Here is a 71,391-nt window from a genome sequence, read left to right as displayed (position 1 = left end):
TCTGATTGATGATATATGATAAGAATATATGGAAACGGCCACAAGAGCTCATTATAGGTGTTTCATTCTCAGTCAGCTCATTCAGGTTAATGGCTTTGAGCAAAACCCCGAAACCTCACACAACATCTCACTCATCAGAACGCTCTCGTCTCAGGAGCTCAGTGATATATTCCAGTGACATATGCTGGTTAATGCAAGTCCTGCAATCGTGATGATGAGCATTATAAGCGTGTGTGTTTTACTGTCTCCTGTTTACATGTGTGTGTGTGTGTGTGTGTGCTGTTTAGCCAGGTGAACATCACTACACGTGTTAAAGCTACTGTAGCAGCCCTTGGTGAGCGGAGTGAGGTGTGTAAGTTTTGTTTTGAAACTGTTAACTGAGCCAATTATTGTTTATCTGTGACTTTACACAGCTCATCTACTGTTCACTGTACACAAACGCCTGATCATGAACTGTAAAGGTGTCAGAGTTCATTATCAATCTGCTTTGAGCTGATTTGTGTGTTTACTTCTAGTTTTCACTGTTTCTGCTGGTTCCAGAATAAAACACATTACAGCCATCAGAGACTCTCTGCCTCATATGAAGGAATCCAACACAATATATAACTATAATCTTTAATGTTCAGTATGATCAGAGTCACTTACACTGGAGGAACTGCTCATGGGTCTGTGCTTCAGGAGCGGGAATGATGCTAATGCTGCTCACTGTGGAGACAAACAGATGATTTACAGTAAACATTATTAAACAATACAAATACATTTAAAATCATCTGAAACATGTCAGGAAATATAAATCTGACCTCTGCTAGATATGGTCTTCATCTCCTCAGTGCAGAACTGCTGCAGTTTGTCTCTCAGACGAGACACAGATTCAGCAAGTTGATCAAAAGAGAGCTGTGAGCTGATAAAAAAGCTGGATGAGTCTGTAGATCCAGGAGGGACAGAGAGAGACTGCAAACTCTACACAGACACAACAGAAACAGCAGCTGAAGACACACAAACACAATCTCTGCTCCACATGCTCTTCCACTGTCCTGTGTGTCACCTGGAGGAAATGGATGTGATCTTCTGTGTGTGAAAGCTGCTCCAGCTCAGCGTTTCTCCTCCTCAGATCATTGATCTCCTGCTCCAGTCGCTCCAGTCGTTCTTCAGCTCCACTCACTGCAGTCTTTTCTCCATCTCTGATCATCTGCGTGAGCTCCGAGCGGCTTCTCTCAATCCAGCAGATGAGCTGAGTGAAGATCCTCTCGGTGTGGTCCACTGCGGCCTGTGCAGAGCGCTGTCACACACGCACACACACACACACACACACACACACACACACACACACACACACACACACACACACACACACACACACACACACACACACACACACACACAGAAGCATTGGAGTGTGAAAGGCCTCTTCAGCTGCTGTTCTTCTGCTCAAACTCACCTTGTGAGACTCCACAGCCTCTCTCAGCTCCTCCAGCTCCTTCTGTCTCTCCTGGAGTCTCTGCTGGAATCTGCTCTGGGTTTCCCTCAGCCGACTCTGCAGGATTTAAAGCAAAGTGGATTATTATATAATTAGACAAATAATGAATGATGCAATCAAACTACCAACAGAGAAATATAAGATAGTTAATGTGTCGCTGTTAATTATCTCTATGTAAAGAGTCTGAGTGTAGTTTATTGTAATTTATGCATCAATTCTGTCATTAATGGTGCTTTAAGGAATTGTGTGGAGCTAAACATTTCTTGTAGCTTGATAGAAATCTGAAAGATCTCATATAAACTATTTTAAAAGTATAAATAATCCATTTAAAGTAGTTTAAGTGAGCAGTAATTACATTTTAGCCAAGTGTAATTTCTAGTATCTCTTCATTGCTAGCATGAATAAAACACTGTTTGCTAGAATGAGTGAAGGTAGTCGAGTCCTGTGTGTCTATAAGATGTTCTGAGCTAGAGATATTGAGCTTTTTAAATGGTTGCTAGGGTAGACTGTTTAGTTGCTAGGGAGTGATTTGGCATAGCAAGCTCTGTGTCTGTATGTCATTCAGATTTAAAGAAGTGCTTCAGGTCTGGATTGGTAGGCTGGTGTAAATGAATGGCTCTCCAGGGTGATGTTGAAAGAGTTCTTGATCATCTGAGTCCAAACAGCAACTCTCAGGTGTCTTCAATGCTGATCCACTGATATTCATATCATTCCTTCACAACGGATGTCTATGTCTATGCTAAAGCTAAAGAAAGCTAAAAGGTCAGTTTTATATTGCAGATGTTTGGACTCAGTAAAATGAGCAGAACCTCAACAACAGACTCTGATGCAGAGTTACGAGATCACAAATTCTGATCCAGTGTTAAGTCAATGGCAGTTCTCCAGTCAGATTTCAGAAAACTACAAGTCGGACGAGTCAGAAAACACATGACAACCAGAGTCACTATAGTGTGAAGGTGTGACGTGAGGTTGGTGTTTTCAGTGTTGCCAACTTTAAAATTGCTGTAAAATTGAGTTAGTGTAGATGCTCATTAGTTTTGAACTCAACATGTCTCAGTGTTAATTGTTCAGGCAGAAATACAGAAAGGAGTGGGAGTCTGTACCTGAATATAAAGGATGGCTGAAGCCAGTACCTGGGGATTACGGCCGAGCAAACTGTGCAGACTGCAGATCAGATATGCTTGCAGAAATGTATGACATTAGAAAACATTGTGCTACAGCACACCATATAAATAAATCAAAACCATTTAACTCTGCAAAGCAGTCTACATTACCACAGCTGGTTAGGAAAGTGGACAACTGCAAACGTGCAGAAGCTGCTGTGGCAATGGCCATCGAGGAACATTGTTCACTGCTAGCATTTGACCATTTAGGTACGGCTGTCAAAGCTGCCTTTTCAGATTCTGTGGCAGCAGCAAACCTCCACATGCATCACACCAAATGCTCAGAAATAATTAAGGGAGTATTGGCTCCTTATTGTCTGAAAATGACTTCATCAGATGTGGGATGAGAAGTAAGATGTTAATAAGAACCTGTTTATTGTGCATCTGGATATAATGTTTTAATATAATATAATACACGGCGCCTCAGAGAGTAGAGACATGACGGGCTTACACTTGTCAGATACTATGTGATGACGTCACTGATATGCAAATTAACGCATGACATCATCTGGCAACATTTAGCTTCTTTTCATTAGAAATAGTTGGAAACACGGGGGGTCTTAGCTTGAAAGTGGTTTTGGCTCAGAAGAAGATGAGACATAAGATAATGAGTGTTGCGTGTCGTGTGGTGAGGTTTGTGGCTGCTGAGGCACTGACTCTTTCAAAGTAAGATTTACTAACATATCCACTCAATATATTTGCCAACTACAGATTGTGTTCATATATCATATCAGCATTACTTCTCTACATGTAGCAGGTACATATTCGGCCACGGAAGAATGAATAGTGATTAAATAGGCCTCCTAAAAAACATGGCGGAGGGGTGTCACGGACGAAAGTGAAGAGGGTTGAGGAGTCGCAGAAGAAAGTGAACAGGGGGCGGGGGAGGAGGGCGGTTCAGGAAGGGGATCGGTAAAATGAGGTGCCAGATCAGATTTCAGAGGTGCCAGATCCGAATCTGGTGTGTTCCAGCACAAATTAAGCCCTGCTCGAGAGCGCTTTATTTTTAGACCGCCCGCTCCTGTTCAAATGACACCAGAGTTCCTGACCGCTACCGCATTTTATTTGTAAATTTATTCCTGTGCAGCAAGAAAACTGGTCGGGTGTGCGGGAATGCAGACCTCTATCTTAAGCTTTACAGATAAAAAAGACAACTGAAACCAGGAAAGAAGTTGCAGCAGCGTGAAACAAGTTGAGAAATAAGATTCTCTGGTCTGATGAGAGCACGATAGAACTTTCTGGCCTTATTTCTAAGCAATATGTGTGGAGAAAACCCGGCACTGCTCATCACCTGTCCAATACAGACCCAACAGTGAAGCATGGTGGTGGCAGCATCATGCTGTGGGGGTGTTTTTCAGCTGCAGGGACAGAACGACTGGTTGCAATCGAGGGAAAGATAAAAGATGGACAAATGCAGAGATATCCTGGACAAAAACCTCCTCCAGAGCGCTCAGGACCTCAGACTGGGCCGAAGGTTTACCATCCAACAAGACAATGACCCTAAGCACACAGCTAAAATAATGAAGGAGTGGCTTCACAACAACTCTGTGACTGTTCTTGAATGGTCCAGACAGAGCCCTAACCTAAACCCTAAAAATGGCTGACCACCAATGTTTCCCATCCAGCCTGACAGAACTGGAGAGGATAATCACACACACACACACACACACACACACACACACACACATATATATATATTGCCTGCATCACTCAGTCCGAGCGGTTTAGTTTTATTCACATAACTGTGGCTTTCAGACTGGTTTATCTGGATCAGGAGCGTTACGCAATTAAAGGTAAACAGCACAGGGCTGTGGCCATTCAGGAAATGAGACTGACAGCCAGATATGTTAGAAGGGACATTTATTATTAATTATTGAGAATAAGTGTGTTCTTACCTCTTGTTCAGTCCTCTCTGCAGCAGCTGAAACAGTGTCATGGTGTTTGTGTTGATCCACCATACACAGATAACAAATACAGCAGTGATCAGTGCGGCAGAAGATCTCCAGGGGTTTCTCATGTTGAGGACAGATCATCTCCTGCAGTTTATGAGTGGCTTCAGTCACTTTGTGTTGATTTCCTGGGTGAATTTCTTGATGTCGCTGAAAATGAGTGTGACAGTAAGAGTTCAGACACACCAGACAGGACTTGACGGCTCTGTTTTTGGCTCCAGTACAGACGTCACACTCCACATCTCCAGATGCAGCGGGACTCTGAGCAGGACCAGCAGCTTGTAGTTTGCTCTTCTGCAGTTTCTCCAGCACTTCAGCCAGCATGGTGTTTTTAGCTAAAGCGGGTCTGGGGCTGAAGGTCTGTCTGCACTGAGGGCAGCTGTAGACTCTCTTCTGATCCTCCTGATTCCAGCAGTCTGTGATGCAGCTCATACAGTAACTGTGTCCACAGGGAATGGAGACTGGATCCTTCAGGAGATCCAGACACACCGAACAGCTGAAATGATGAGCCAAAGAAAGACTGGATTCTGCCATTTTACTGCTCACAAACACAGACAGAGAGAGACACCGACACAACACACCCAACACCGACTATTACTTTCGGTTTTTGAGTAAACTTTCGATTCCTCTCAGCTCTGACACTTCCTGTGTGCGTCATAATAAACTCCGCCACTAGAGGACAGTCTATTGCAGAAATAAACCCACAACAGCTCAATAAATAAGTAGCTTATATCATTTTTTAAAAGTCTTGTAATTCTCTTATGAATTTTAGATGATTATTTTCTGACATTTAAATTAAACAATTCATTGATATATGCAGATTATTTAATAAGGAAATTCTAGTGCAACTTTATTTAGTCAGTAATGAAGAATTGATGGACTTGGCAACATGCAAACTCATGTGACAGGAGACCAATCAAAGGCGTGTTTCTGCTTGAAGCGGCGCTGCGCAAACCGATTGGTGGAGAATGGCATCAAAGCACCGCCAGATGTTCTGTTTAGAATGTGGAGCATTCGGCAATCTGATAGGTGTAGCGGTGCTGTGATGTCACACACAGAATCACACCTACACAACAGTGTTCCCGCCCTGCACCGCGTGCTGAGTTGATGCTCTTCAGCATTTTAGCAAGAGAAGTTTAGAGAGAATTACAGTAAGTGTGTTTCATCACTTCCTCCAAACTGCTGACATTTTACCATCAGGACAAATAAGAGTTGAAATGTTGAACCCAAAATGACCAGAGACATGTTTGAGACTATTGAACAGTCAGTGGTTGTGTGAGAAATATCCAGCTGCAGGCCCGCAGAACCACACACGTTTTAGGCACACTCAATCTAGGCAAACCATATATGGTTATGACGGATGTTAAAGTTATAAACGTCTTTTTGAACATCGTCATCGATATATTTTTGATATATATGATTAATAAATATTGTACACAATAAACAATAGTGTTTACTTTATTTCACAAATATTGCGATTGAGGCGCATTGGTGCATTGTTTCCGATCGCCATTCAATATAATAGACTGAACAGTTTTTAATCAGTCATTATAGCTGATCAGTCACTATTATCTGACAATAATATGGCAAATACTCGTTTGCTGGCCTTGCTGAACGATCTAATTTGGACAGGTTTAATTTATATAATGGATTAATTTATGATGAAGGAAATAATAGCAAGTTAAAATAGGCAATAATACATTATATGTAATAAAACTCTTTTTTTACATGTAACAAATGTATAACACTATATTTATATTTTACTAATGCTATTTAATAGTGTTTATTAGCTTAATTTTCTAATAACCTTTTAATTAATGATTTCCCACATTTAATACTGTAGTAATTTATAGTAAGCAATAAATTGTTTTTAAACCAAAATTTAGAAATAGAGACAAATTAACTACACACACACACACACACACACACACACACACACACACACACACACACACACACACACACACACACACATACACACACACACACGCGCGCACACACACACACACACATATACATACATATATATATATATATATATATATATATATATATATATATATATATATATATATAACAGCTGTGACAGTTAAGTAAAAGATAGTAGTATATATATAAACTTATAATTATAATCAGTTAAGATGATCAGTTTATAACTATATATATTGTTTAAAGGATTAACTATAGTAGGATAATTTATTTTAAAGTGACATATTATTGTTTGCTTTTTATATTTTACAACAAAGTGCTTTTAAACAAGTATGATAATATTAAGAGCTTGAATTAGTTTATTACAATTAATCCAACAATTAGATGGTCTATTATGTTTTCTTTGTGTATATGGACACATGAATAAAGTCATAAGTGTCTTTAACCAATTATTTTTATTTACATAATTTAAGTTCAGAAACTGCAGAGATGTTAAAATGATCGTTACGATATAATAATAATAATAATGACTGAAATGGGAAACCATATTTGTGAAATTCAATAGGTGGCGATAATGCTAAAGAGTTAGTTACCATAAATCAGTGGTTCTCAAACTGTGGTACTTGTACCACTAGTGGTACGCGGGCTTCCTTCTAGTGGTACGCGGGGGAACGAAATATGTCATGTACATAATATACACATTTCAAAATTGATAAAAAAATACGTATATAATATTGCCATAAATGACATATAGGCTATATTTCTGGGGTAATCTGCCAGGTTTTTTAACTGTGCAGAGTTGTAGCTGCTTTACTGGGCCTACTATGCTACTGTATTTCAATCTGCTCATTTTGGTGGTACTTGGAGAGACAATTTTTTTCTGAGGTGGTACTTGATGAAAAAAGTTTAAGAACCACTGCCATATATGGCTTGCCTAAATCGTGTGTCCTAGATTGTGTGTGCCTAAAACGTGTGTGGTTCTGCGGGCCTGCAGCTGGATATTATTGGGTTGTGTTGATGTTGCTGTATTGCTTGTGATTGGAGTTATTTTCTGTGTAATCAGTATATTTTAACCGAATGTTTTGTCCTTTCACTGATAAAACAGATGCAAATAAGCCTAAAGGTCAGCTTTGTGCCAGTGTGAATACAGACAGAGGATCAGCAAATAAATGGAGAACATTAAAATCAGAACTGCACAGGGTTTCCTCTTTAGTCAGATGTAATTCTAGTTGCTGAAAGAGTTTTTAATGAAAGTCATTTAGTTTTCAAAGCTGAACTAGTGAATAGTGAATCATCATAAAGGTTAAAGTCACAAACAAAACACATGAAAACAGTCAAATCCTGTTTATTGTAATGGTGGTCAGGGTGGGCTTCCATCTCTGTGTTCATCAGAATTGATCTGTTCAGAATCTCACAACAACAACATGTTTTATTTCCACATGAGCTGTATAAATGACATGATAAGAGAATATGAATATCTCTGCAATAACAGCTAATGCCGGCTCCAGAAAGTGCAGTGAAATGGATGATTTGATGCTGAATAAATGTGCTATATCTATAATTGTTTGATGTGTTGTCAATTGTTCTGTTGTGTTTCAGTATTGACCATTTCTGCTGGATAAAACAGATAAACAGATTCCTCTGCATTAAACTGATCAGCTTAATGAAGGAAATGTGAGTATAGTTTATTTATTATAATTATATTAATATACATTTTAGTGAGAGAAGTCAAAATTAATGAATGAGAGGGGATTTTCAAGGCTTCCTGCCATTTTGTGAATTATTTATTATTTTAAAACTAAAACTGCTGTTTAATAATTGGAAAATATATATAAAAAACATGCCTAAAGGGTGCAGATTACAGCGTCATGTTAGGACAAGTTCAGTGTTTTGTGTAAATAGTTCTCATTAATTATTATCTCTACATCTGAGTGAATCATTATTGAGTTCATTGGTAGAATCTGATCATGAGTTCATACAGCGACACTCGCGCGCCCTCATGTGGCCAGAGAGGGAATTACAAACACTGGGCTGTTAATGAATGGGAGCTGGAGATGTTTATGGCATAATAAACCCATTATGTAATTTTTATTATTATTTTGAATTCATTTTTTTAAATATGATTCCTAAAAAGTTCTTTTTAAAAAATATGTAAAATTTAGTTTAAAGGGTGCACTACAACATCATGTGACAAATCAAAACACAAATATTCTGTAAATATGTCTTCTTAATATTATTGTTATGTAAATGCTGTAAACCTACTCACGGTAATGGTGCAGGATAGACAGAATATGGTAATTCCCAGTCATGAGCTGTCTCTATTGGAGTGGCGGTTGTGAGGAGGGAGTGTGGCGGTCACGCCGAGCACACAAAATGGAGGAAATAATGAAAGTTGTGCATCATCAATGCTCTTTTAGGGAAAGTTAAGTTTGAATAATCATGTTATATATTGTATTTAGCGCTGTGATGCACATAATCATGTGTATTAATATCTGATGAGCAGTTGAGGATACCTGAAGGTGCCATCGCTGAGTAGCAGATGTTGTAGCTGTGTGCAGGTATGATCAGGGATTGAGACACACATGCTGTTTATGTGTTACAGCACTGCTGTGAGGATACTGTGAGCTGTTGTCTTTGATGATTAAAAGCTTTGAGATGAATATTTTAAATGTTTAATGCTGAGATATTGATGGTAGAGTAATAAGGCTGTGTTTTCTGGCTGTTTCAGGAGTTGGCTTATGTCACTGTTTTGAGTCACTATAATGAATTTGGAGTCTCTTGATGTATTGCAGATTTGCACATGATCTAAGAGTGGGGCAGGACCCCCAAATGTCCTGACAGTGTTGCACATTTGCTCCTGATATAAAGAATTGTGGTTATTGGGCTCACCTGCTACCAAAATGGTCTTTTCTGTGCTGATTGTTTGGTTTCTCTTGTGTGGGGAATTAATAAAGGTTATTTATATGAAAGTCCATTTTCTTTTGTTTCTTTCTATTGAACTAAGGATAATGGATAATTGTAAAAACTTTAATCATCAACTTTAATATTATTATTATGTATGTATATATATATATGTATATATGTATATATGTATATGTGTATATATATATATATATATATATATATATATATATATATATATATATATATATATATACATATATATATATATATATATATATATATATATATATATATATATATATATATATATATATATATATATATATATATATAATTAACATGAATTATTATATATTATTTTGAAAGATATTTCCCAAGTAATGTTTAATTGAGCACAGAAATCTACACAGTAATTCCTTTAATATTTTTTATTTTGGATAAAATCTAATTTAATTTAGTTTAACTGGAATAAAAGCAGTTTTACACATTTAAAAACAATATTAAGGTCAATATTATTACTCCCTTGTTTTTTCCATTGTCTACAGAACACACCACTATTATACAATGACTTGGCTCATTAACCTAATTAACCCAGTGTTGGATCACACTCTTCACACCAGATGAATAAGATCTCGCCCTGGACGCCAGATCCTGTCAGAAAATGTGTTTCTCTGGGCATCCAGACAACAAGCCAGCGGAGCCGCCCAACACCCAAACCTGTTAACCAGCATTCAACCCAATAACAGTCTCCTGTCAATATAGGAAATAACTGAGAAAACCAGAGGAGCAGAAGCAGGAGATGAAGCCATGATGATAAAGAAAGAGCAGAGTTACTGAATAATCTTAGTTGTGTATGATTCAATTCTCCGATTTCATCCGTGTTATAGCACAAGCAACAGCAGTGGACCATTACTGCTGCACAACAGGTCACACTTTAATCTGATGGTCCATTTGAGTATTAGTAGACTGTCTGCTTCATATCTGCTGATTCAACAGACATTTAACTGACTATAAGAAACTTTGCCAGTACATGTCAACTTACTCTAACCCCACTTACAATCTAATGAGAGTTAATTGGCATGTAGATGCAGTGTAACCTAATCAACAAACAGACCATCAAAACAATCATCACAACATCCAGAGACAATACAGACCTCGAAATGGAGACATTCTCTAATCTCTTACTCATGAAAACATCAGCCCACACAGTCATAAGATTATAACAACATGGAGAAATGAAATAATAATGAAGCAATAATAATAGGAAAATAATAACAGTAAAATATAAAAACACAATCAAATGACGAATAATAATAATCAAATCCTTCACTAATGATCAATAAAATGATTGTAGTGGCACATCTTTCATGCACATCCTTATGCACCACATTTTGCAGCTAATCCAACAACCAGAATTAAAAAAGCGCGAGTAAAACCGAATCTTCTTTTAAAAAGAGTTTACTGAAGATATGCAAACAAAATACAAAGGTACAATAAACTCGATCAGGCTCGGTCAAAAAACTGTTCTGCAATCTGACTTAAACAGACAAACTACTGTAGATTTGATGTTGGGTTCATATTTATGACAGAAAAAGCAAAAGTAATTATCAAAATAATCAAACATTTCAGAATCTTCAATCCTCAACAGCCTGAAATAAAGAAAATAAAGGAAAGAGACGCAACAGCTGCTTATTCATCATAAAAACACATTGAAACACTCAGAAAAGACGTTTAACAGTTCTTTATTAAACAAAACCATCACAATCTGCATTTATAAACACAAATACTCAGGCGAGGAAAGTTTATTAATATAGCACATTTCATACACAGTGGCAATTCAAAGTGCTTTACATAAACAAGAATAAAAGACACAAGTATAAGAAAATAAAAACAAATAATAAAACATAAAAACAGATATAAATGTGTTAAAAAAGGTTATAAAAGAATTTATAAAAGAATAATAAAGAAAAGAAAGACACAATAGAGTGGTCTGCTGGACGCAGCACAGTGCTCATTCAGTAAAGGCACAGCTAAACAGATGTGTTCAGTCTTGATGTGAATGTGCTGAATGTTGGAGCACATCTGATCATTTCTGGAAGCTGATTCCAGCAGCAGGGGGCGCTGTTAGTAGCTGAAGGCAGATTCACCCTGCTCTGACTGAACTCTTGGAGTTTCTAGTTTATATGACCTTAAAGATCTGAGTGATCTGTTTGTATTCAGTCAGCATATCTGTCATGTATTGAGCTGCTAGGCCATTTAGTGATTTATAGACCAGTAATGATACTTTAAACTTTATTCTGAATGTAACTGGCAGCCAGTGTAAAGACCTGAGGACAGGTGTGATGTGCTCTGATTTCCTGCTTCTGGTCAGAATCCTGGCCGCAGCGTTCTGGATGAGCTGCAACTGTCTGACTGTCTTTATGGGAAGGTCAGTGAGGAGACCATTACAGTAATCTATTCTGCTGCTGATAAAAGCATGAATAATAATAATAATAATACATTTTATTTATACTGCGCTTTTCTAAGACCCAGAGCGCTACAACAACAGAGAAATCAAACATGCAATAAAATACAAAACATTAAAAAGTTCTAAAATATGAACAGAATAATGAAGAATGTAGAAATGCCGTAATACAGGGTGTCTGTTGAAGGGTGAGAGTATCAGCAGACCACAGGGAGTGAGGAGGTGTATACTGAGAGACAAAGTCACAGATATAGGAAGGAGCGGTACTTTGTAGGTCATTGCTAGGCGGTTGCTAAGGCGTTGTTAGGTTATTACTAAGGTATTGCTAGGCGGTTGCTAAGGTGTTTTTGGTCATTGCGGGCGGTTGCTAAGGTGTTGCTAGGGGTGTTCCGCGTAGTTTCTAAGCAGTTGCTAAGGCATTGCTAAGTGGTTGCTAAGGTGTTTCTAGGTGGTCACAGGTGTTTCTAGGTGGTCGCTAAGGTGTTGCAAGTCTATTCTGATTGGTTGCTAGGCGGTTGTTAAAGCAATGCTAGGTGATTGCTAAGGTGTTCTAGACAGTTGCTAGGGTGCTCTGAGTGGTTGCTAATGCGTTGCCAAGATGTTGCTAAAGTGTTGCTAGGCGGTTGCTATGGCGTAGCTTAGGTGTTGCTAGGCAATTGCTAAGGTGTTCTAGGTCGTTCTAAGTGGTTGAAATGCAGTTGAAAATTTCCGGAACAACTTTATCTGTAAATTCAAAACAGCGCTGTTCACACAGGCGAGGACGTTACGGAATATTTCCAGAATGGACCATTCACACATCCATTTCAAAATACCGGTAAATTCTGACATCATTAACCAGAAATGAGCTCTAAACGGCTGCGCTTGTGTTCGTAAACATTTGACTACATCACAAACTCTGTGGATGATCAGTGTTGTGAACAGCTTTGATGAAAATATATAGAGAAACACTTTTGCATGTCGAGATGTTCATGATATGTGTGTGTGCTGGCGCTCACCAGCTGCTTCACGGGCACACGCGTCAGAGCTTGAAGGTAAACAAACAGCGGCTTATCATGAGTATTTTAGTGATGTTTTTACACAGTTGGCATTAAGAAGAACATATAAACGTTATCTGACTAACATCCAGCAGCTAAATATGTCTGGAAAAATATTCACAGGCTTTTATTCTCATAAACCGAGCGGACGTGAATGCGTCTGACTGTTCTGATTGGCTAAAGCAGACGTCTCAGGTCAGCACGTTCTAGACGTGCACGCGCTCTTTCCGGCAATCTTCCCTCTGCTTTCACACAGCGCAGCATTCCAGCAAATTACAGATGTACAGTCTGTATGTGTGTGTGTGTGTGTGTGTGTGTGTGTGTTTGTGTGTGTGTGTGCTGTATATTGTCTATGTGAGTGTATTTTGCTCTGTCTGGAGTCTGCAGCTCAGCTTTTCCCTCATCATAACACACGTGCTGCTGCTGCTGCTGCTGATGTGACAGTAAAAGTGGTTTGATGTGAAGAAGCGCTCAATAGGGGACAGTCGACCTTAAGCCCTACACTGCTGCTCACAATCTGCATTATATTGGTGCAGGGCTCGAGGAATGGTTGCCATATATTGTAAAACTCATCAAGGTTTCCTATAAGCCCATAGCGGACTCTTTCCCTGTGTAATATTTGAGTGAGAGACGTCAACATTAATGAAGGAGAGCTGGAGATTTCCAAGACTTCCTGCCATTCTGTCAATTATTTATTATTTTATTATGATTGCTAAAACTGCTGTTTAATAACTGGAAAATAAAAATGTTTAAAGGTGCAGATTACAGCGTCATGTTAGGACAAGTTCAGTGCTTTGTGTAAATAGTTCTCATTAATTATTATCTCTATATCTGAGTGAATCATTATTGAGTTCATTGGTAGAATCTGATCATGAGTTCATACAGCGACACTCGCGCGCCCTCATGTGGCCAGAGAGGGAATGACACTGTAATCGCTGCACTGTAATGAAGGAGAGCTGGAGATGTTTATGGTGGAATTATGGCGGCTTGAGGAAGCAACAGACTGTTATACGACATAAACTTAATATTCCTCCATCTTCTTCTTCTGAGACTAATTTCTATCCGCTTGTTATGTGGTGACGTGTTTGTGACGTATGTAATACTGTTTCCGGGTCCAAGCCGCCATGAGTTGAGAAATTATTCATTTATGATCACTTTTTATTCATATCACACATTAAAGTTAATCTTATATAAAGTCATAGTGTACACAACAATCTCTGGGCTTGCTGCATAACAAATAGCAAAATTTTAACAAAAATGAATCACTTTCTGGCCATTGGAAAACAGGCATGGACTTATATATTGCGATCGTGATTTTTGAAAGCCTTAAATCGCTTTGTAAACGTTTATTATTACCATTTCATGAATCAACATACTAGCAATATGCTAATTCATACCAGCAACATGCTAATTCATACTAGCAACATGCTAATTCATACTTTAAACATACTAGCAACATGCTAATTCACACTATAAACATACCAGCAACATGCTAATTTATACTAGCAACATGCTAATTCATACTATAAACATACTAGCAACATGCCTAGTAACCACTCAGAACACCCTAGCAACACCTTAGCAACGACCCAGAACACCTTAGCAACCACCTAGTATTGCCTTAGCAACTGCCTAGCAATCACACTTAACATCCTAGCAACAAACCAGAACACCTTAGCAACCACCTATCAATACATTAGCAATTTCCTAACAACACCTTAGCAACTACTGAGCAACCACCAATCAACATCATAGCAACTGCCTAGCAAACCAATTACAACACCCCACTGCCTAGCAATCACACAAAACATCCTAGCAACGAACCAGAACCCCTTAGCAACCACTTACCAACACCTTAGCAATTGTCTAGCAATACCTTAGCAACTACCTAGCAATGCCTTAGCAACCACCAGCAACAACTTAGCAACTGCCTAGCAACCAATTAGAACAACCTAGCAACCACCTAGCAACAGCTTAGGAACTGCCTAGCAAACACTCACAACACCCTAGCAACTATCTAACAACAACTAAGAACACCATAGCAACTGCCTAGTAATGCCTTAGCAACTGCCTAGCAACCACACAGAACACCCTAGCAACAACTTAGCAACCACACAGTACACCTAAGCAACCACCGAGCAACACCTTAGCAACCTCCTAGCAAAACCTTAGCAACCAATTAGGACACCCTAGCAACCACCTAGCATCACCTTAGCAATGACCTAGAACACTTTAGCAACTGCTTAGCAAGCACCTAGCAATGCCTTAGTAACCGCCTAGCAACCAATCCAGAACCCCCTATCAACTGTCTAGCAGGAAACATGCCATTATAAACTAGAATGCAGTGATGACTGATTCAGACATCTTGAACTCTACACTGTCAGATCACAGAGCTTCAGTCTTGAAGAATAATAAACACAGAATCCAGGATAGAGTGTGTGTGTGAATGTGGTGTGGAGTGTGTGCATGAGGCTCATTGTTGTGTCAGAGACGCTGTAGAAGGACAGAGTTCCTGCACTGTGATCCACATACACTCCTATTCTAGAGGAGCTGACGGAGGGTTTAGGGAGTTTAGTCTTTATATTGTTATGCCTGAATGAGAAACTGTAATCAGAGCAGCACAAACTCCAGGACTGATCATTGTGTCCAAATCCACACTCATTACCCGAACCCTTCCTGCTGATACTCTTATATGACACTGATAAATACACACCATCACCGCTCCACTCCAGCTCCCAGTAAGAGCGTCCACACACACTCTCTCTACACAACACCTGACGCCAACCATCAAATCTGTCTGGATGATCAGGATACGGCTGGACTGAATCTTTATCCTCCACCGCTGTGTTTCCTTCAGACAGAACCAGATATTTATGCGCTGTGTTTGGATCCAAAGTGAACTGTTGAGAATCTGATGAAGATAAAAATCAGGAAAAATATCAATGAATTTCTGAGTGACAATAATGAAATCATGACTGTATTATTATTGATCTGTTTCAGTTCATCAGAATGTCTTTACTCTAATATTATTTGCACTTTTGCTGATTAAGAAACAAGAACTATGAATGTTTCAGTACATGTTCAACCCCAAACCAGAACACACTGGGACAGTATAGAAAAGGCGAATCAGGAAAGTGGAGATTTCTAAATGTTCTTTGACTTGTATTTCACTGCAGATGATAAAATAATCCTGATTTAATGTGTTCCTCATGACTTTTATTATTAATCACCAATTTCTGTTCCTGCAACACATTTAAATAAAGTTGTATCAGTAAAGCATTTATCAGTCTGTAATGTTGCCGTTCCTTTTCACAACACTTAAAGACGTTTAGAGACTGAAGACAGCAAGTGATGAAGAGTTTCAGGTGTCATTTTCCTCCTGCAAACAAATCTAAAGGTGTCTTAGGAAGGTTTCTACACAGAGTTGAATAAATGAGACTTTAACTAACCCAGTAAGATAAACTAGCTGTGTGATTATATCTAGAGCTGCTGATTCTGTAGAGTTCAGTGTGTTTAATGTAGATCAGGGTTGATTTGAGCAGTTCAGCACAGTTCAGTCTGATTGATGATATATGATAAGAATATATGGAAACGGCCACAAGAGCTCATTATAGGTGTTTCATTCTCAGTCAGCTCATTCAGGTTAATGGCTTTGAGCAAAACCCCGAAACCTCACACAACATCTCACTCATCAGAACGCTCTCGTCTCAGGAGCTCAGTGATATATTCCAGTGACATATGCTGGTTAATGCAAGTCCTGCAATCGTGATGATGAGCATTATAAGCGTGTGTGTTTTACTGTCTCCTGTTTACATGTGTGTGTGTGTGTGTGTGCTGTTTAGCCAGGTGAACATCACTACACGTGTTAAAGCTACTGTAGCAGCCCTTGGTGAGCGGAGTGAGGTGTGTAAGTTTTGTTTTGAAACTGTTAACTGAGCCAATTATTGTTTATCTGTGACTTTACACAGCTCATCTACTGTTCACTGTACACAAACGCCTGATCATGAACTGTAAAGGTGTCAGAGTTCATTATCAATCTGCTTTGTGCTGATTTGTGTGTTTACTTCTAGTTTTCACTGTTTCTGCTGGTTCCAGAATAAAACACATTACAGCCATCAGAGACTCTCTGCCTCATATGAAGGAATCCAACACAATATATAACTATAATCTTTAATGTTCAGTATGATCAGAGTCACTTACACTGGAGGAACTGCTCACGGGTCTGTGGTTCAGGAGCGGTAATGATGCTAATGCTGCTCACTGTGGAGACAAACAGATGATTTAATATTGTCACATAATACAAATGTGTTTAAACGTCATTAGATACATGTCTGAATATGTAAAGTTTACCTCGACTAGATATCATTTCTATCTCCTCAGTGCAGAACTGCTGCAGTTTGTCTCTCAGACGAGACACAGATTCAGCAAGTTGATCAAAAGCGAGCTGCGAGCTGCTAATAAAGCTGGATGAGTCTGTAGATCCAGGAGGGACAGAGAGAGACTGCAAACTCTACACAGACACAACAGAAACAGCAGCTGAAGACACACAAACACAATCTCTGCTCCACATGCTCTTCCACTGTCCTGTGTGTCACCTGGAGGAAATGGATGTGATCTTCTGTGTGTGAAAGCTGCTCCAGCTCAGCGTTTCTCCTCCTCAGATCATTGATCTCCTGCTCCAGTCGCTCCAGTCGTTCTTCAGCTCCACTCACTGCAGTCTTTTCTCCATCTCTGATCATCTGCGTGAGCTCCGAGCGGCTTCTCTCAATCCAGCAGATGAGCTGAGTGAAGATCCTCTCGGTGTGGTCCACTGCGGCCTGTGCAGAGCGCTGTCACACACACACACACACACACACACACACACACACACACACACACACACACACACACACACACACACACAGAAGCATTGGAGTGTGAAAGGTCTCTTCAGCTGCTGTTCTTCTGCTCAAACTCACCTTGTGAGACTCCACAGCCTCTCTCAGCTCCTCCAGCTCCTTCTGTCTCTCCTGGAGTCTCTGCTGGAATCTGCTCTGGGTTTCCCTCAGCCGACTCTGCAGGGTTTAAAGCAAAGTGGATTATTATATATAATTAGACAAATAATGAATGATGCAATCAAACTACCAACAGAGAAATATAAGATAGTTAATGTGTCGCTGTTAATTATCTCTAAATAAAGAGTCTGAGAGTAGTTTATTGTAATTTATGCATCAATTCTGTCATTAATGGTGCTTTAAGGAATTGTGTGGAGCTAAACATCTCTTGTAGCTTGATAGAAATCTGAAAGATCTCATATAAACTATTTTAAAAGTATAAATAATCTATTTAAAGTAGTTTAAGTGAGCAGTAATTACATTTTAGCACTTGGCTAATTCTGGTTTCTCTTCATTGCTAGCATGAATAAAACACTGTTTGCTAGAACGAGTGAAGGTAGTCGAGTCCTGTGTGTCTATAAGATGTTCTGAGCTAGAGATATTGAGCTTTTTAAATGGTTGCTAGGGTGGACTGTTTTGTTGCTAGGGAGTGATTTGGCATAGCAAGCTCTGTGTCTGTATGTCATTCAGATTTAAAGAAGTGCTTCAGGTCTGGATTGGTAGGCTGGTGTAAATGAATGGCTCTCCAGGGTGATGTTGAAAGAGTTCTTGATCATCTGAGTCCAAACAGCAACTCTCAGGTGTCTTCAATGCTGATCCACTGATATTCATATCATTCCTTCACAACGGATGTCTATGTCTATGCTAAAGCTAAAGAAAGCTAAAAGGTCAGTTTTATATTGCAGATGTTTGGACTCAGTAAAATGAGCAGAACCTCAACAACAGACTCTGATGCAGAGTTACGAGATCACAAATTCTGGTCCAGTGTTAAGTCAATGGCAGTTCTCCAGTCAGATTTCAGAAAACTACAAATCGAACGAGTCAGAAAAGAGATGACAACCTGAGTCATCATAGTGTGAAGGTGTGACGTGAGGTTGGTGTTTTCAGTGTTGCCAACTTTAAAATTGCTGTAAAATGGAGTTAGTGTAGATGCTCATTAGTTTTGAACTCAACATGTCTCAGTGGAAATTGTTCAGGCAGAAATACAGAAAGGAGTGGGAGTCTGTACCTGAGTTTAAAGGATGGCTGAAGCCAGTACCTGGGGATGACGGCCGAGCAAACTGCAGACTGCAGATCAGATATGCTTGCAGAAATGTATGACATTAGAAAACATTGTGCTACAGCAAAGCATATAAATAAATCAAAACCATTTAACCCTGCAAAGCAGTCTACATTACCACAGCTGGTTAGGAAAGTGGACAACTGCAAACGTGCAGAAGCTGCTGTGGCAATGGCCATCGAGGAACATTGTTCACTGCTAGCATGTGACCATTTAGGTACGGCTGTCAAAGCTGCCTTTTCAGATTCTGTGGCAGCAGCAAACCTCCACATGCATCACACCAAATGCTCAGAAATGATTACGGGAGTATTGGCTCCTTATTGTCTGAAAATGACTTCATCAGATGTGGGATGAGAAGTAAGATGTTAATAAGAACCTGTTTATTGTGCATCTGGATATAATGTTTTAATATAATATAATACACGGCGCCTCAGAGAGTAGAGACATGACGGGCTTACACTTGTCAGATACTACATGATGACATCACTGATATGCAAATTAGTGCAAGACGTCATCAAACAACATTTAGCTTCTTTTCAGGCAGGCTTTAGCTACTTTTCATTAGAAATAGTTGGAAACACGGGGGGTCTTAGCTTGAAAGTGGTTTTGGCTCAGAAGAAGATGAGACATAAGATAATGAGTGTTGCGTGTCGTGTGGTGAGGTTTGTGGCTGCTGAGGCACTGACTCTTTCAAAGTAAGATTTACTAACATATCCACTCAATATATTTGCCAAATACTGATTGTGTTTCATATATCATATCAGCATTACTTCTCTACATGTAGCAGGTACATATTGGGCCACGGAAGAATGAATAGCGATTAATTAGGCCTCCCAAAAAACATGGCGGAGGGGTGTCACTGACGAAAGTGAAGAGGGTTGAGGAGTCGCAGAAGAAAGTGAACAGGGGGCGGGGGAGGAGGGCGGTTCAGGAAGGGGATCGGTAAAATGAGGTGCCAGATCAGATTTCAGAGGTGCCAGATCCGAATCCGGTGTTCCAGCACAAATTAAGCCCTGCTCAAGAGCGCTTTATTTTTAGACTGCCCACTCCTGTTCAAATGACACCAGAGTTCCTGACCGCTACCGCATTTTATTTGTAAATTTATTCCTGTGCTGCAAGAAAACTGGTCGGGTGTGCGGGAATGCAGGCCTCTATCTTGTGGCGAGGCCTGCAGCACATCACAGACTACAAGAGCACCACAAATGTCACAATCAGTGCCTCAGAAAGCTTGCCTGACGACCTCAATACATTTTATGCCCGCTTTGAGTCCTCCAGCATCAACACAGAGCAGAGACACACACAAACACAAACTTCCCAACCTGCCCTCCTCCCTCCTGCAGTGACACCAGCTGCAGTACACAAAGCACTGAGAAAAATCAACCCCCGCAAAGCAGCCGGACCTGACAACATCCCGGGACAGGCCCTCAAGGCTTGTGCTTCAGAGCTGGTTGATGTTTTCACCTCCATCTTTAACCTTTCCCTTAGTCAAAGCTCTGTCCCAACTTGCTTCAAAACCACAACCATCGTCCCCCTTCCTTAAAAGAGCCCTCTGACCTGTCTGAATGATTACAGGCCAATAGCACTCATTCCAATCATTGCCAAATGTTTTGAGAGAGTGGTACTACCCCTCATTCAGAGCAGTATACCAGACACTTTGGACCCCCTGCAGTATGCATACCGGACCAATAGGTCCACCTCAGATGCCATTGCTGCTGCACTACATACTTCCATCTCTCACCTGGAAGATAAAGACACCTATATCAGGATGCTTTTTATCGATTACAGTTCCGCATTCAACACGGTTATCCCCCATAAACTCACCCACAAGCTGTCTGAACTCGGATTACACCCCACACTCTGTGACTGGCTCTTAGATTTCCTCACTGGCAGACCGCAATCTGTCAGGATTGGAAATAAAAGCTCAAGCACCATCCTCACCAACATCGGCACCCCGCAGGGATGTGTTTTAAGCCCCATCCTCTACACTTTATTCACACATGACTGTGTCGCATCTCACAAGAACAACACCATCATTAAGTTTGCGGATGACACTGCAGTGATAGGCTGTATCACTGGGGGAGATGAGGCAGCTTATAGGAAGGAGGTGGCCAGTCTAGTGACATGGTGTGAGAACAACAACCTCACCCTCAACACAGACAAGACCAAGGAGATGATAGTGGACATGAGGAAGGAAAGGAGAACTCATCAGCCACTGTTTATTCGCAAACTTGAAGTGGAAAGAGTGAGCAGTTTTAAATACCTGGGGGTCCACGTCAGTGAGGACCTCACCTGGACACTGAACACCACCCAGCTGGTCAAGAAAGCACAACAGCGGCTGTACTTCTTAAGGAAGCTAAGGAAACTCGGTTTGTCATCTAAGATCCTCAGCAACTTTTACAGCTGTGTGGTTGAGAGCATCCTGACCAACTGCATTACTGTATGGTATGGAAACGCTACTGAATAGGACCGCAAACGTCTGCAGAGAGTGGTGAGGACTGCAGAGAAGATCATTAGGTCCCCACTGCCTTCTCTGCAGACTATCTACCATCACAGAGTCCACAAGAGAACTGCCTCCATCCTGAAAGACCCCACTCATCCACAACACGGATTATTCACACTCCTACCCTCAGGGCGGAGGTATAGGAGTGTGAGATGCAGGACTGCCAGACTCAAGAACTCTTTCTTCCCATCAGCCATCAGACTTCTAAACAGATAACCAACGCACATAACAGTTTTTTTTTCTGCTCAGTACAACACTACATACTCCATCCCATTTTGCACTATTTTATTCTTTATTCTTTTTTTGCACATAATCCAATTGCACTAGGCACTTTTTGCATAATAAGCACAATAAAAAAAAAACACTGTACACTGTTTACATCTGTTTCATTACTCAAATCAGGTTTACATATTGTTTACTTTCATAGATATTTATATACTTACATTTTACAATCAATCTTCAGTCACTTCTGTGTATATATGTGTATTTATGTGTATGTTGTGTATGATGTGTATGTTGTGTGTATGACTTCATTGTGGACGGCAAAGTAAGAATCTCATTGTACAGGGAGACGTGTTTCCTTACTGTGCACATGACAATAAACAGTTGAATTGAATTGAATTGAATATCTTAAGCTTTACAGATAAAAAACACAACTGAAACCAGGAAAGAAGTTGCAGCAGCGTGAAACAAGTTGAGAAATAAGATTCTCTGGTCTGATGAGAGCACAATAGAACTTTTTGGCCTTATTTCTAAGCAATATGTGTGGAGAAAACCCGGCACTGCTCATCATCACCTGTCCAATACAGACCCAACAGTGAAGCATGATGGTGGCAGCATCATGCTGTGGGGGTTTTTTTCAGCTGCAGGGACAGAACGACAATGCAATCAAGGGAAAGATGAAAGATGGACAAATGCAGAGATATCCTGGACTAAAACCTCCTCCAGAGCGCTCAGGACCTCATACTGGGCCGAAGGTTTACCATCCAACAAGACAATGACCCTAAGCACACAGCTAAAATAATGAAGGAGTGGCTTCACAACAACTCTGTGACTGTTCTTGAATGGTCCAGACAGAGCCCTAACCTAAACCCTAAAAATGGCTGACCACCAATGTTTCCCATCCAACCTGACAGAACTGGAGAGGATAATCACATATATATATATATAATTGCCTGCATCACTCAGTCCGACAGTTTTAGTTTCATTCACATAACTGTGGCTTTCAGACTGGTTTATCTGGATCAGGAGCGTTACGCAATTAAAGGTAAACAGCACAGGGCTGTGGCCATTCTGGAAATGAGACTGACAGCCAGATATGTTAGAAGGGACATTTATTATTAATTATTGAGAATAAGTGTGTTCTTACCTCTTGTTCAGTCCTCTCTGCTGCAGCTGAAACAGTGTCATGGTGTTTGTGTTGATCCAGCAAACACAGATAACAAATACAGCAGTGATCAGTGCGGCAGAAGATCTCCAGGGGTTTCTCATGTTGAGGACAGATCATCTCCTGCAGTTTATGAGTGGCTTCAGTCACTTTGTGTCGATTTCCTGGGTGAATTTCTTGATGGCGCTGAAAATGAGTGTGACAGTAAGAGTTCAGACACACCAGACAGGACTTGACGGCTCTGTTTTTGGCTCCAGTACAGACGTCACACTCCACATCTCCAGATGCAGCGGGACTCTGAGCAGGACCAGCAGCTTGTAGTTTGCTCTTCTGCAGTTTCTCCAGCACTTCAGCCAGCATGGTGTTTTTAGCTAAAGCGGGTCTGGGGCTGAAGGTCTGTCTGCACTGAGGGCAGCTGTAGACTCTCTTCTGATCCTCCTGATTCCAGCAGTCTGTGATGCAGCTCATACAGTAATTGTGTCCACAGGGAATGGAGACTGGATCCTTCAGGAGATCCAGACACACCGAACAGCTGAAATGATGAGCCAAAGAAAGACTGGATTCTGCCATTTTACTGCTCACACACACAGACAGACAGAGACACCGACACAACACACCCAACACCGACTATTACTTTCGGTTTTTGAGTTAACTTTCGATTCCTCTCAGCTCTGACACTTCCTGTGTGCGTCATATAATAAACTCTGCCACTAGAGGACAGTCTAATGCAGAAATAAACCCACAACAGGTCAATAAATAAGTAGCTTATATCATTTTTAAATGTCTTGTAATTCTCTTATGAATTTTAGATGATCATTTTCTGCCATTTAAATTAAACAATTCATTGATATATGCAGATTATTTAATAAGGAAATTCTAGTGCAACTTTATTTAGTAAGTAATGAAGAATTGATGGACTTGGCAACATGCAAACTCATGTGACAGGAGACCAATCAAAGGCGTGTTTCTGCTTGAAGCGGCGCTGCGCAAACCGATTGGTGGAGAATGACATCAAAGCACCGCCAGAGGTTCTATTAGAATGTGGAGCATTCGGCAATCTGATAGGTGTAGCGGTGCTGTGATGTCACACACAGAATCACACCTACACAACAGTGTTCCCGCCCTGCACCGCGTGCTGAGTTGATGCTCTTCAGCATTTTAGCAAGAGAAGTTTAGAGAGAATTACAGTAAGTGTGTTTCATCACTTCCTCCAAACTGCTGACATTTTACCATCAGGACAAATAAGAGTTGAAATGTTGAACCCAAAATGACCAGAAACATGTTTGAGACTATTGAACAGTCTGTGGTTGTGTTGATGTTGCTGTTTTGGTTGTGATTGGAGTTATTTTCTGTGTAATCAGTATATTTTAACCGAATGTTTTGTCCTTTCACTGATAAAACAGATGCAAATAAGCCTAAAGGTCAGCTTTGTGCCAGTGTGAATACAGACAGAGGATCAGCAAATAAATGGAGAACATTAAAATCAGAACTGCACAGGGTTTCCTCTTTAGTCAGATGTAATTCTAGTTGCTGAAAGAGTTTTTAATGAAAGTCATTTAGTTTTCAAAGCTGAACTAGTGAATAGTGAATCATCATAAAGGTTAAAGTCACAAACAAAACACATGAAAACAGTCAAATCCTGTTTATTGTAATGGTGGTCAGGGTGGGCTTCCATCTCTGTGTTCATCAGAATTGATCTGTTCAGAATCTCACAACAACAACATGTTTTATTTCCACATGAGCTGTATAAATGACATGATAAGAGAATATGAATATCTCTGCAATAACAGCTAATGCCGGCTCCAGAAAGTGCAGTGAAATGGATGATTTGATGCTGAATAAATGTGCTATATCTATAATTGTTTGATGTGTTGTCAATTGTTCTGTTGTGTTTCAGTATTGACCATTTCTGCTGGATAAAACAGATAAACAGATTCCTCTGCATTAAACTGATCAGCTTAATGAAGGAAATGTGAGTATAGTTTATTTATTATAATTATAATATTATACGTTTTAGTGAGAGAAGTCAAAATTAATGAATGAGTGGTGGAGATTTTCAAGGCTTCCTGCCATTTTGTTAATTATTTATTATTTTAAAACTAAAACTGCTGTTTAATAATTGGAAAATATAAAAAAAATGTTTAAAGGTGCAGATTACAGCGTCATGTTAGGACAAGTTCAGTGTTTTGTGTAAATAGTTCTCATTAATTATTATCTCTATATCTGAGTGAATCATTATTGAGTTCATTGGTAGAATCTGATCATGAGTTCTACAGCGACACTCGCGCGCCCTCATGTGGCCAAAGAGGGAATTACAAACGCTGGGCTGTTAATGAATGAGAGCTGGAGATGTTTATGGCATAATAAAGCCATTCTGTAATTTTTTTGCATGTAGATGCAGTGTAACCTAATCAACAAACAGACCATCAAAATAATCATCACAACATCCAGAGACAATACAGACCTCGAAATGGAGACATTCTCTAATCTCTTACTCATGAAAACATCAGCCCACACAGTCATAAGATTATAACAACATGGAGAAATGAAATAATAATGAAGCAATAATAATAGGAAAATAATAACAATAAAATATAAAAACAATCAAATGACGAATAATAATAATCAAATCCTTCACTAATGATCAATAAAATGATTGTAGTGGCACATCTTTCATGCACATCCTTATGCACCACATTTTGCAGCTAATCCAACAACCAGAATTAAAAAAGCGCGAGTAAAACCGAATCTTCTTTTAAAAAGGGTTTACTGAAGATATGCAAACAAAATACAAAGGTACAATAGACTCGATCAGGCTCGGTCAAAAAACTGTTCTGCAATCTGACTTAAACAGACAAACTACTGTAGATTTGATGTTGGGTTCATATTTATGACATAAAAAGCAAAAGTAATTATCAAAATAATCAAACAATTCAGAATCTTCAATCCTCAACAGCCTGAAATAAAGAAAATAAAGGAAAGAGACGCAACAGCTGCTTATTCATCATAAAAACACATTGAAACACTCAGAAAAGACATTTAACAGTTCTTTATTAAACAAAACCATCACAATCTGCATTTATAAACACAAATACTCAGGCAAGGAAAGTTTATTAATATAGCACATTTCATACACAGTGGCAATTCAAAGTGCTTTACATAAACAAGAATAAAAGACACAATATAAGAAAATAAAATAAATAATAAAACATAAAAACAGATATAAATGTGTTAAAAAGGTTATAAAAGAATTTATAAAAGAATAATAAAGAAGAAAAGTCATAATAGTGTGGTCTGCTGGACGCAGCACAGTGCTCATTCAGTAAAGGCACAGCTAAACAGATGTGTTCAGTCTTGATGTGAATGTGCCGAATGTTGGAGCACATCTGATAATATCTGGAAGCTGATTCCAGCAGCAGGGGGCGCTGTTAGTAGCTGAAGGCAGATTCACCCTGCTCTGACTGAACTCTTGGAGTTTCTAGTTTATATGATCCTAAAGATCTGAGTGATTTGTTTGTTCTCAGTCAGCATATCTGTCATGTATTGAGCTGCTAGGCCATTTAGTGATTTATAGACCAGTAATAATACTTTAAACTTTATTCTGAATGTAACTGGCAGCCAGTGTAAAGACCTGAGGACAGGTGTGATGTGCTCTGATTTCCTGCTTCTGGTCAGAATCCTGGCCGCAGCGTTCTGGATGAGCTGCAACTGTCTGACTGTCTTTATGGGAAGGTCAGTGAGGAGGCCGTTACAGTAATCTATTCTGCTGCTGATAAAAGCATGAATAATAATAATAATAATACATTTTATTTATACTGCGCTTTTCTAAGACCCAGAGCGCTACAACAACAGAGAAATCAAACATGCAATAAAATACAAAACATTAAAAAGTTCTAAAATATGAACAGAATAATGAAGAATGTAGAAACGCCGTAATACAGGGTGTCTGTTGAAGGGTGAGAGTATCAGCAGACCACAGGGAGTGAGGAGGTGTAAACTGAGAGACACAGATATAGGAAGGAGCGGTACTTTGTAGGTCATTGCTAGGCGGTTGCTAAGGCGTTGTTAGGTTATTACTAAGGTATTGCTAGGCGGTTGCTAAGGTGTTTTTGGTCATTGCGGGGCAGTTGCTAAGGTGTTGCTAGGGTGTTCCGTGTAGTTTCTAAGCAGTTGCTAAGGCAATGCTAAATGGTTGCTAAGGTGTTTCTAGGTGGTCACAGGTGTTTCTAGGTGGTCGCTAAGGTGTTGCAAGTCTATTCTGATTGGTTGCTAGGTGGTTGTTAAAGCAATGCTAGGTGATTGCTAAGGTGTTCTAGACAGTTGCTAGGGTGCTCTGAGTGGTTGCTAATGCGTTGCCAAGATGTTGCTAAAGTGTTGCTAGGCGGTTGCTATGGCGTAGCTTAGGTGTTGCTAGGCAATTGCTAAGGTGTTCTAGGTCGTTATTAGGTGGTTGCTAGGGTGTTCTAAGTGGTTGGAATGCAGTTGAAAATTTCCGGAACAACTTTATCTGTAAATTCAAAACAGCGCTGTTCACACAGGCGAGGACGTTACGGAATATTTCCAGAATGGACCATTCACACATCCATTTCAAAATACCGGTAAATTCTGACATCATTAACCAGAAATGAGCTCTAAACGGCTGCGCTTGTGTTCGTAAACATTTGACTACATCACAAACTCTGTGGATGATCAGTGTTGTGAACAGCTTTGATGAAAATATATAGAGAAACACTTTCGCATGTCGAGATGTTCATGATATGTGTGTGTGCTGGCGCTCACCAGCTGCTTCACGGGCACACGCGTCAGAGCTTGAAGGTAAACAAACAGCGGCTTATCATGAGTATTTTAGTGATATTTTTACACAGTTGGCATTAAGAACATATAAACGTTATCTGACTGACATCCAGCAGCTACATGTGTCTGGAAAAATATTCACAGGCTTTTATTCTCGTAAACCGATCGGACGTGAATGCGTCTGACTGTTCTGATTGGCTAAAGCAGACGTCCCAGGTCAGCACGTTCTAGACGTGCACGCGCTCTTTCCGGCAATCTTCCCTCTGCGTTCACACAGCGCAGCATTCCGGCAAATTACAGATGTACAGTCTGTATGTGTGTGTGTGTGTATGTGTGTGTGTGTGTGTGTGCTGTATATTGTCTATGTCAGTGTATTTTGCTCTGTCTGGAGTCTGCAGCTCAGCTTTTCCCTCATCATAACACACGTGCTGCTGCTGCTGCTGATGTGACAGTAAAAGTGGTTTGATGTGAAGAAGCGCTCAATAGGGGACAGTCGACCTTAAGCCCTACACTGCTGCTCACAATCTGCATTATATTGGTGCAGGGCTCGAGGAATGGTTGCCATATATTGTAAAACTCATCAAGGTTTCCTATAAGCCCATAGCGGACTCTTTCCCTGTGTCATATTTGAGTGAGAGACGTCAACATTAATGAAGGAGAGCTGGAGATTTCCAAGACTTCCTGCCATTCTGTCAATTATTTATTATTTTATTCTGATTGCTAAAACTGCTGTTTAATAACTGGAAAATAAAAATAAAAATGTTTAAAGGTGCAGATTACAGCGTCATGTTAGGACAAGTTCAGTGTTTTGTGTAAATAGTTCTCATTAATTATTATCTCTATATCTGAGTGAATCATTATTGAGTTCATTGGTAGAATCTGATCATGAGTTCATACAGCGACACTCGCGCGCCCTCATGTGGCCAGAGAGGGAATGACACTGTAATCGCTGCACTGTAATGAAGGAGAGCTGGAGATGTTTATGGCGGCTTGAGGAAGCAACAGACTGTTAAACGACATAAACTTATTATTTCTCCATCTTCTTCTTCTGAGACAAATTTCTATATGCATGTTCTCCTAAAACATTCATACTACAACCACCAACCTGCTCTGACTCTGGTTGCTTTATCTTTTCCAACTGATTCGACTTTCGGTTGACTGTAAACTGACCTGGAAAATTCTGGAAAGTGCCATTGACTTAACATTGGACCAAACTTAGTGACCTCATCACTTCGCACCAGACTGTCATACAGATTTAGGGCTCTATTTTGAAGGTCCATGTGCAAAGCGCAGGGCGCAGACGGATTCAGGCGTGTCCAGGCCCGGCGCTACGGGGGGGCAAAGGGGGGCATTGCCCCCTCAGAAAGAATTTGTGCCCCCACCAGTTTTCATAAAGGATTGTTCACTCAAACTGAAAATTCTTTCTGTCATTAATTACTAACACTTCTGTCATTCAAACCTTAAGAACACACATTTAAATATTTTAAAATATATGCCATAGCATATGAAAATTAAATTATGAAAATGGTGAGATTAAAGCTAGTCCTATAGTCCAGAGATCCGGTCCCCGCGTCAGGTCAGGTGCGCCCGTAAATAAAACGTGCACGCGGCGATGGAGGTGCACTCAACTCACAAGGGAGAAAAGTGGGTGACATGATAGGAGCAGCTTAATTCATTACATGTTTTGGTCAACTAATTCTTTAAACAACTCTCTTGAGCTCTAAAAGGAAGAAACGCAGAAGAAATTTGCTGTTAAATTAATTTTAGAAGAGATGCAACTACCAGTCATTTTCACATTATTCGGGAAGATGTAGCCTAATAAAATGTTTTAATAAAAACAGTAGGCAGTGTTTTCCTACAGTAGGCTACACTATAAATAATATTTAATTTCTTAATTAATATTGTTATTAATATGATTACAATTAAGCTAAAATTGACAAAACGCAGAACCCTTTGAATGTTTGCTTTCATTTTGACATTGCTAAAAAGCGCACTTTTACAGTTGTGTAGAGAAATCCCATTATGCAGCAGCAGTCAAGGTATAACACTTAATAAATGCCTTTAAAATGCGTTTAAAGATGATCGGCCTGTGAAGTCAAGTTTGCAGTGTTATAAATGGAATATTAAGTGGATTTACCGCGGATCAACCGAGAAACCTCTCACGTGCGCTGCAGGTAGGCTGAATGATAATCTTTTAAAAATATGTTATTTAGGCTATACTGCTATTTGCTCATGCAAAATTAAACAACATAAAATATTTTGTAAACCTATTTTAAGAGCTAAAATACAGTCAGCATATCGAGTTTGTTTTGACTTGTAGCTCATGGCCCTAAAATGAAAATAACCTGAAAACAAGTTAATAACATAGGCTTAATAAATAAATAAAATGACGGGTGGGCCTATACCTAATGGTTTATAATGGTTTAAAAATAAAAAAAAACAGACAATATCACGAAAAAACACACTTATAATAGCCTAGATAAATCTTTATTTTTACATTTTAAAATGATGAAAAAAGGTATAGCCTGAGTTGCGTGTTATGCGTGCCAAACTAATTTTTACGGTAATAACGGTGAATTTATCTTTTTTAGGTATTTTTCTGGCTACACCAATGCCTTAAAATGTAACTAGGTAATTGTTTTGAATGACATTAGATTGTAAAAGTTAGCTTTTCCCTAACACTGATGTTGGTTGGATATATAAGTGAAGCGTGATGACTCGGCTGATTTCACTATATTTATTTACCGGCTAAGTGAATAGTCTGATCGGTCAGCATGCATGTGTGGGCATAATTTGACGTCTTTACCTAAAACTTTAAACATTCATATGCCTGTTATTTGAAATAAAACGGAATTAAATAAGAAGAATAACATATAATTTAAAGCACTCTTTTGCCACTAAAGCCATGATCCGTCTGCATTAATAAGCGGTATTGTTGCATTACCGTCATTAATAAAATCAGTAATAGCGAAACTGTGCATATTATTATTACTATTAAAACGTATATTACTGCCTTAGGTCAGCAACAAAGTAAAGTAATAATAAATGTGAATAAATAGCCTAAATGAAAGGAACAAGAGAGACCAAAATCAGCCGCCAGGTCTAGTGCCCCCCTATGGATTTAAAATGCCCCCTCAGTTCTGATATCCTGGCGCCGGGCCTGGCCGTGTAAGAATCCACTTTTGCTAATTTAAGGACGGAAAAATCCGCTTTGCGCCGTGGCACATGGTCTAAAAGGGTTGAGTTCAACTATTTCTAAATTCAGTTCTAATTTCCAGCAAAGGAATAAATGAACAATAATAATGAAGTGAGTTATAATCAAATACACCTGCTGTGCCCCATATGGTCTAAAACCTGACAGGTGGGCAAATATAAGCTTGTTTTTAATAAAACTAATATAAATATGGATATAATAAATAATACTGCTAATAATAATAACATTATATAAAAGCAAATTGTTATGAATGAACTGAAAAAGCCTCCCGAGATGAAGAAGACATGAAGGCAGTGGTTTTTATATTCATGTAGGCTAGAAAATAATATGTTTTGTAATATTTTAATCCTTTATATTTATATCCTGTATATATCCTTAATATTTAATTTTTTCATTTGTAAAGATATTTGCGTATTGCTCTACATCTTGTGTGTATTAAGCAGTGTGTAAGCGAGGCGCACTCTGCGCCAGACAATAGACCGACTTTGTTCTGGTCTAAAGAACAGACTATTACAGTTTCTCAAAATAGCAACGCGCTAAAACACGCCTGCTTTTTTAGACCAGAACGCCTATGGGCGCACATATGAGCGCAAATGCATTTGCTATTTAAACACTGTGGCACAAAACGACTCTTGCACCGAGCTGAAACTAGCAAACAACTATTGCGTCGCACCTTGCGCCGGGTGTATGATAGGGCCCTTAATGTTGGGCTCATTTAACTCAGACTACCAATCTGTCAATCACTGATGATCTTTTAATTTATTTGCTACACCCTAGCAACCATTCATGGCCCCCTAGCAACTGTTCCATAATAAACCTCACTAAACTGAATTAAACTGAACTGAAACTCTGAAAACTGAAATGACGCTGTTTATTCATTCATTTTCTTGTCGGCTTAGTCCTTTTATTAATCTGGGGTCGCCACAGAGGAATGAACCGCCAACTTATCCAGCACGTTTTTACGCAGCGGATGCCCTTCCAGCTGCAACCCATCTCTGCGAAACATCCACAAACATTCACACACACAATTGTACACTATAGACAATTTAGCCTACCCAATTCACCTGTACTGCATATATTTGAACTGTGGGGGAAACCGGAGCACCCGGAGGAAACCCACGCGAAGGCAGGGAGAACATGCAAACTCCACACAGAAACGCCAACTGACCCAGCCTGAATTCTAATTCATACTATAGACATACTAGCAACATGCTAATTCATACTAAATTCATGCTCGCAATGCTAGTTTATACTAGCAACATGCTAAATATTATGCTAATTCTAGCAACTCCTTAAACATTTTAGGAACCACCTAGCAACATCTTAGCAACCACCTAGCAATGCCTTAGCAACCACCTAGCAACACCTTAGCAACCGCCTAGTAATGACTTAGCAACTGCCAAGCAATCACTCAAAACACTCTAGCAACCATCTTAGCAATGACCCAGAACACCTTAGCAACCGCCTATCAACACCTTAGGAACCACCTAGCAACACCTTAGCAACCACCGAGCAATGCCTTAATAACCACCTAGCAACACCATATAAACCACCTAGCAACCAGTTAGAACACCCAAGCAACCACCAAGCAACACCTTAGCATCGACCTAGAACACCTTAGCAACCACCTAGCAACACCTTAGCATCGACCTAGAACACCTTAGCAACCACCTAGCAACACCTTAGCAATGACCTAGAACACCTTAGCAACCGCTTAGCAACCACCTAGCAAACACCTTTGCAATAGCCTAGCAACCAATCCAGAACCCCCTATCAACTGCCCAGCAGGAAACAGGCCATTATAAACTAGAATGCAGTGATGACTGTTTCAGACATCTTGAAATCTACACTGTCAGATCACAGAGCTTCACTCTTGAATACAAACATAATCCAGGATAGAGTGCGTGTGTGAATGTGGTGTGGAGTGTGTGTATGAGGCTCATTGTTGTGTCAGAGACGCTGTAGAAGGACAGAGTTCCTGCACTGTGATCCACATACACTCCTATTCTAGAGGAGCTGACGGAGGGTTTAGGGAGTTGGGTCTGTTTATTATTATGCCAGAATGAGAAACTGTGAACAGAGCAGAACAAACTCCAGGACTGATCATTGAGTCCAAATCGACACTCAAGTATCGAACCCTTCCTGCTGATGCTCTTATATGACACTGCTATTTCTACACCATTACCGCTCCACTCCAGCTCCCAGTAAGAGCGTCTACACACACTCTCTTTACACAACACCTGAAACCAACCATCAAATCTGTCTGGATGATCAGGATACGGCTGGACTGAACCTTTACAATCCACCACTGTGTTTCCTTCAGACAGAATCAGCCTGTTATTCGCTGTGTTTGGATCCAAAGTGAACTGTTGAGAATCTGATGAAGATAAAAATCAGGAAAAATATCAATGAATTTCTGAGTGACAAGAAACAACAACATTTGAGGTTACAGAAGTAACCATTCGTTCCCCGAGGAGGGGAACAGAAGTGCTATAAGTGGATTTGATCTTGAAAAATCCTCGTATGGGAGGATTCGGTTCAGAAGCCGCTTGTCTGAAAGAGTATTGAATGGGCCAGGTGTGCTTCATTGCCAATTATCCCAGCATATAAGCACACCTGGAGCGAGCAAACGCCATCCTTTTAAGCTGAAAAGACTTTCTAACAGCTAAGGGACAGTCATTATGGCGACGGAGTATAGCACTTCCGTTCCCCTCCTCGGGGAACGAAGGGTTACTTCTGTAACCTCAAACGTTCCCCTTCGGTTGGGGAACTTCAGTGCTATAAGTGGATTTGATCTTGGAAAATCCACGTATGGGAGAACTATGGAAAACGCCATAATGACTGCACCTTACCAACGCCCCCGATGAGGGGATAGTCAAGCAAGCGTGACGCACCAACATCATTGGAGGCGCGATCCTCCAACGTGTTCCTTGCCCTAACTTATCCCACTTCAACAGAAGTTTTACGGATTTAGATATATTTTTTGGGAAGTCGTGAGCGTCTAGATAATTCTAGAAATATACGACAGTACGTTGGGAAGCGTGCAATCCCAATAGGGAGGACGCTGCGGAGGCCATCCGTTACCCAAGCGGAATAGATGGCAGAATTTACATATGGACTAGCCCTAAGAAGGGGGAGTACACATAGAAAAAAAGTGGTTAGCGGAGAGGGAAGAAACGGGTCCACCCAGGGGGGGGGACTTAACCGTGGCGGAATAAGCATATGGGATCAACTAGTGGGGATCACGCATAGCAGGCACCTATACCCAAGACGCGGGCTGACCAGCGGGCAGACCAACAACATAGTGGGCCAGCAAGTGACTCCTCCGCTGAGTCAGTGCTGGGGGCCACGGAGGAATCTGCAGGGCTCACCTGACGGGGAACTTTACTGATAGATAAAAAGGCGCACGTATCTCCGTGTTAGGGAGAATGGCGCAGCAAGCGTGTTTCAACACCCTACTGAATTGTTTCCTCAATCACCAAAGGGTTACCTAATACCGTTGAGGAAACCGGCTCCACTCGCAGATTGTAAAACTTTGCAAATGTGTTGGGTGTCGCCCAGCCCGCAGCTCTACAGATGTCTGTTAGAGAGGCGCCGCGTGCGCGTGCCTAAGAGGATGCGATGCTCCGAGTGGAGTGCACACGCACTCTCGGGGGACGCGGCTCACCTCGGCTCTGATAAGCGAGAGAATGGCATCCACAATCCAGTGGGAAAACTTAATTTCGATACGGCACTTCCCTGCTGCCGACCGTCATAACAGACGAAGAGCTGCTAAACTCTGAGTGCAGTCCGGATAATACGCAAGGCGCGAACTGGACAATAAAGAAAGGGCTGGATTTGCCTCCTCCGGGGGCAGCGCTTGCAGGCTCACTACCTGGTATTAAAACGGAGTGGTAGGAACCTTGGGCACATATCGCGGGCGGGGTCTCAGGACGTGAGAGAAAGCCAGCCCAATTACAGGCACGAGACACTGACCGAAAAAATGCTTCCGGGTTCCCGACCCTCTAATCAATATCAACGCGACCAGCAGAGCTGTCTTCAGGGACAGAAAGATACTGAGTCGAGGACCGAAGGTATCTGACGCGGCTCGTGTAACGAGGGTGAGATCCTAAGAGGGCATGAGAGGGGGCGGGTGGATTAATTCGCCTAGCACCCCTGAGGAACCGAATGATGAGGTTATGCGTTCCCACGGTGCCGCCAGCCACCGCGTCATGAGAGCGGAGATGGCAGCCACGTATCCTTGAGTGTGGAGGGCAACAGCCTGCTCTCCAGCTTCTCTCGGGGTAAAGAAAGCACAACGCTGATCTGGCAAATTACGGGTGTCTTCTCTGCGAGAGACGCACCATTCAGTGAAAAGACTCCACTTCAGGGCATAGGTGCGCTTGGGGAGGGGGCTCTAGCCCGAGTGACGGTATTGGCCACCGCAATCGGAGGTTACCTTCCTCGCATCTAAGGACCTCCAAAGATCGGCGAGGGTGCCAGATGGTGCCCTGTCCCTGAGAGAGTAGGTGCTCTCTCGAAGGGAACTGCCAGGGGAGGGCTATCGCGAGGAGGGAGAGCTCTGACATCCAGGTTTGGTTGGGCTAGAGGGGCGCAACCAGCAACCTGTTCCTCGTCCTCCCTGACCTTGCACAGTAACTGCGAGAGCATACCCTCCATACGATTGATATACGCCGCCGCCGCCGTACTGTCCGTCCTGATCAGCACGTGTTGCCGCCCTAGCACCGGAAAAAAATGGTGGAGAGCGAGGAACACTGCCAACAGCTCCAGGCGATATGCCAATACAACTGTGTACCTTTCCACAGGTCTGCAGCCGCATGCCCGCAACGCACAGCCCCCCAGTCCGTGTTGGAAGCGTCTGTTGAAACGACAACAAGACTGGACGCCTGTTCTAGAAGCACTCAGGCCTGTAGGAACAAGGGGTCGCTCCAGGGGCTAAGGGCGCGGTGACACAGCGCAGTAACAGAGACTCGGTGTGCGCGCGCTTGCCATGCGCGTCTGGGGACTCGATCGTGAAGCCAGAGCTTAAGTGGTCTCATATAGAGTAATCCGAGCGGCGTGAAGTGGCTGCGGATGCCATATGCCCCAGGAGCCTCTGAAATAGTTTCAGTGGGACCACTATTTTAATGTCGAACTCTCTCAGACAGTACAGCATCAGCTGAGCGCGCTCTCCGGAGAGGCGCGCTGCCATGGTGACCGAGTCCAGCTTCAGCCCGAGAGAAGAGATCCTCTGCACGGTTGCGAGTTTGCTCTTTTCTCGGTTGACCTGAAACCCCAACAGGTGAAAGTGCCAGAGCACTTTGTCTCTGTGCATAATCAATTGCTCCGAGAGTGGGCAAAAATCAGTCAGTCGTCAAGAAAATTGAGTATGCGGATGCCCGCGAACCGAAGGGGCGCTAAGGCACCTTCCGCGGGCTTGGTGAGGACCCGCGGAGATAGAGACAGCCCGAAGGGGTGGACTTTGTATTGCCAAGCTCGACCTTCAAACGCAAACCGCAGAAACTGACGGTGGCGAGGAAGAGTGGAGACATGGAAATACGCGTCCATCAGGACTAATGCTGCAGACCAACCCAGAGGACGAACGCACCGGAGGATGCGCTTCTGCATGAGCATTCTGAACGGCAGCTTGTGCAGACAGCAGTTCAAAACGCGCAGATCTAGGATTGGCCATGACCCACCGCTCTTTTGGGCACGATGAAGTGTGGGCTGTAAAATCCGCTCTCCATCTCGGCTGGAGGGAGCGGCTCGATTGCATCCTTCGCCAGGAGGACAGCAATCTCCTCTCGCAAGACGGGCAGACAAGGGGATGACCCTGGTGAATACACACGCGAACTGAATCGCATAGCCGAGTCTGATTGTGCGTATGAGCCACCGCCAAGGGCTGGCCCATCGCTAACCAGGCAGGCAGAGCTCTCGCTAATGGACTCAACGCTACAATCGCTGACGTACCAGCAGTGGGGCAGCACGGAGTGGGTGTGCTGATCCGGGAAGTACGCGGTTCCCACGTAAGAGCTGGAGGTGAGAGATTTGCTCTCACTCCGCACCCGAGCTCCGGAGGGAAGGCTCGAGGGGTGGGAGAAAGGAGACCGTCCTCCCAGCGCTCGTGAGCCACTGGCGAAACGCACCGAACCTGCAAGCTAGAAAACATAGCGTCCCAGACTGATCTCTTGATGTTTTCATGGCAGTAAAAAGTGCCATTGGAAATGGGGCCCCGCCCTCCAGCGAGGAAAGAGCAAGTTCCCTCTTCTCCAGATGGCCTGTCCCAGGGACGCTTCGCGGTCCGTTGCCGGACTTAGCGGCGTTCTGGGCAGAGGGGGCTGCCAGAGGCGTGTGCGGGGGCGGTGCAGCTCTCGTAGGCGGGCGCCTTCGGCGAGATGCAGATATGGATAACATGGCGGGCGGAGCGGTCTTACGGACCCACAGATAAGACATCACCCATCAGACTGCTCTCTCACCGCCTCGAATTCCTGGGTGAATTCTCAGACGGTGTCGCCAAACATGCCAGCTTGGGATATGGGGAAGTCAAGAAAGCGGACTTTGTCGACTTCGCGCATATCAGCCAGGAGTGGTGCTTACAGGCTTTGGATGGGAGACGAGGCGGACCCCGCCAAGAAGAGGCACCGCGCGGATTGACCGCCATCGTGCACTCAACCTGAGGAATCGCCACATACCCCCTGGCCGTTCCACCGTCAAGAGTGGTGAGGGTGGAGGGACACGCAGCACAAGCAGAAAAAAGTGCCCTTCAAGACCGTGTGAGCCTACTGTGCACCTCCGGGAAGAAGGGGACGCCCCTCTAGTCGTAAGCAGCCCGGGAAAGCACGGCTAACATGTCCGTTTCAGGATGCGTTTTGACAGCGCTCACCTGCCTGGAGGGGGCGAGCGGGTCTGGATCATCATCGGACAATGAAAGCCCACCCTCTGATGCCGCGGTGGATGTCTGGTCTCCGGTGTCATCGAGCGTAAAGGCTACCATCTGTTAGACGGATCGCTTCCCCCGCCTGAATCTTGGATGTTGCGTTAGGAGGAGCGGGAGGTCCGCGGGCCCATGGGCGACGAATTATCTCTCGCTGAACCCTCAGATCTGCCCGAGTGCCCGCTGCAGAGCAGGGGACAACTGGGGTGGTTTGCCCTTTTGCAAAGGCTAGCCGTGATCTTTACTACTCAACAGTCATGACATCGCAATGATGACATGAACTGCCCGCGAGCAGCGCATTAACATGCTGAACCCCCCAGGCAGGCAACGCAGTGCCCGTGCCCATCATCCGAGGACAGTAAACCACCGCATCCAGAAAAGCACAGTCGGAGCGCCGTCCTGAAAAGGACATGCTGCACGACTGTGTTGCTCTCTTTGTGAAGTTGCAACTTTATACGCACCGCTCTGGAGGACCGGACCCAAAGAACGCCAGGCAAGGGAGAAACCCAGCTCGACCGTCTGCCGCTGCGTGTACACACTCTGGACCGGGAGAATGCTCTCGTTCGCTCGGAATCGCTGGATCACAGCAGGAGGAACCCTCATCGACTCGATCAGAAAGTTTCTGAAGGGAAAAGGATGCCGTTTGCTCGCTCCAGGTGTGCTTATATGCTGGGATAATTGGCAATGAAGCACACCTGTGCAAGCTTACGCTGCCAATTCATTGCTTCATTGGCCCGTTCAATACTCTTTCAGACAAGCAGCTTCTGAACCGAGTCCTCCCATACGTGTATTTTCCAAGATCAAATCCACTTATAGCACTAAAGTTCCCCAACCGAATAGGAACTATGAATGTTTCAGTACATGTTCAACCCCAAACCAGAACACACTGGGACAGTATAGAAAAGGCGAATCAGGAAAGTGGAGATTTCTAAATGTTCTTTGACTTGTATTTCACTGCAGATGATAAAATAATCCTGATTTAATGTGTTCCTCATGACTTTTATTATTAATCACCAATTTCTGTTCCTGCAACACATTTAAATAAAGTTGTATCAGTAAAGCATTTATCAGTCTGTAATGTTGCCGTTCCTTTTCACAACACTTAAAGACGTTTAGAGACTGAAGACAGCAAGTGATGAAGAGTTTCAGGTGTCATTTTCCTCCTGCAAACAAATCTAAAGGTGTCTTAGGAAGGTTTCTACACAGAGTTGAATAAATGAGACTTTAACTAACCCAGTAAGATAAACTAGCTGTGTGATTATATCTAGAGCTGCTGATTCTGTAGAGTTCAGTGTGTTTAATGTAGATCAGGGTTGATTTGAGCAGTTCAGCACAGTTCAGTCTGATTGATGATATATGATAAGAATATATGGAAACAGCCACAAGAGCTCATTATAGGTGTTTCATTCTCAGTCAGCTCATTCAGGTTAATGGCTTTGAGCAAAACCCCGAAACCTCACACAACATCTCACTCATCAGAACGCTCTCGTCTCAGGAGCTCAGTGATATATTCCAGTGACATATGCTGGTTAATGCAAGTCCTGCAATCGTGATGATGAGCATTATAAGCGTGTGTGTTTTACTGTCTCCTGTTTACATGTGTGTGTGTGTGTGTGTGTGTGTGCTGTTTAGCCAGGTGAACATCACTACACGTGTTAAAGCTACTGTAGCAGCCCTTGGTGAGCGGAGTGAGGTGTGTAAGTTTTGTTTTGAAACTGTTAACTGAGCCAATTATTGTTTATCTGTGACTTTACACAGCTCATCTACTGTTCACTGTACACAAACGCCTGATCATGAACTGTAAAGGTGTCAGAGTTCATTATCAATCTGCTTTGTGCTGATTTGTGTGTTTACTTCTAGTTTTCACTGTTTCTGCTGGTTCCAGAATAAAACACATTACAGCCATCAGAGCCTCTGCCTCATATGAAGGAATCCAACACAATATATAACTATAATCTTTAATGTTCAGTATGATCAGAGTCACTTACACTGGAGGAACTGCTCACGGGTCTGTGGTTCAGGAGCGGGAATCCTGCTAATGCTGCTCACTGTGGAGACAAACAGATGATTTACAGTAGACATTGTTAAACAATACAAAAACATTTAAAAGCATCTGAAACATGTCAGGAAATATAAATCTGACCTCTGCTAGATATGGTCTTCATCTCCTCAGTGCAGAACTGCTGCAGTTTGTCTCTCAGACGAGACACAGATTCAGCAAGTTGATCAAAAGCGAGCTGCGAGCTGCTAATAAAGCTGGATGAGTCTGTAGATCCAGGAGGGACAGAGAGAGACTGCAAACTCTACACAGACACAACAGAAACAGCAGCTGAAGACACACAAACACAATCTCTGCTCCACATGCTCTTCCACTGTCCTGTGTGTCACCTGGAGGAAATGGATGTGATCTTCTGTGTGTGAAAGCTGCTCCAGCTCAGCGTTTCTCCTCCTCAGATCATTGATCTCCTGCTCCAGTCGCTCCAGTCGTTCTTCAGCTCCACTCACTGCAGTCTTTTCTCCATCTCTGATCATCTGCGTGAGCTCCGAGCGGCTTCTCTCAATCCAGCAGATGAGCTGAGTGAAGATCCTCTCGGTGTGGTCCACTGCGGCCTGTGCAGAGCGCTGTCACACACACACACACACACACACACACACACACACACACACACACACACACACACACACACACACACACACACAGAAGCATTGGAGTGTGAAAGGCCTCTTCAGCTGCTGTTCTTCTGCTCAAACTCACCTTGTGAGACTCCACAGCCTCTCTCAGCTCCTCCAGCTCCTTCTGTCTCTCCTGGAGTCTCTGCTGGAATCTGCTCTGGGTTTCCCTCAGCCGACTCTGCAGGGTTTAAAGCAAAGTGGATTATTATATATAATTAGACAAATAATGAATGATGCAATCAAACTACCAACAGATAAATATAAGACAGTTAATGTGTCGCTGTTAATTATCTCTATGTAAAGAGTCTGAGTGTAGTTTATTGTAATTTATGCATCAATTCTGTCAATAATGGTGCTTTAAGGAATTGTGTGGAGCTAAACATCTCTTGTAGCTTGATAGAAATCTGAAAGATCTCATATAAACCATTTTAAAAGTATAAATAATATATTTAAAGTAGTTTAAGTGAGCAGTAATTACATTTTAGCACTTGGCTAATTCTGGTTTCTCTTCATTGCTAGCATGAATAAAACACTGTTTGCTAGAACGAGTGAAGGTAGTCGAGTCCTGTGTGTCTATAAGATGTTCTGAGCTAGAGATATTGAGCTTTTTAAATGGTTGCTAGGGTAGACTGTTTTGTTGCTAGGGAGTGATTTGGCATAGCAAGCTCTGTGTCTGTATGTCATTCAGATTTAAAGAAGTGCTTCAGGTCTGGATTGGTAGGCTGGTGTAAATGAATGGCTCTCCAGGGTGATGTTGAAAGAGTTCTTGATCATCTGAGTCCAAACAGCAACTCTCAGGTGTCTTCAATGCTGATCCACTGATATTCATATCATTCCTTCACAACAGATGTCTATGTCTATGCTAAAGCTAAAGAAAGCTAAAAGGTCAGTTTTATATGCAGATGGTTAGACTTAGTAAAATGAGCAGAACACATCACAAATTCTGGTCCAGTGTTAAGTCAATGGCAGTTCTGATATTCAGATATTCTGGACTAAAACCTTCTCCAGAGCGCTCCGGACCTCAAACTGGGCAGAAGGTTTACCTTCCAAAAAGACAATGACCATAAGAACACAGCTAAATAATGAAGGAGTGGCTTCACAACAACTCTGTGATGGTCCAGACAGAGCCCTGACCTAAACCCAATTGATCATCTCTGGAAAAATCTAAAAATGGCTGAATACCAATGTTTACCATCCAACCTGACAGAACTCGAGAGGATAATCACACACACACACACACACACACACACACACACACACACACACACACACACACACACACATATATATGATTGACTGCATAACTCAGTTCGACGGGTTTAGTTTTATTCACATAACCGTGGCTTTCAGACTGGTTTACCTGGATCAGGAGCGTTACGCAATTGAAGTCAACAGAACAATTCTGTGGCCATTTAGGAAATGAGACTGACAGCCAGATGTATTTAAAGGAACATTTATTATTTATTATTATTAATTATTGGCAGTGTTGGGCAGTAGCGTCGCTACTTTCTAAATCAAATAGCTTTTCAGTAGTGAAGGTATTTTATTAGTCAAGTAGCGCAGCAGCGTCCATAAAGCTACAATTACCAATCGTGGATCAATAAGCGACGGCACCGACATTCACAGAGCTGTGAGGTCGGTGTTTGGCTGATGAAAGTAAATCCATATGATAGCGAGCATGATAATTTCTTCTTCTTCCTGTTTACAACAAACTTTTTGGTGCGTTACTGCCACCTCTGGTCGGTGACGTTGTCAACCAAATTAGGAGAAGGGTAATCCTGCACAACTGGAGTGGCTGCACTCTCAGGACCGCATTTTTAGGACCGCATCTTTAGGAGCCTATTTTTTTGTGACAGCGCCAACTGTCGGATTGGATCAAGGATGCGCTAATGGACGACACGGATGACAAGGTAAGTGTAAGTACCGATTTTCTATTAAGTTTTATTTTAAACTGTTAAAGTATGTGTTTATTTTGTAATGCTGCTGTTTTATACTGTAAAGTTATGCAGAAATGCCAGATTAGCCTGCATGATTTACCCCAAGGGTCTGGGGACTGGGACAAAAATGTTACGTGACGAGTTTTTTTTTCCAGAAGAATAAAATATGATAATAATAATTATGGATAATTTTACACAGCCAGAGTAAGAGCTGCTATAACTGTTAATAATTTTCTAGAGTTCGTTTTTTAGTTTGATTAAATGCTACGACGATCGTAGTTCGTGACAATGGTTTATTGAAACATTGTTGATTTAGGCTTGTTGACTTAACGGCGGTCTAATACGCTTAGTGACACATGCATTAAACTAAGATGGTAAAAGCACGTTGATGTGAGAGTTTCAGATTTATCTATATTTTGCTATATTCGTGTAAAAACCATTACTCAACGTTGTATTACATTAGCACATTAAAAATTGTGCTGACTGCCTGTTAGCCCCACAATGTGTTATTAGCCTGATGTTTTGTCATCGTTTTACAGTGATGAATGAGATGTTTGACGGTTTTAAAAGTTAGGCTTATTCTGCAGGCCTTAACCATATAAAGTCTCATATCTTTAATGTATATCAGGTATGTTTTACCTGGCGAATAAGAAGTGATGGCCAATATGATTGGATTGCCTAGGCCCATTGTAGGAAGAAAAGAAAACAAACTACAGGAATATTTTCATTGAGGTTATCGCAAACTGTTGAGTTACACTTTATAACATCTGCATACTATAAATAATTTATTAAGCATTTAATAACTAGTTAATTTATTAATATTTTATTTGTTTAGCATTAACTCTACATTTAATAGACATTGATAAGCAGTTTATAAATACAGTTACAAATGCTAGCTGTGTTCTTGAGTTTATAGCATATCTATGATGAAGTGCAGCTTATCTGTGGTGTTCATTTTCCAGAGGAATGTCTGGCCAAATAAGTATATAAACTGCATGCTGGGTGCTACTCATTTATGAACCCATGTAAAATGATTTGCTGTTCTGTGGTGGTATTTTAGTCCATATTTAAATGATTTTATTTTATTTTTTTCATAGGACATCGTACATGCTCTGGGTGTCTTGAGGAGCTTGTCTTTGGATGATGCTGAGCAGGTCTTTCTTTCTGGTAACGGTTATCATTACAGGTCAGAATATGGTTAATTTTGCACAATGCTCAAAGAGCCTTTTTGTTACTGGTATATATGTTAACTCAACAGTGATTGTTCTCTATTGCAGTGAAGTAAAAGAATTTAACAGACAGATTGACAAACAACTGACAAAAGAAGAGAGACCATTTAATAGGTGGGTATTGCTCTTATATACTAAACAATATGGAGTCAGCAGTAAGGTTTCCTGTTTGGTTCTCCCAACAGTGCATATATATATATATATATATATATATATATATATATATATATATATATATATATATATATATATATATATATATATATATATATATATATATATATATCTGTGTGTGTATATATGTGTGTGTGTGTGTGTGTGTGTGTGTATATATATATATTATAGCTAACACTGTAAAGCAAATGTTTGTTATTATACCACTTATATTAAATATTTATCTAAATTTAATTGCATAACAATTGATTAACCTTTTGAGTTTATATACATGATTTTACATATTCAAGAATATCTATATACATTCATTTTTCTTTTCGACTTAGTCCCTTTATTTATCAGGGGTTGCCACAGCAGAATGAACCGCCAACTTATGCAGCATATGTTTTACACAGTGGATACCCTTCCAGCCGCAACCCAGTACTGGGAAACACCCATTTACACTTATATACTTGAACATGGGGAGAACATGCAAACTCCACACAGAAATGACCACTGGCCCAGCCGGGGCTTGAACCAGCAACCTTCTTGCTGTGAGGCGACGGTGCTAACCACTGTGCTGCCCCATGTGCTCTATGCGGGTGAGTGGGATTGACAAACCACCTGGAGGACACACTCTTGCTGTCTTAATGCACAAGACATTTTGTTATAAATAATCATGTGCGTTTCATGTTTATTTATAAATCTGCTAATTTATCTCATAGCACTTCATTTTTGTCTTGATATTTAATATCTTTTGTTTAAATACACTATGAACAGCAGCTGCGCTAATTATTTTCTTTGTTCCCTATTTCCACCTGGGGATATTTATCTAGAGGCCTCTAGAGATCGTGACCTGTGAAGAGATGATGCCACCATAGAGGACTTCTAGATGTATCCATAATCCTGGACCAGACCGCATCACGAGCAGATGCAGTGGTGGTCATGGAGAAGTGGAGAGCATGATACTGATTAATGAAAGACCCCAGTGACAGATGAGTGCCCACATTGATCCTGTGGTCCAGCCTGAAAACCCGCTGGTGCCCTACTCACACCAGCAGCTTCTCCACGATGGACGCCCAGTGTTCTTCAGCCTCCAGCGCTTAGACTGCAGCTCTGCACGTGAAGTGTGGCCAGAAGAGAAATGGTTGTGCCCAACTGAGCCTGGTTTCTCTCAAGGTTTATTCCTTCACTTTCATCAATTGGTAAAGTTTTGTTCCTCCACTGTCGCCATTGGTTTGCTTGGTTTAGGACTTGTGGAACTGTGCATCGATGGATTTGCTTTTCAGTGTTTGGACTTTCAGCAGTGAAAACTAAACCACACTGAACTGAACTGAATTTAATAAATGTTAAGCTGCTTTGACACAATCTACATTGTAAAAGTGCTTTAGAAATAAAGATAAAATTAATTGAAATTGAATTGAATATTCAACACGTTTCCATTTTTCTCAGAAAACATATTTATAAAGGTGCTGTTGACATGAAATTTTCACCAGATGTTGATAACAATTTATAAAGTAATTAGATTTGTTTTCTATTCATATATTTTTTTCTTTGGTTTTCAGGTCAATAGCACCTTTAGAAATATGTTTTCTGAGACAATTAGAAACGTGTTGAATATTTATTTACCCTACTGTGTGTATGTATGTATACATATATACATATATATATATATATATATATATATATATATATATATATATATATATATATATATATATATACATACATACATACATATACTTGAACTCTCTTCTTCTCTCTCATTCACAGGAATAAAAAATTGAATGCAGCAACTGAATAAACAGTGGGGTCATTTTTGTGGTTGAATTGCATTAATACAGAAAGACTGTGTGGATATTTATATAAATGTACATTCTTGAATCATTCTTGTGTCTTGACCCTCTAAAACCTTTACAACCTGGTATTAAATTAGTAACTGCAAATGCTGATCCCATTTGATTTCAATTTATTTTCCCTAATACTGAGCCAATTAGTTCAATGTAATGGGGTTCATCAATATACAGTATTTTTCAAGGAATTTAAGACTTTTAAGGCACTCAACTCTATTTATTCATTTATATTTTAGGTGTAAATTCATTTGTTTCATTTTAAAATTGTTATTTAAAGCAGGCGTTTTACACTTTAACCTCTGGAAAAAAGTGCCTGAAAACGGGTCCTAGAAATGCAGTTTCACTATGTCATCCAATCCGGTAGGTGGCGCTTCCGCAAAAAACTAGGGTCCTAAAAACGCGGTCCTAAAAATGCGGTCCTGAGAGTGCAGCTACTCCAGTTGTGCAGGATCATACTATTGCAAATTAGGCTAACACAAGAAACTTGCTTGATGGAAAGATGACGGAGGGAGAGTTATTTCTGAACTGAAGTAGGATTTTTTCATGACCATACCTCAAAAAGTACATGTTAAGATGCAATAACTTAATTTCTGATACTGTGCTCAAAAAATACTTTAGTAATTTATAGTAAGTACTTCTATAAATTACTGCATTATGTAGTGTAATTTATTAATGAAGAGTTGTAAATATATATATATATATATATATATATATATATATATATATATATATATATATATATATATGCATAATGCTTATGTCAAAATATTTCCCTTTTCTATAAATTACTATAGTATTTTAAAAGTGTAACAACTGCTTTAGTTTGTGCTGCTATATACTATAATTTGTTTCTTTTTAGTACAGCATACTATTTACAGTAAATAATTGAACTGAACTATTCTGCCTCAAATGGTTCATTGACAGTTTTAATAATCACTAAGATATGGTTGACTTGGATTTAGCTTGCTTTGATTTAAAAATAAAAATAGCAAAAATAGCTTAGATGTAGCTACGCTACTTTTGCCATGTAGCTTTTAGCTTAGCTTGCTACATTTCCCAGGGTGTAGCTTTAGTGTTAAGCTACATTTTAAGTAGAGTAGCTAATAGCTTAGCTCACTACATTTGTCAAGTAGCTTGCCCAACACTGATTATTGGGCTCAAGTGTGTTCTTACCTCTAGTTCAGTCCTCTCTGCTGCAGCTGAAACAGTGTCATGGTGTTTGTGTTGATCCACCATACACAGATAACATATACAGCAGTGATCAGTGCGGCAGAAGATCTCCAGGAGTTTCTTGTGTTGAGGACAGATCATCTCCTGCAGTTTGTGAGTGGCTTCAGTCACTTTGTGTTGATTTCCTGGATTCAGTTCTTGATGTCGCTGAAAATGAGTGTGACAGTAAGAGTTCAGACACACCAGACAGGACTTGACGGCTCTGTTTTTGGCTCCAGTACAGACGTCACACTCCACATCTCCAGATGCAGCGGGACTCTGAGCAGGACCAGCAGCTTGTAGTTTGCTCTTCTGCAGTTTCTCCAGCACTTCAGCCAGCATGGTGTTTTTAGCTAAAGCGGGTCTGGGGCAGAAGGTCTGTCTGCACTGAGGGCAGCTGTAGACTCTCTTCTGATCCTCCTGATTCCAGCAGTCTGTGATGCAGCTCATACAGTAACTGTGTCCACAGGGAATGGAGACTGGATCCTTCAGGAGATCCAGACACACCGAACAGCTGAAATGATGAGCCAAAGAAAGACTGGATTCTGCCATTTTACTGCTCACACTCACAGACAGAGAGAGACACCGACACAACACACCCAACACCGACTATTACTTTCGGTTTTTGAGTTTACTTTCGATTCCTCTCAGCTCTGACACTTCCTGTGTGCGTCATATAATAAACTCCGCCACTAGAGGACAGTCTAATGCAGAAATAAACCCACAACAGTCCAAAAATAAGTAGCGTATTTATTTTTAAAAATGTCTTGTAATGCTCTTATGAATTGTAGGTGATCATTTTCTGCCATTTAAATTAATTAATTAAACTATTTATGCAGAATTATGTATGATAGCAGTGAGCTCTGTGCCGGCAGCTTCCTCTCTGTAACTCTCACATGGTCGCCCACTGAAGCTAAGCAGGGCTGTGCCTGGTCAGTAGCTGGATGGGAGGAAGAAGCTAGATTGCTGCCTTAGGCCTGTAGCCGAGGTGTCAAAATAATCAAACATTTCAGAATCTTCAATCCTCAACAGCCTGAGATAAAGGAAAGAGACGCAACTGCTGTTTATTCATTATAAAAACACATTAAAAAACTCAGAAAAGACGTTTAACAGTTCTTTATTAAACAAAACCATCACAATCTGCATTTATAAACACAAATACTCCATAATGAACAACTGATGATTAAACAAAGAACAAGACGATCTGCATTTAAAGAGGAAATGAGCAACTGAACAGACACTGCTGTGAAAAGTAGATCACTGTCATCAACATGAGCAGAGGAAAACTCTCTATATCAGTGTTCTCAACACAACACTTCTCTCATTTAGTTTGGCCAATTTCTGTGTTGTTTTACAGAGAGGATTATGCAGCAGACATTACACAACTCCATACTTCAGTATATATTGATCTGTTATATTGGCCTTTCTCAATCTGGAGCTGATGTGCTGATGATTTAAATATGAACAACAATCAGCCAAAACATCAACATCAACACATCTCTACAATCACACTTCAGGACAACTTATGAACACAAATGATGAATAAAATCAGTGTTAATTATTAAAGTCAGTTTATTATAAACATCACAAATAAAGCAGGACTGATATTTGGAGAATATTTCCACATTATTGTACACAGAGGATCTGCATCATCTACACTGTCAGATCACAGATCCTCACCTGTGAATAAACATAGAATCCAGGAAGAGTGTGTGTGTGAATGTGGTGTGGAGTGTGTGTATGAGGCTCATTGTTGTGTCAGAGACGCTGTAGAAGGACAGAGTTCCTGCACTGTGATCCACATACACTCCTATTCTAGAGGAGCTGACGGAGGGTTTAGGGAGTTTAGTCTGTATATTATTATGCCAGAATGAGAAACTATGAGTGGAGCACTCCAAACTCCAGGACTGATCATTAAACCCAAATCCACACTCATTACCTGAACCCTTCCTGCTGATGCTCTTATATATTCTAGTGCAGCTGACGGAAGGTTTAGGGAGTTTAGTCTGTATGTTTTGTGTTTGTATGGGTGTTTTGTCTGTAGTCTGTTTACACTGATAAATACACAACACCGCTCCACTCCAGCTCCCAGTAAGAGCGTCCACACACACTCTCTCTACACAACACCTGATGCCAACCATCAAATCTGTCTGGATGATCAGGATACGGCTGGACTGAACCTTTACATTCCACTGCTGTGTTTCCTTCAGACAAGATCAGCCTTTCATTGACTGTGTTTGGATCCAAAGTGAACTGTTGAGAATCTGAAGAAGATAAAAATCAGGAAAAATATCAATGAATTTCTGAGTGACAATAATGAAATCATGACTGTATTATTATTATTATTAGGGATGCAAGGATCATAGATTTTGTGTTGTTTTGAGGAAACCCACGCTAACGCAGGGAGAACATGCAAACTCCACACAGAAACAGCAACTGACCCAGCCGAGGCTTGAACCAGTGATCCTCTTGCTGTGGGGCGACAGCACTACCTACTGCGCCACCGCGCTGCCTCGCCACATTTCGGTTTAGTTGTTTTTAGATGAGGAGAAACAGATGTTAGCATCAGTATATTAATAAGGACATCTATAAGCTATCCATCTATAATCTATAATCAATCAATCACGTTTTGTTTCGCGCCGCTTCATGTTTGTGGGTGTGGAATTGTTGTCAATATAACAGCCCAACTTTGCTATCATTCATTCATGACTTGCTTTAAAAGTTTACAACAACGACGCATCAATATTACAAAAGATCTGTCAATAAGACAAAGGAAATCAGCAGGACATGTGGCGTACAGTATGTAGACCTTATTCTGAGATTCCTCCATTATTTTGGGGACACTTTTCTACATAAAGATCAGGCAGACTGTGAAATGGAGGGGTTCGTGGATGTATTAAATTTGGGTGTGAAACACAATAGGCAGTCGGTCAGAACTGAGTGAGATGGTTACTTAATTGAAGAGAGGCACTCAGGGTATTAGATGTGATTTTCATTTACTGAAGCACTAGGTATACAATGGAACATATGTGTGGTTTCTGAAACAAATAAACAATAAACAATAATCAATACAGATGTTTCACAATAAACATTAATAACTGAACAGCATACAACAAGTATAGAAAGAAAATAATGGCAAAGTAGATAATAAAGGCGCAATTCTCCGAGTGTCCAAAAGAGGGCGCCAAGAGCACATGAATCCCGCATGATGGCAGGGTCTTTGTCTGGGCATGTCCAACTTGAATGATCACCGCAGGTAGCCAATTATCGTCGCATAACGCGCACATACGTGATATACTATAAACATACATCAGTAACATACTAAAATGTGTACATATGAACATATAACTACAACTTGTACTTAAACACTTGGTAATTCCCGAGTTTAAGCTGGTAATATAAGCAGTACTGGGCTAACAAGCTGCTACAGGTGGTACGTGAACAACAGCTGATCTTCTGTCAATAATAACTTTATAAATAGTGATCACTTACTTTTAAGACACGCACACTGTAGCACAGTATACCAGTAGTGACTGTTTTGTCTCTTTTTGCTGAGTGAGTTTGATAGCAGGTGTTATCGCCAGCGTTATCTCCCGTGTGCACTGTCGCTCTCAACTAGTTCTTAGCTCAGCCCACCTCGATGATACTGCGTTGCATTGTGCACTGATTGGTTGGTGTCATCCGGGACGTAGACATCAGCGGTCCTTTTGCACAGCCGCCCCTGAATTCAGAACTGAATTCGCTCATCTGACAAAAGATCCATGACATGCATTATTCGTCCTCAGGTAGAGCTGGAAGCTGCATAAGTCGAGCCACAATACGGGTATAAGTCTTGCCCTTAACCTCCACATTAGCAGTCCGCACTCGACCATCTGCACCAGGGAAAACTTGTGTGATTCTGCCCACTGGCCAAAGTGCACGAGGGAGTTGAGGATCAACTATCATGACTACATCCCCAATTTCTAATGTCTTCTTCTCGGTTTTCCACTTCTGCCGTGCCTGAAGGTCAGGTAGGTAGTATTTCAGAAAGTGCCTCCAGAAGTGCTCTGCAAGTAGTTGGCTGTGACGCCACCGCCGTCGACTTAGGATTTCTGAGTCCTCATAGACGACTTGGGGAAGTGACACATCTCTGCGACCAATTAAGAAGCAGAACGGGGTAATTGGGTCGAGATCAGCGATGTCAGAGGAGGTATATCCTAAAGGCTTAGAGTTGAGGATACCTTCTACCTCAATCAGGACGGTCCTTAACACTTCCTCAGTAACTGTCTGGGCTCCAATTGTCACTTTTAGGGCTGCCTTGATCGAACGGATCTCCCTCTCCCAGCATCCACCAAAGTGAGGGGCACTTGGTGGGTTGTAGGTGAATTTAATTTTCTGAACAGCGAGATGGTTCTGTAGCTCACTTTGGAGAGCAGCAAAGGCCTCATTCAGTTCACGTTCTCCTCCCTTAAAATTAGTGCCTTGGTCACACAGTAACTCATGGGGGTTGCCTCTTCTGGCTATGAACCTTCTTAGAGCCATCAAGAATGAGTCAGAGTCAATACTAGAGAGAAGATCAAGATGGACTGCCCTTGTGGTCATACACTTGAAGACTATACCCCACCTCTTCTCATTACGTCGACCAATCTTAATAACGAAGGGGCCAAAACAGTCCATCCCAGTCGAGTAAAAGACAGGACGGAAGTATCTTTGTCTTGTAAGGGGTAAGTCTGCCATCAATGGGACCTCTGGGCGTCCTCTCCACTTCTTACACTCTGTACATTGGTGTTGGTATCGTCGGATGGCTTCACGACCTCTCAGTATCCAGTATGTCCTTCTGATTTCTGCAAACAACCGCTCCGTACCTGGATGATGCAGTCTCTCATCATAATCTCTTATGATTAACAGTGTGACTGGGTGCCGAGGATCAAGGACAACTGGGTGTATAGTATCTGCTTCCAAGACCTCACAATGCCGTAGCCGGCCTCCTACTCTAATAAGTCCAGTAGCAGCATCAAGTTCTGGGGAAAGAGTGAGTAGTCTGCTCTTCGATGATACTGATTTTCCAGACATCAATAGTCTCAGCTCTTCTGGAAAGGACTCGGCTTGTGCTTGACGGAGAACTGCACGTTGAACATCCTTTTGCAGTTCAGCACTGGAGGTGTAGGCCGCCCCATGAAGCTCCTGTCCATAAGCATTCAGGCACTCTGTCAGGGTGTTGAAGTGCTGCAGTTTAGCTGAGGGAGCAGTAGTGGTTACTAAAACAGAGAAGGATGACTGTCTTAGTTAAGAGTTCGGCCCTTCTGCTGCTAAATGCGGCTGTTCTGGCCAGCTCTCAGAAGGGAGCTTAAGGAAAGATGGTCCTTGACTCCACCTGCTGTCTTTAGAGAGGTTTTGGAGAGATTTGCCTCTAGTGATGTCATCGGCCGGGTTGTCTGATGATCGAACATAGCGCCAGACAGCGGATGCTGTCATCTCTTGGATCTCAGCTACTCTTGTCCCCACAAATACCTTGTAACGACAGGAGCTAGATGTCAACCACATAAGCACAGTGGTAGAGTCAGACCAGAGCGTAGTGGAGTGGATAGGAACTGTAAGCTCAGTGTTCAGGAGTTGGGATAGCTGTGCTCCACTTAAAGCAGCACACAACTCTAGTCTTGGTATAGATTGTTGCTTTCGGGGGGCAACACGGGACCTGGCAGCAACAAAGGCAACTTCTACTTCACCCTCCTTGTGCTCTATTCGCAGATAGGCCACTGACCCATACGCCTGCTCTGAAGCATCACAGAAGATGTGGATCTCATATTTACAAGATGCGTGATTTACTTCTGACAGAGAGTAGCACCTGGCTAAGGATATCTCCTCTAGTCCACTCAGTTCTTTCTCCCATTCATGCCATAAGGCGAGTAGATCCTCTGGCAGGTGTGGGTCGTCCCAGTCCCGTTTCTTGTCCCACAAACGCTGTACTAATATTTTAGCCCGGGTAGTGTATGGGATGATATATCCGAGAGGATCGTATTGACTTGCCAGTACTCTGCATATGTGGCGCATAGTCACTGGCGCAGAGCTCCTAGCTCTGTGTTTGTAGCGCAGTGTATCAGTTTGGCAATGCCACTGCAGTCCAAGCGTGGACTCATGGACATCTTGTTGGTCTTGGCTGAGCCACAGTTCGCAGGTACTAGATCTGGATTCTGGAGGAAGGTGAGTAATCACAGACGGACAATTGCTAGCCCATTGTCGAAGCTCAAATCCTCCACTGGCTAGGAGAGCACAAAGTCCGTCAACAAGGTCTTTAGCCTCTTTAGGAGAATGAAGACTGTGGAGGCAATTGTCGACATAGAATGATTTCTCAATTACCTCTCTAAATCGATCTCCCGGCTGACTGTGATTTATAACGTGAGTCTGCAGGGCATATGAGGCACAGCAGGGACTGCAAGTGGTGCCAAAGGGAAGTACCTGCCACTGGTACACATCAGGGGGTAGATCAGGCTTTAAGTCTCGCCACAAAAATCGAAGCAAGGGCATGTCACCAGGGAGCAGCCTGACTTGGTGAAACATACCGCGAATGTCGCTACTTATAGCAACAGGGTGCTCTCGGAATCGAAGCAGCACTGCCAACAGTGATGGGCTTAATGTGGGGCCTGGCAGGAGAAAGTCATTAAGGCTGTGGCCTTCAAATTGAAAGGAGCAGTTGTAGACGACTCTATTCTTATTATTGTGCTGCACCATATGGTGGGGGATGTACCAAGACTCTTTAGAGCAATCTGCTTCTCTTGGTTCTAGCTTAGCCACATAGCCTGCTTCCTTCAATCTAGTAATCTCAGCCTGGTAGGCAGATGCTTGCTCTGGGTTTTTTAGCAGCCTCCTCTCAACACTCCTAAGCTGAGGGAGAACGGCTTCCTTGGGCATGTTCAAACAAGGCATACTCTGCATTCGGAGGAGCGGTGTGGCATACCGCATTGTGCCCTGTACTTCTACTCTCACAGTGTTCTCTTGCAACAGACTGATTGCTTCCTTGTCTAGCTTGGATCGTGTCACTATCTTGTTGTTGCGATAGGGTATCACATCCATCTGCCACAATCGCTCAACGTGAGCAAACAGGTCTGTGTTAGGTAGTACAGAGGTAAAGAAGCACTGGTGTGTGCTAAGCTCACGACGGACCTCCTGTGTAGGACCTTGAAGAGTCCATCCCAAGCGGGTTTTAACTGCTGCTGGGCCCCCTGGTGGGCCTAGACGTACTGGTTCAACAGGCGTGAGGAGATGTGGGTAATCTGACCCAATCAACAATACAGGCTGCACTTTATCCATCTGTTGCAATGGGAGACCAGCTAGATGTCTATATTTCTTCTGTAAGAAAGCCACTGGATAAGTGTGTTCAGCAAGGCTCAGTCGTTCGGCTGTAAATGCATGCTGCATGTGGTACTTCTTGTGGGGGTGAGACACCGGTGAGACTGTGAAGGAAACTGCTGTCCCATGAAGCACCTGCTGATCCTGTCTTACAGTGCGCAGTATGAGGTCTTCTGGCTGGCCCTGGAGTTTCAGCTGCTGAGCTGCAGCATGAAGTAGAATGGTCCTTTCTGACCCATCATCTAACACAGCAAAAGTCTCCATTGATGCATCTCCATTTGCAATGATTACTTTACTCACTTTCAAGAGCACTCTGCGGCTGCCAACTGAACGATCTGCATATAGGGTGCCCTTTGTGGTATTTACAAGACACGAGTTCTCCTTAGGTTCAGTCTCTTCACTATAACTGACAACTCTCTCATTTAGATCATGCAATACAAGCAGGTGTTTTCTGTTGCACGTCTTACACAGAGCCTTTAATGTGCATCTGGATGCATGATGATTACGTCCACACCGCCAGCACCTATTATTCTTACGAATCCATGCCTCTTTCTGTTCCTTTGTTAGCTCTTTGAAGTTAAGACACCCATTGAGGAAGTGGCTGGAGTTGTCACAGTAAGGACAGTAGGCGTGTGACTTCTCTCTATACTTAGTAGAACTGGGCTTGGAATCTCACGTAGGTATTCGGCATTCAGTGGGGGCAGTGGGCTTTCCAGCACCTAGTAGAATATTTGTTGATCTCCCTGAAGGCTTGTGTTCATGACGACCTTCTCTCCGTTTGAAAGGTAAGGGTGGGGCATACATGACTGCTTTGGCAGTGCCATCTTGTACTTGGAGCTCGTATTCTAACCAGTCAGCAAAGTGTAGAAGTGTAGGGACTGTGATCCTTAAGGGATGGATATATCTCTTAAAACTGATTTGCAGCTCATGGGGAAGCTTGCTCTGGAGACGAGACACATGTGAGCCACAGTCCAATTCGGCGACTCCCTCTGGCCCCAATTGTTCCAACATACTCTCTAATGATCGCACTCGAAGAGCAAAGAGCTTGAAAGATTTAACATCTCCTGACTTAAGGTTGGGACTTTCCAGCACTTCTGCGATACTCTGCAGAACGAGCTTGTGGGGCTGACCGTACATCTTAACCAGAGCGTGCATTGTGTCTGTGTAGGGTCTCACTGAATTACAGTAGGAGTCTGCCACCAGGAGAGCCTCTTCAAGCTCCAAATGATCTGTCAGAATCTGATACTTAAAACGTTCACTCGCATCTGCTGGCAGAATATTCTCCAGTGCCATACGTAGTCTGGAAAACTGTCTTGGGTCAGCTGCTGTCAAGCTGGGAATTGTAGGCTTAGGGCCTCGATAAATCTGCTCTTGGGTATGCAGCTTCTCCATCCTAGGCACTAACTCTGGGCGTGAGGCTGGACTGAATTCTCTTTCTGTCTGAAGATAATGGTATCTTGTACCAAGGGGCACATTTTCATAATGTCCTGTTCCTGAAGGCTGGGTTGAATATGTGTGTGCCCTCTGAGAATGTACACCATGACCATCAACTACATGTGACATCCTAGAAGTTAAAGTCATATCTCCCATTTGCTCTGTCAGCTGCTCATAACGGGCTGGTTGAGGAGTAGAAACTTCACCACTATGCGCTCTGGAGCTTCTATGACTAATGACTGAGGGTGGCAAGTGAGTGCGGGGAGCTGGTATTGGTGTCTGAATGCTGGGGCTACGCTGCTGGATCTCCTGTCTTAATGTAGCATTCTCTACCTTAAGCCCTTGAAGCGCTGAAAGGATTTCTGGTAGAATGGAGCTACGGAGCTCGTCATTGTCCCTCTTCATCTGCATGCACATAGACTTTATATCAGAGGTCTGCTGGACTTGAAAGTGTTGCTTATCATACCCTGGCGATTCATATCCAGATGGCTCTGGCCATACATCTTGGAGTATTAGATCATCTGTGTATGAGGGCTGACTCGTCGGAGAAGATGATCGTGATACATTGGCTGACATGGGTGCGACTGCTTCATTGGCGTATTCACTCAGGCGATTAGATACTGGAGCTCTCTTCACAAAGCCTGATCCATGAACTTCATAATCTGCTAGATATGCAGGTTGTCTTATTTGTCGTCTAGGTCTGACAACAGGAGGATATGGCTCAGAATTCGACATCATCTCTCTACTGTGATTCACTCAATCCGGCTCGAAGGACCACTTGAAATGGAGGGGTTCGTGGATGTATTAAATTTGGGTGTGAAACACAATAGGCAGTCGGTCAGAACTGAGTGAGATGGTTACTTAATTGAAGAGAGGCACTCAGGGTATTAGATGTGATTTTCATTTACTGAAGCACTAGGTATACAATGGAACATATGTGTGGTTTCTGAAACAAATAAACAATAAACAATAATCAATACAGATGTTTCACAATAAACATTAATAACTGAACAGCATACAACAAGTATAGAAAGAAAATAATGGCAAAGTAGATAATAAAGGCGCAATTCTCCGAGTGTCCAAAAGAGGGCGCCAAGAGCACATGAATCCCGCATGATGGCAGGGTCTTTGTCTGGGCATGTCCAACTTGAATGATCACCGCAGGTAGCCAATTATCGTCGCATAACGCGCACATACGTGATATACTATAAACATACATCAGTAACATACTAAAATGTGTACATATGAACATATAACTACAACTTGTACTTAAACACTTGGTAATTCCCGAGTTTAAGCTGGTAATATAAGCAGTACTGGGCTAACAAGCTGCTACAGGTGGTACGTGAACAACAGCTGATCTTCTGTCAATAATAACTTTATAAATAGTGATCACTTACTTTTAAGACACGCACACTGTAGCACAGTATACCAGTAGTGACTGTTTTGTCTCTTTGTGCTGAGTGAGTTTGATAGCAGGTGTTATCGCCAGCGTTATCTCCCGTGTGCACTGTCGCTCTCAACCTGTTCTTAGCTCAGCCCACCTCGATGATACTGCGTTGCATTGTGCACTGATTGGTTGGTGTCATCCGGGACGTAGACATCAGCGGTCCTTTTGCACACTAGTATTGCCTTAGCAACTGCCTACCAATCACACAGAACATCCTAACAACGAACCAGAACACCTTAGCAACCAACTATCAATACATTAGCAATTTTCTAGCAACACCTTAGCAGCTACCGAGCAACACTAATCAACATCATAGCAACTGCCTAGCAACCAATTAGAACACCCCACTGCCTAGCAATCACACAAAACATTCTAGCAACGAACCAGATCCCCTTAGCAACCACTTACCAACAGCTTAGCAATTGCCTAGCAATACCTTAGCAACTGCCTAGCAATGCCTTAGCAACCACCAGCAACACCATAGCAACTGCCTAGCAACCAATTAGAACAACCTAGCAACCACCTAGCAACAGCTTAGGAACTGCCTAGCACCCACTCACAACACCCTCGCAACTACCTAACAACAACTAAGAACACCATAGCAACTGCCTAGTAATGCCTTAGCAACTGCCTAGCAACCACACAGAACACCCTAGCAACAACTTAGCAACCACACAGTACACCTAAGCAACCACCGAGCAACACCTTAGCAACCTCCTAGCAAAACCTTAGCAACCAATTAGAACACCCTAGCAACCACCTAGCATCACCTTAGCAATGACCTAGAACAGTGGTTCCCAACCTTTTTCTTTGGGGCCCCCCCCATAAACATATACAAACATTGGAGCCCCCCCACCATATAAATACACACGCACGCATGCACGCACACACATGTGTACTGTGTGTATATATATATATATATATATATATATATATATATATATATATATATATATATATATATATATATATATATATATATATATATATGTATGTGTGTTTGTGTAATATTAATATATAGTAATATGTATAGAAAATATTAATTAATCATTTTTAACTTGTCTTGGCCTTCAATAAATTAGGTAGGCTTTGTCATACTGTCTAATCTTTTTCTTCGCCTCTGAAGAATCACTGCATTTACGTTTCTCTGTCGATTTTGTTTTGATTTTGCCTTTACGACACGTTTACAAGCAGATTGCGCGAGTGAGCAAAATTTAAATAATTATTTAAAGTTATTTATTTTAATTATTTTCACTATTATGAAAATGGAATTTTAAGCATGTGTTTAGATTATTTTTTATTTTTTGGGCTGCTCGATTTTGGGAAAAATCATAATCACGATTATTTTGGTCATAATTGTAATCACGATTATTCAAAACCATTGCCAGTTAAAGTCAAAATTATTAGCGCTCCTGAGATTTTTTTTTTTTTTTATAAATATTTCCCAAATTATGTTTAACAGAGCAAGGAATTTTAACAGTATTTCCTATAATATTTTTTCTTCTATTTGTTTTATTTTAGCTAGAATAAAGACAGGTTTAAATATTTTGAAACCAATTTAAGGTCAATATTATTAGCCCCCTTAAGCAATATATATTTTTGATTGTCTGCAGAATAAACTAGCGTTATAATGACTTGCCTTATTACTCTAATTAAGCCTTTGAACTGCACTTTAATCTGAATGCTTGTATTTTGAAAAATATCTAGTAAAATATTATGTGCTGTCATTATAGCAAAGACAAAAAGAAATCAGTAATTAGAAATGAGATATCAAAACTATTATGTTCAGAAATAAGTTAATAAAATATTCTTTCCATGAAACAGAAATTGGGCAGGAAAAGGTTTGCTAATATTCAAGAGGGCTAATAATTCTGACTTCAGTTGTATACATACAGTTATTTTCCACCCTGCAAAGGAAAGAGAAATAAATACAATAGAATAAAAATATGAAACAAACTGTGCTTTAAGCATCTTCACTGTAAGAAAAACACTTTAGCTACAGCAGTCCTTCAGTCAAGAGCAGCGAGGGCTTTCTCGTTATGTTTATTTAATAATGATAAAAACAGGCGGCAGCAGGAATATTTCTAGCTGTATCTTTAATGGTTTCTCTTTCACGTCTTTTGATCCTCAATTCGTTTGTTTATTACCCAAATGAGGGTGAATGTAAATAATCACTTAACACCGCGTTTTGACACCTATTTGACCATTAAAGCGCTCACGTTAAGATGACTTTAGATGTCTGCGCTCCTCTGCTCGTCTCAGTGTGTGAATGAGAGCGAATGCTGACCGGCCGCATGCTTCTGACTGCGTGATCGTGCTGCACACACACATAAGCTCTTTCGCGCTTTTAAGAGCAACACGTGTACAACTGTGGCGAAATATGATGCAATAATCATTTATCTCGATTAATGCTTTTTTATAATCGTTTGAAACCGAAATCTAAATCGGATTTTCAATTAATTGCAAAGCCCTTTAGCACCTAGCAATGCCTTAGTAACCGCCTAGCAACCAATCCAGAACCCCCTATCAACTGTCTATAGCAGGAAACATGCCATTATAAACTAGAATGCAGTGATGACTGATTCAGACATCTTGAACTCTACACTGTCAGATCACAGAGCTTCACTCTTGAAGAATAATGAACACAGAATCCAGGATAGAGTGCGTGTGTGAATGTGGTGTGGAGTGTGTGTATGAGGCTCATTGTTGTGTCAGAGACGCTGTAGAAGGACAGAGTTCCTGCACTGTGATCCACATACACTCCTATTCTAGTGGAGCTGACGGAGGGTTTAGGGAGTTTAGTCTGTTTATTATTATGATAGAATATGAAACTGTCAGCAGAGCACCACAAACTCCAGGAGTGATCATTGTATCCAAACAGACACTCATTACCCGAACCCTTCCTGCTGATGCTCTTATATGACACTGATAAATACACATCAACACCGCTCCACTCCAGCTCCCAGTAAGAGCGTCCACACACACTCTCTCTACACAACACCTGATACCAACAATTAAATCTGTCTGGATGATCAGGATACCGCTGGACTGAACCTTTATATTTCACCACTGTGTTTCTTTCAGACAGAACCAGCCAGTTATTCACTGTGTTTGGATCCAAAGTGAACTGTTGAGAATCTGATGAAGATAAAAATCAGGAAAAATATCAATGAATTTCTGAGTGACAATAATGAAATCATGACTGTATTATTATTGATCTGTTTCAGTTCATCAGAATGTCTTTACTCTAATATTATTTGCACTTTTGCTGATTAAGAAACAAGAACTATGAATGTTTCAGTACATGTTCAACCCCAAACCAGAACACACTGGGACAGTATAGAAAAGGCGAATCAGGAAAGTGGAGATTTCTAAATGTTCTTTGACTTGTATTTCACTGCAGATGATAAAATAATCCTGATTTAATGTGTTCCTCATGACTTTTATTATTAATCACCAATTTCTGTTCCTGCAACACATTTAAATAAAGTTGTATCAGTAAAGCATTTATCAGTCTGTAATGTTGCCGTTCCTTTTCACAACACTTAAAGACGTTTAGAGACTGAAGACAGCAAGTGATGAAGAGTTTCAGGTGTCATTTTCCTCCTGCAAACAAATCTAAAGGTGTCTTAGGAAGGTTTCTACACAGAGTTGAATAAATGAGACTTTAACTAACCCAGTAAGATAAACTAGCTGTGTGATTATATCTAGAGCTGCTGATTCTGTAGAGTTCAGTGTGTTTAATGTAGATCAGGGTTGATTTGAGCAGTTCAGCACAGTTCAGTCTGATTGATGATATATGATAAGAATATATGGAAACGGCCACAAGAGCTCATTATAGGTGTTTCATTCTCAGTCAGCTCATTCAGGTTAATGGCTTTGAGCAAAACCCCGAAACCTCACACAACATCTCACTCATCAGAACGCTCTCGTCTCAGGAGCTCAGTGATATATTCCAGTGACATATGCTGGTTAATGCAAGTCCTGCAATCGTGATGATGAGCATTATAAGCGTGTGTGTTTTACTGTCTCCTGTTTACACGTGTGTGTGTGTGTGTGTGTGTGTGTGTGTGCTGTTTAGCCAGGTGAACATCACTACACGTGTTAAAGCTACTGTAGCAGCCCTTGGTGAGCGGAGTGAGGTGTGTAAGTTTTGTTTTGAAACTGTTAACTGAGCCAATTATTGTTTATCTGTGACTTTACACAGCTCATCTACTGTTCACTGTACACAAACGCCTGATCATGAACTGTAAAGGTGTCAGAGTTCATTATCAATCTGCTTTGTGCTGATTTGTGTGTTTACTTCTAGTTTTCACTGTTTCTGCTGGTTCCAGAATAAAACACATTACAGCCATCAGAGACTCTCTGCCTCATATGAAGGAATCCAACACAATATATAACTATAATCTTTAATGTTCAGTATGATCAGAGTCACTTACACTGGAGGAACTGCTCACGGGTCTTTGGTACAGGAGCGGGAATCCTGCTAATGCTGCTCACTGTGGAGACAAACAGATGATTTACAGTAAACATTGTTAAACAATACAAATACATTTAAAATCATCTGAAACATGTCAGGAAATATAAATCTGACCTCTTCTAGAAATCAACTTTATCTCCTTTTTGCCGAAATGCTCCAGATCCTCTCTCAGATGAGACACAGATTCAGCGATGTCATCAAAAACAAGTGGAGAGCTGCTAATAAAGCTGGATGAGTCTGTAGATCCAGGAGGGACAGAGAGAGACTGCAAACTCTACACAGACACAACAGAAACAGCAGCTGAAGACACACAAACACAATCTCTGCTCCACATGCTCTTCCACTGTCCTGTGTGTCACCTGGAGGAAATGGATGTGATCTTCTGTGTGTGAAAGCTGCTCCAGCTCAGCGTTTCTCCTCCTCAGATCATTGATCTCCTGCTCCAGTCGCTCCAGTCGTTCTTCAGCTCCACTCACTGCAGTCTTTTCTCCATCTCTGATCATCTGCGTGAGCTCCGAGCGGCTTCTCTCAATCCAGCAGATGAGCTGAGTGAAGATCCTCTCGGTGTGGTCCACTGCGGCCTGTGCAGAGCGCTGTCACACACACACACAGAAGCATTGGACTGTGAAACTGTTTTGGGTGTATGACGCTGCAGATATCTGAAAGGCAGATTGTTTTGGTTCTTCAGCTATGATGTGAGACTTTATTACATCTACGATTGATCAGAAGTGTACTGTTTTAGATCCACTTCCAATGCTAAGTTGGTTAAGTTAAATTTAGTACTCATGCAGACAGCTTCAATCCAAGGAGGAGACAAGGATGCCCAGCCGGTGCCTTCATCATTGTGGGAGATGTAAACCTCTGTAACCTCTGTAATAGTATGCTCAAACTGTATCAGTTTGTGAACTTTCCCACCAGAGGAAACCGGACACTTGAGCACTGTTACAGCAGCTTTAAATATGCATACACCGCTGCACCAAAACCTCACTAAGGGTTCTGTCTGCCTACACCTATTTACATCAGGAGGCTAGAGGCTGAGCGGGTCAAAGTCAGAAATATTAGCATCTGGTCTGACAGAGCACTGGCAAACCTGCCTAGAGATCACACACATGTACCTTCTTAAAGATGCCACAAACCACATTGATGAGTACAGAGACTGTACATGACTTTGGCCCAATCCCAATTCTACCCCTTAGCTCTTCCTCTTCCTCTTCCTCTTCCTTAGTCCCAATTCTCTTTAGCTTGAAGGCGTAGGGCTAAGAGGAGGGGGTGAATACCCCTTAGAAAGAAGATTTTTCAGAATCACACTCGAAAACCAAGAGGTAAGAAGATTTCCCAGAATACACCAGCCACAACTGCACCCGGAAGTCAGGAGATCCACAAATTAGCATTTTTTTCTCATTATTACGAATTTTTACCACAAACAAACATCTTTTAATATATTTATAGCCACGTTACCCATGTTTTACCGTCATACTTAAAAAAAAAACACTAATAAAAAAACACAGAATTTTGCAATCTACAATCCATAATAATAACTTCTGTACAGCAGTCCCACAACATTCTGACACTCGACGACACTTGAATACCCTGTCAGAAACATCTAGTGGCTGGGAATGACGTTGTACAGTGTCTGCCATAATGTTAATGCTGTTTTAGTGTGTTTATATAGATGAATATGGCCACTGTGTAAATGCACAGTACAGTTACGATCTTATTGCCACATTAGATTGTTATGATAGTATTATATTTGCCTTCAGTGATTTCCTGAAGATAAATACCAAAAAATAACACAACTGGAATCACTACAGCAGTCGCCATCGTCTGATCTCATATGAAGCAAGAGATCGCGATGACATATGAGGGCGTGTGCAGGTGCTGTAGTGCTGTCCCAATTCTTAGGGGTAAATTTTGCAGCCCTTCCCCTTAACCCTCAGTTGTAAGGGCCAAGGGGAAGGAGTAGGGGTAAAAAAATAGAATTGGGATTGGGCCTATATCAGCTGATGTACAATGATCTGTGTCTCCTCCAGAACTATACAGGTCTATCCAAACCAACAGGACAGGTTTAATGTTTGTATAAAACCAGGAAGAGATGTGAGGCTTTCAGGTCTGTGGAGCAGTATAAACAGGCCAGATTTGAGCTTGAGAAGTCCATTAAGGCCACAAAGTGGATATACTCCCAAAGACTTTGTTAGATTTGGCCATATATGGCTAGTCTGTCTTTGGGTGTCTTGTCAATGTATTAGATGACTCTAATACGTAAAACAAGTAAGCTGACCAAAGTTCTTACAGGGAGATTGTATGAAACAAGGCGTACAATCTATCAACTTGAAGAACGATCTCTGACAAACAACACACATAGCATGTGGCAGGGAATCTGGTCTGTCACAAACTACAGGAAGAGTACAGATGTGATGGTTAGTGTCACTACACACTTCCTAAATTCCTAAACGGTTTTATGCCAGGTTTGATCTAATAAACACAGATATCCCAAAAAAGCCCCCATGATCCTGAGGACATCACACTGCAGGTGACACATGCACAGGTCCTGAGGGCTCTGAAGCAGGTGAGTCCACGCAAGTCAACAGATCAGAGTGGGGTTTCAAACAAGTCCTTAGAGCCTGTGCAGAATTTGCAGGTGTGTACACTCCTATTTGTCAGTCAGGAACACAGACCTTGGACACCCGTATTTTTAAAACCAGCATTATCATGCCACTCTCCAAGGTATCAAAAGCAACTGCATACAATGACTACAGACCCATGGCAATTACAGCAGTTGCCATAAAGCGTCTGCAGAAATTCATCCTTACATACATCAACACTGTTGACCTGCTACAGTTTGCCTATGGTGCTGATAGATAAGAGGATGATGTGTATTGTTTTACAAGCTACTCTTATTGACTTTGCACAAATAATTCCTCTGTACTGAAATGCAGGTACATATGGGAAATAAAGTTATTGACTTGTGCTCAAACTCACCTTGTGAGACTCCACAGCCTTTTTCAGCTTCTCCAGCTCCTTCTGTCTCTCCTGGAGTCTCTGCTGGAAACTGCTCTGGATGTTCTTTAGGCGTCTCTGCAGGATTCACACTTTACACTCAATATACATCTCATATAACAGATTCGTTGGGCCACAACTCCAGAATGTAATCTATAGTGTTCCAGTCATGCTGGAAAGATCGTATTTTTATATTGCAAAATGCCACTATATATAACAAATATTGTTAGAGTGTAAGGAGACTCTATTATTTAATGGTGCTTCATGGCAGTAGGTGGCACTAAAGATCTCTTCCAGTTCTTGTATCTTGGCAGAATTGTATCTTGCCAATATGAATGATAGAAAGCAAACTCTATGTCTGTATGCCATTCAGATTTAAAGAAGTGCTTTTTAGATCTGGATTGGTCGGCTGGTGTGAATAGTGGACATGGGTCGCCAGAAGTTATTGAAATAAGAGTTACTGACAATCTGAGTCAGTAGTTGAGGGATCGGTTCCTTGCTCAAGGGACCCACTCAGCCTTGTGAAATTGAGGGAAACAATCTCTGTCAGTGCTGGGACTCGAACCTGTGACCTTTAAATCACAAGTCCAACTGTTTAACCATTAAGTCATGGCTGCACCCAATGGCATTGGATTGACCAGGATACAAACTCAGGTCAGCTGTTGGAAGGCAGCTATGCTCAGCACTATACTACCAATGCTTTGATTGCCTGCATCAGTCACAGTCCAACCGGTTTAGTTCCATCCACATACCAGTGGTTTTCAGACTTGTTTATCTGGATCAGGTGCATTAAATTAAAGCTAAACACAAGGCAGTGGCCCTTTAGAAACTGAGTTTAATGAAGAAAAGAGTTTAATACACAGATATATTTAAAGGGACATGTATTATTAATTACTGGACTTTAGTAGGTTCTTACCTGTTGTTCAGTCCTCTCTGCTACAGCTGAAACAGTGTTGTGGTTTTTGTGTTGATCCATTGTACACAGATAACATATACATAGCTGATCAGTGCGGCAGAAGATCTCCAGGGGTTTCTCATGTTGAGGGCAGATCAACTTCTTCAATTTGTGAGTGGCTTCAGTCACTTTGTGTTGATTTCCTGGGTGAATCTCTTGATGGCGCTGAAAATGAGTGTGACAGTAAGAGTTCAGACACACCAGACAGGACTTGACGGCTCTGTTTTTGGCTCCAGTACAGACGTCACACTCCACATCTCCAGATGCAGCGGGACTCTGAGCAGGACCAGCAGCTTGTAGTTTGCTCTTCTGCAGTTTCTCCAGCACTTCAGCCAGCATGGTGTTTTTAGCTAAAGCGGGTCTGGGGCTGAAGGTCTGTCTGCACTGAGGGCAGCTGTAGACTCTCTTCTGATCCTCCTGATTCCAGCAGTTTGTGATGCAGCTCATACAGTAATTGTGTCCACAGGCAGTGGAGACTGGATCCTTCAGGAGATCCAGACACACTGCACAGCTGAACTCATGATGAGCCACAGAAACACTAGATTCTGCCATTTTACTGCTCACACACACAGACAGAGTTAAACATGGACACAACGCACTGATGACTAATTGTTGCTTTCGGATTCTCTCAAGATTTCCTACTTTTAAAGGGGTGGGGCTCTGAAATGGCACTTGAGTCTGAAACGCCTCTTCAGCTGCCCTTCTTCTGCTCAAATTCACCTTATGATACTCCACAAACTCTGTCAACTCCACTAGTGTTGGATGGTGAGGGAAGGACAAAAGGTGACTATTTATTGACAAGTGATACAAAAACAAAGAAAAATTACCCAGAGGGGAAACAGATCAACAAAATAATAAAACTAGACTGGACTGCCAGCTGGCAGGGTGGGTTTGAACAAAGCAAGGCAAGTCTGGACCATCACTCAAACAACAATGACAAACTGACTCGGCATGGGAGTCAGTTGCTCTAACAAGGAGGCTAAAGACCATGGCCTCTGGTATTAGTCGCTGGAGCACCTTTAGAAGTCAGAGGAGTGAGATTTACCTGCACAGCACTTACTAGCTGGCCTCCGTTACACTTGCATCCTAAAGGACGAAAACCTTGGCCATGGCAAACACTCATTTATTGTGTTCATATAAAACAAAATATAATTGCATGCAGATGCGTTCACTTACCGCCAACACAAGACAGAACACAAGACACTAGCTCATGATAAGTGAAAGGACACCAACCACATGCTCACATATGTGGATACCCTGGCACCAAACTAAAACTGAAACCAAATTGACCAAAGCACCAATAAGCATACCACAGACAAACAGAACACAAAGGCGCGAGTAAGTGATCAAAGACCACCCGAGATCACATGCCTGCGACAGAAGACGAGAGCATCTGCAGCTTAAGCACACCTGAGACCAGGGCTGGACTGGGACAAAAAAAAATCGGCCCTGGCATTTTGGGCCAGAGCGGCCCACTACATCAATCAAAATGCTTCCCATCTGTGCATGCCCTTGAATATGTTTACCAACTGTCAGAACCCGGGCTTGAACTTTGCCCTCTTTCTTTTCTGACAGCGTTTTCTATCTTTCCTTACTGACAACATTCTAATTTGTCTCCAAATTTCTGTGCAACTCAGCTGATCGTCTTTAACAATTAGTAGCCTCATATGTTACTGCCAGCTGCCTTTCATTTCTGCTAATTGCTGCTCCTACATCTGAGGGTGTTTCACTTCTCTTTTTGCCAGAGTGTTGGGTTTCTTACAGCCTCCTTGTCGGTCTGTTGTATGTTATCATTGTGTTCTCTGTCCAGTTCCCTGGAGCCATTCCGGACTTGGTCTGCCCTACTGGAGAGTTGATCTTTTGCGTTGCCATTGCCCTTGTAACCCAGATTACTGAAGGGTTATATTTGTACATTTATAAAATAATATAAATGATCAGGGGATAAAACAACATATAACTGTGGATTCATTGTTCTAAAATGTTCTTAATAAGAAATAAATTGTTTAAAATTAATAATGTGAAATATTCACATGTTATTGGTTTAGCCAATCAGTGATGTCTGGGAGAGATCGCCAGACTGTGGAGGAAGAGAGAGTGAGATCGCTAGATTTGATGATTTAAACTGTGAAATCAGATTATAACTTTGAAACTAGTTTGAGAAACTTACAAAAAGCTTTCATAGAGAAGTATTTGAAGAGGATTCAGTCGTTAAATTGATCCTGTGACGATCGATGGGAAAATTGCATCATTGTGTTGTTGAGGAGTGAATATATGGACATGGTGAGTTTAATTACTTTGTAAACACTCTGAATTTAATGTTAAATGACAAACAAACACAGTTTGTAGAAAAACAAGAGTTTATTTTGCTGTTGTGTGATATATACTGTATTTAGTTGTCTCCACGTGTTATTATTTCCCTTCATGTGTATGTTCACATGCATATCGCCTTGTATACATGCCTAAAAAAAAGAGATACAGGTTAATTGTAATGACTATTATGTTATTTGCTTGTATGTGGAAATACTTACCTGATATGATGATATCATTGACTAAATGTAGTCATGCTTTTGGCCTTTTGTACAGGTCAGGTTTTTTTTCTTTGGTGTTTTTGATTGAAGACTGATTCACATTGATGGCGGGCCAACCTATTCGGACACTAGAAAAGGAAATTGGAAATTCACCCTACTGAACCAGGAGAGTACTTTAATACTTTTTATTTTTCCAGCTCAAGGTAAAAGACTGTTTTTTCCGTTTCTGGATAGAGACTGTTCATGTTTTTTCCCTGAGAACTGATTAAGAAAAAGACTAATACCAGCGCACGGACACTTGGAAATCAAACTATTTTCCTTTTGAAGTGAAATGAGAAATACTGAGTTTGTTGATTCTGAACAAGTGGTTTTCTTTACATTTTCAATGTAATTTCAATTGAACTTTATTTTGTTTTATTGTGTTTTAATTGTTTATTGTATTTTGTTAATTTTATTTTGGGGAAAGATCTGCAGAAAAATATATCTATAAACATTTCAAATACTTACCTATATAGTAGTTTCTGTCATTTTTCAGCAAATGCTCATTACCTCCAGTAGACGAATCCTAGGCTTCTGATGTCCAGATTGATTTGATAGTGTAACCTGTTACACCCTTCTCCTGCATTACCAGGCCTGGACCAAAGACTAACTTTATTTTTTGATTGAAATTTAGCCCACTCCTGATTTTTCTTTTTCATGTGGTGCTACAAATTTTTGTTGGTATTTTTCCTGTATTGTTGAACATTGCCTGTGGTCCAGTTTTCAGTTTATTTTTTTTTACTAAAGTCCAAGATCTGCTCTGGGATCTCAGCAAATGCTGAGTCACTTTCTTTTTGCTTATTTTATTAAAAAACCCTATTGAATCGAACTCCTCTGCTTTTGGGTCCTTTATACAGACATCCCTGACACCAACTCCCATTCTATAAAAGCACAAAAGCCATATATAGGAAATCATGAATTGACAAATTAAAAAACAAAAATTTTAATTTAGTGTTATAATAAAATTATAATCCACACTGGAAGTTTATCTTGTGTGTGCCTGTGTGTTTTAAGGGAACCTATATTAAACGATGAACATAACAAAAACTGTTAATGTATTAATGTAAATTAATAAAATAAAGATAAATAATAAACAACTCAACAATGAAACATCAAACATAGATTAAGTGCGGTTTATTCATAAACTAATTTTGAGAGGATCACGTGCTTATGATCAACACGGCTGGCTCATTATTAGCTCCGTAATCAGCACTATTAGATGATTACGGAAGCATTATAAATAACCTGAGTTTTTCACTCCAGTTATCTTCGTCTTGAAGCTCCCCCCCCTTTTCACAGACTTTTGTCTCTGCTACCCTCAGGCAGACGGTTCCCCAGCATCCGGTCACGCACCAGCCGCCTGAAGGAAAGTTTAAACTGCATTTTTTACTTTCCACTTTAATATTGTCAGTATTCTGCTGACACTTCAGTCTCGTTAATTCTTGTTTTGAGGGCAGAGTCCGGACACTAGTCCTGTGTTGTCTAGTATGTTGTGCTCAGCTCAAGTTTTTGTCTTTGTTATTGTATGATTGGCTTCTTGGCTGTGCTCGGGTTGTGTGTGTGCTCCTGCTTGATGCGTGCGTGTGAGGTTCGCTCTTGCTCTGGTGTGTTTGTTTTGTTCATGGCATGGTGTTTTTGTTCTCACCAGCCCAGTCTTGTTGGTTTTTAATTAGCGCTTGGATCGAAAACATGCATGCCGCATGTGGGTGGACGGTGAGTGTTTTCATTGATCGTATGCTTGTGTCTTGCACTTTGTTTTTGTTGGTGTTGTGGTTGGCATGTGGTTCATGTTTACATGCACCGCATGCTTTAGGGCCCATTTACACTAATAAATTTTAGATTTAAAATGGCATTTTAGAAAGAAAACGATCCGCGTCCACACTAGCGTTTCACCCAGCATTTCTGAAAAACTATGCGTCTACATTAAACAGCTGAAAAGGCACATCACGTGACCACACACACACACACACACACACACACACACACACACACACACACACACACACACACACACACACACAACATGTGCTTTGAGTACATACCCATATGAAAGCTGTGTGTGTCAGACTGTTCCTCAAGGATCTACCGCTGGATCTAATCTCACTATATTAGTTAAACGTGATATTTAATTCATCTTGTTGTCTATATCTAACAACATATTCCCCGACTTTGGTCTTTTGAATTTATTACTTGTTCTTAGGTGTTTTGGCTGAGCGCAAAGATAAATTAATATATTAATTAAACCACGTACACAGATTCTGCACATTGACTGATTGCTTGCCTTCATTTCCTTAATTTGTATAAACTTTTTGTACGTTATACTTTTATAATGGTTATTATTGATTTATAAAACTGATATTCAGCAAAAGAGAGGGTATATTTTGTATTTTCAATGAAAACGAAAGGAGGCAGTGATGTTATAGCCTTTGTTTTGTTATAAATATGCATGAAAATGACGATCATATTATGCAGCTACATGACGCCTCAACATTTTTGATGTCTGTTCAGTTGCTAATATCAAAATAAAATAGGCAGTTCCTCACGTCATGGTTTCATTTTATTGTTAAGATAGTGAAAGAGCATAGCCAGGGTGATGTGGATGAGGTTATAGAGTACACTGTTACATTTAAAGAATTACCTGACATGGCCTCTGGAGTTTTCCATATCTCCGTGAGCATGTCTCTGTTTTCCTCCATCCACACTGAGATGGAGCAGCAATGTTTTAGAATGAAAATGGCCTCTTCAGCATTTTTAAAGCACTCCGTTTTCGGGGCTCGAAAACCCCGGCGTAGTGTGGATGGATGGCGTAACCGTAGCAAAACTTATTCGTTTTAACACTAAAACGTTTAGTGTAAACAGGGCCTCAGTGTGTTTTATGCGAACGCGGTTAATGGATTGACTCATTGGCTGTGTTCTAGTCTAGACATGGCTTGTGTCATGTGCTCTCCTGTCTATTGTCTAGTCTCATACTCCTTGTTATCACATTACTAGTGTATTCAGTTCACCCGTGTGATATATCTGTTTGTTTGTTAATTATTTCTCCTTAATATCCTCCTCATGTCTGCTGTCCTGTGCCAGTTCGTCGTTGTTTATTGCCTTGTCCTGTCGTGTCTTGTTCCAGCCCTGATAGCCCTGATTCTTGCCAGCCTGACCAGTCAAGTGTGTTTGTGAATTTGTTTTGTTGATGTTTTCCCCCTCTGGGTAGTTTTTGTGGTCTTTTTGGTTTATTTTATAATAAACCCAGATT

General features: G+C 41.3%; 5 protein-coding genes and 2 long non-coding RNA genes across 16 annotated transcripts in view; 2 read left to right on the top strand and 5 right to left on the bottom strand.

Annotated features, from left to right (window-relative positions):
- ftr34 (finTRIM family, member 34) overlaps positions 1–5,198 on the bottom strand; it is an 8,230-nt gene extending 3,032 nt beyond the window's left edge. For all 4 annotated transcript variants that reach the window (XR_012395241.1, XR_012395243.1, XR_012395242.1 and 1 more), the window contains exons 1-5: positions 4,536–5,198; positions 1,439–1,534; positions 1,046–1,279; positions 801–960; positions 646–705 (exon numbers count right to left, since the gene is read on the bottom strand). Coding sequence is in view for 1 of the 4 variants with exons in the window: in XM_005163612.6 (XP_005163669.1) it covers positions 646–705; positions 801–960; positions 1,046–1,279; positions 1,439–1,534; positions 4,536–5,123 (1,138 nt within the window). In the remaining 3 variants the exon portion in view is untranslated. The remainder of the gene's footprint in view (positions 1–645; positions 706–800; positions 961–1,045; positions 1,280–1,438; positions 1,535–4,535) is intronic.
- Positions 5,199–11,148: 5,950 nt separating this feature from the next.
- ftr35 (finTRIM family, member 35) lies at positions 11,149–23,605 on the bottom strand. 5 transcript variants are annotated; one of them, XR_012395240.1, is made up of 8 exons: positions 22,943–23,605; positions 17,879–17,974; positions 17,516–17,749; positions 17,271–17,430; positions 17,121–17,180; positions 15,066–15,831; positions 14,392–14,839; positions 11,149–11,415 (listed from the first exon to the last, which is right to left on the bottom strand). XR_012395240.1 is itself a non-coding variant. In XM_005163614.5 (6 exons), the coding sequence occupies exons 1-6, from the start codon at positions 23,528–23,530 to the stop codon at positions 15,293–15,295; spliced, it is 1,677 nt and encodes a 558-aa protein (XP_005163671.1). In that variant the 5' UTR covers positions 23,531–23,605; the 3' UTR covers positions 11,149–15,292. The 5 variants fall into 5 exon arrangements, 1 of the variants encoding a protein (XP_005163671.1); XR_012395236.1 differs by having other exon boundaries at positions 14,392–15,831; XR_012395237.1 differs by having other exon boundaries at positions 11,149–11,412; positions 14,403–15,831.
- A 2,389-nt stretch (positions 23,606–25,994) lies between these two features.
- On the bottom strand, positions 25,995–47,562 carry ftr36 (finTRIM family, member 36). Of its 2 annotated transcripts, XR_012395261.1 has the most exons (7): positions 46,900–47,562; positions 40,637–40,732; positions 40,270–40,503; positions 40,025–40,184; positions 39,870–39,929; positions 32,650–33,345; positions 25,995–27,348 (listed from the first exon to the last, which is right to left on the bottom strand). XR_012395261.1 is itself a non-coding variant. In XM_003197989.7 (6 exons), exons 1-6 carry the CDS (start codon positions 47,485–47,487, stop codon positions 32,813–32,815), a joined length of 1,671 nt encoding a protein of 556 aa, XP_003198037.1. In that variant the 5' UTR covers positions 47,488–47,562; the 3' UTR covers positions 31,361–32,812. The 2 variants fall into 2 exon arrangements, 1 of the variants encoding a protein (XP_003198037.1); XM_003197989.7 differs by lacking the exon at positions 25,995–27,348 and having other exon boundaries at positions 31,361–33,345.
- LOC101885914 (uncharacterized) lies at positions 42,419–43,834 on the top strand. 2 transcript variants are annotated; one of them, XR_223237.5, is made up of 3 exons: positions 42,419–42,470; positions 43,589–43,677; positions 43,769–43,834. It is a non-coding gene; the product is annotated as an uncharacterized lncRNA (long non-coding RNA). The 2 variants fall into 2 exon arrangements; XR_223236.5 differs by having other exon boundaries at positions 42,419–42,464; positions 43,769–43,832.
- Positions 47,563–49,917: 2,355 nt separating the features above from the next.
- On the bottom strand, positions 49,918–57,216 carry LOC141379163 (uncharacterized). The gene is made up of 2 exons (XM_073931871.1): positions 57,096–57,216; positions 49,918–56,641 (listed from the first exon to the last, which is right to left on the bottom strand). Exon 2 carries the CDS (start codon positions 54,523–54,525, stop codon positions 52,201–52,203), a length of 2,325 nt encoding a protein of 774 aa, XP_073787972.1. The 5' UTR covers positions 54,526–56,641; positions 57,096–57,216; the 3' UTR covers positions 49,918–52,200.
- A 1,235-nt stretch (positions 57,217–58,451) lies between these two features.
- ftr37 (finTRIM family, member 37) lies at positions 58,452–67,821 on the bottom strand. Its single transcript, XM_691296.10, has 6 exons — positions 65,539–67,821; positions 64,605–64,700; positions 61,985–62,218; positions 61,740–61,899; positions 61,585–61,644; positions 58,452–60,283 (listed from the first exon to the last, which is right to left on the bottom strand). The coding sequence occupies exons 1-6, from the start codon at positions 66,127–66,129 to the stop codon at positions 59,745–59,747; spliced, it is 1,680 nt and encodes a 559-aa protein (XP_696388.4). The 5' UTR covers positions 66,130–67,821; the 3' UTR covers positions 58,452–59,744.
- On the top strand, positions 67,643–68,615 carry LOC108180204 (uncharacterized). Its single transcript, XR_001796725.4, has 2 exons — positions 67,643–67,857; positions 68,161–68,615. It is a non-coding gene; the product is annotated as an uncharacterized lncRNA (long non-coding RNA).
- Positions 68,616–71,391: the final 2,776 nt, after the last annotated feature.

The sequence above is a fragment of the Danio rerio genome, chromosome 2 (genome assembly GCF_049306965.1).
Source record: "Danio rerio strain Tuebingen ecotype United States chromosome 2, GRCz12tu, whole genome shotgun sequence".
In the NCBI taxonomy this organism is placed as follows: domain Eukaryota; kingdom Metazoa; phylum Chordata; class Actinopteri; order Cypriniformes; family Danionidae; genus Danio; species Danio rerio.
The sequence above is the reverse complement of the archived record's forward strand: the minus strand, read 5'-3'. Positions and strand labels throughout refer to the sequence as shown.

Bases quoted from the DNA above. Each gene is read 5' to 3' on its own strand.
- ftr35 (XM_005163614.5), bottom strand. From the start codon at position 23,530: ATGGCAGAATCCAGTCTTTCTTTGGCTCATCATTTCAGCTGTTCGGTG. The intron at 17,431-17,515 runs GTGACACACAGG...GTGTCTGTGTAG, and splicing joins ATCACATCCATTTCCTCCAG to AGTTTGCAGTCTCTCTCTGT. The intron at 17,181-17,270 runs GTAAACTTTACA...TTGTCTCCACAG, and splicing joins AGAAATGATATCTAGTCGAG to TGAGCAGCATTAGCATCATT.
- ftr36 (XM_003197989.7), bottom strand. From the start codon at position 47,487: ATGGCAGAATCCAGTCTTTCTTTGGCTCATCATTTCAGCTGTTCGGTG. The intron at 40,185-40,269 runs GTGACACACAGG...GTGTCTGTGTAG, and splicing joins ATCACATCCATTTCCTCCAG to AGTTTGCAGTCTCTCTCTGT. The intron at 39,930-40,024 runs GTCAGATTTATA...TTGTCTCCACAG, and splicing joins GAAGACCATATCTAGCAGAG to TGAGCAGCATTAGCAGGATT.
- LOC141379163 (XM_073931871.1), bottom strand. From the start codon at position 54,525: ATGGAGACTTTTGCTGTGTTAGATGATGGGTCAGAAAGGACCATTCTA.
- ftr37 (XM_691296.10), bottom strand. From the start codon at position 66,129: ATGGCAGAATCTAGTGTTTCTGTGGCTCATCATGAGTTCAGCTGTGCA. The intron at 61,900-61,984 runs GTGACACACAGG...GTGTCTGTGTAG, and splicing joins ATCACATCCATTTCCTCCAG to AGTTTGCAGTCTCTCTCTGT. The intron at 61,645-61,739 runs GTCAGATTTATA...TTGTCTCCACAG, and splicing joins AAAGTTGATTTCTAGAAGAG to TGAGCAGCATTAGCAGGATT.